The 72,089-nt window shown below is 38.5% G+C and overlaps 2 protein-coding genes across 9 annotated transcripts; one reads left to right on the top strand and one right to left on the bottom strand.

Moving 5' to 3' along the window:
- Nucleotides 1–18,533: 18,533 nt before the first annotated feature.
- On the bottom strand, nucleotides 18,534–29,845 carry LOC127418949 (E3 ubiquitin-protein ligase RNF114-like). The gene is made up of 7 exons (XM_051659895.1): nucleotides 29,697–29,845; nucleotides 29,435–29,605; nucleotides 26,973–27,123; nucleotides 26,778–26,884; nucleotides 25,386–25,500; nucleotides 23,879–23,986; nucleotides 18,534–22,256 (listed from the first exon to the last, which is right to left on the bottom strand). The coding sequence occupies exons 2-7, from the start codon at nucleotides 29,551–29,553 to the stop codon at nucleotides 22,191–22,193; spliced, it is 666 nt and encodes a 221-aa protein (XP_051515855.1). The 5' UTR covers nucleotides 29,554–29,605; nucleotides 29,697–29,845; the 3' UTR covers nucleotides 18,534–22,190.
- A 1,499-nt stretch (nucleotides 29,846–31,344) lies between these two features.
- Nucleotides 31,345–45,055, top strand: spata2 (spermatogenesis associated 2). 8 transcript variants are annotated; one of them, XM_051659821.1, is made up of 3 exons: nucleotides 31,345–31,395; nucleotides 37,350–38,112; nucleotides 39,271–45,055. In XM_051659821.1, exons 2-3 carry the CDS (start codon nucleotides 37,756–37,758, stop codon nucleotides 40,579–40,581), a joined length of 1,668 nt encoding a protein of 555 aa, XP_051515781.1. In that variant the 5' UTR covers nucleotides 31,345–31,395; nucleotides 37,350–37,755; the 3' UTR covers nucleotides 40,582–45,055. The 8 variants fall into 8 exon arrangements, with proteins under 8 accessions (XP_051515781.1, XP_051515778.1, XP_051515777.1 ...); XM_051659818.1 differs by having other exon boundaries at nucleotides 31,352–31,395; nucleotides 37,347–38,112; XM_051659817.1 differs by having other exon boundaries at nucleotides 31,374–31,509.
- Nucleotides 45,056–72,089: the final 27,034 nt, after the last annotated feature.

Raw genomic sequence — 72,089 nt, forward strand, 5'->3', positions numbered from 1 at the left:
CTCTTTTCAAGTGTAAGTGCTATAGGTACCATGAAAGTTGTTCCTAGTGGTTAAACTTTACATGTTTAAGAACATTGTAGTAATTTGTCTACAATTAGAGACTGGACAGACTGGTTTTTGTGCAGGCTAATCTCACAGTGAGATCGGAAAGAGTATGTTGACTTTTCTTTAGCTAAAATTGGTGTATACTTACTGAAATTCATAGCACTACCTCCTGTGGCCCAAGCGGTAAGTGTTGATGGGCGTATAGGCACGTGTGAGTTCCATTTTCCAGGTGTAATGTTCACGTAGGGGTGCCAAAAGCAAGACGTGAAACAAGTTGTTTTCTGCTGTACCGACATTAATACATATTTGTTTTGTAAAGTCTACCACCCAACCCAAATGTATCCGTAACCCTAACCATTAATGGAGTAAAAATTTAATGTTAGAGGTAAAAATGCAACGTCCGAATTGCGCTCTTCACTGATTATGCGATCCCGATTACTTGCTGGTCTCAACGCGGGATCCGAACCCTTGTCTCCCCCGCTGTTGATGCGACATTCTTCTGGATGCAACATGCTTCTGGGTGCACCACAGGGGTAAGCAATGAGCTTGAGCTGATGCAAACATCTGATAGGAGATGACGGCGGTCCGTAAGTCGGCATAATATCGCCGATCCTAGTGAAAGTGTAGAACTATTGGAAACAACATGCTGACCTCCAGTGTGATCATGTTGTTTTGTGAACTCACTACATAAAAGACTTTTAGTTAGCTAGCAGGCTGCTGATGATCTTAACCAGTATGCCATCATAATCCATAACCATTATGCATTTAGTTTGAGGCCAGTGTTTCTACACTTATCTGAGATTGGGCTCACAGTTCAAAGAATACACGGGTCAAAGGAGAACACGGTGGATGTAGTTTGTCTGTATTCATTACCAGTCGAGAAGTAAGTTCTTCAGTGAATTTAGAACATACTATGAAAGTACAGGTGAATGACAGAACTGCAATCAAAGAGCACCACACAGAGCCATTGCGAAAACCGTTCATTGCCACCACCATCAGATACTCTTAATCTGCTAATGTGGCGCCCACCGATAAAGCATAATGACACCCACGTTGATCTTACCAATGATGGCTCTGTCAAACCATCAAAGCTACCTCAATCAAAAACCAACAGTCATGCCTCGCTCTCTTCAAAGCCGTCTACTGTAGGCTACCCTCGCTTCATGTCAACGACTCACTACCTGCCTGGTTAATTATTGAGCAGATCCTAGAGGAGGAGGCAAGAGGAGGAAGGTCTGTGGCAGGACTGAAGAAAAGAGGAGTGACAGATCTGCATGCGTCGTCTCTTCTCAAAAGAAGTGAAAGAAGCTCCACCGTAGACAGCCGAGCTCAGAGAGAGCAGAATGGAGACGTTCAGTTGCAGAGCTCTATGGTGATTCATTATTATGACGCGACAGGTTGCGATTTATGGCCTTGAGGGACACTATTGATCATACCAACTATTTGTATCTTCAATCATAACTTACCTTTCCTTCTATAGCAGGGAAGCATTGCACATGAAGTTTCACTTTTGAAAATGCCGCAGTTGTAGAATGACATTGTTTTCTTTTTGTTCTATGACTAACGTATAAATGTGATATTCAAGAACTTTCTAATGCATTTCTGCTTTGATTCTAGTTCCTCTACAGTTGATACATTTGGAGGAACACCTAAAGCTGTCATATAAAGACAGATTTGATCAGTATCACAGGAGTTAAATGACACTTGCTGTCGTATGTTAGCGACTTTTGATCACACAATGCTGTCACGATTCTCAGTCAGGACGTCACAGATGTCACTCAGGATCTCGCAAGTCTTACATGACAAAATGCAAAATGTAATTTAAATGAAAGAAAGATTTCACAATAAAATTGCCAGTTCATGTCTTATTGGCCTCAAATCTTTTTGCTAAATGCATGTGATTTTTTTTTATTTTATTATTATTATTCTCAGCTTTGGTTCCCTGTACTTTAACATAAAAACTATAGAAACACTATTTCAGACAATGCTGATTAAATTGTATAATGTTAAAATATCAACCTACCTAAACTATTTAAACTGATAGTTCACCCCAAAATGAAAATTCTCTCATCATTTACTCACCCTCATGCCATCCCAGATGTGTATTACTTTCTTCTGCTGAACACAAACAAAGATTTTTAGAAGAATATTTCAGCTCTGTAGGTCCATACAATGCAAGTGAATGGTGACCAGAACTTTGAAGGTCCAAAAGTGAGTATAAAAGTAATCCATAAGACTGCAGTGGTTAAATTCATGCCTTCAGAAGCAATAAAATATGTGGGTGAGAAATATGTAAGTCCCTTTTTAACTGTAAATCTACACTTTCACTTCCACATTCTGGTTTTGAAGTCACTTTCACTTGTCAAGAACTTGTCAAGAAAATGTCCAGTTTATATAATCAATATAAAATTAAATATGAAAAAATATTTTGCCAAAACAAAAAAAACAAAAAAAAACTACATTTAGGACCACTGTGTGTGACCACTGTATTAAAATTAAATAAAGATGCTTTTTTACAATGATTTCTTAAAATGAATATTAGTAAAAATGAAAGGCAGTACTAAGGGAGTACTAGTATAAATACTTTGCAATTTAAATAATACATATTTTTTGTTCACTTTAACGTTATAAGAATATAGTCTTTTTTCTTGTAGCGGAAATGAGAATTTGGAGGTAAAATGTGCATAATTTTCATAAAAATCAGATCACAATGTCAAAAACCTTAATGGCCCTAATATTGGCTTTATTTTCTATATGCAAAACATAATTTCTTATTTTTTTGTTTTGAAGTAAAATAGGACCAGGACATTTTCTTGACAGGTTTCGTAAGAATTATCCTAATATAGATGGCCACATACAGAGACACAATACAGATCCTAAAATAGAAGGCCACATTACACTTGAAGTCAATTACACAACCAACATGCAGAGCATAATCAGGGTTACACACATGACACTAAATTAATGCAATAAACATCAAACGACATAAAAATTTGAAATAAAACACCTCAATGTACATTACTGATAACAAAAATATGAAGAACCATAACTATTTACAGTAACTAAAATGTGATCAAATGTGATGGGTCATGCAGAGAATCTGAGAATGTTTTTTTTCTTCCATTTTTCAAAAAAAAAAAATATATATATATATATATATATTTTTACTTCCAAAACCATATATATATATATATATATTTCTTCTTTTTTTTAATATACAGTATTTTAGAGTACATTTTAGAATAAATGTTTATGTGCATTATCTTGTGTATTATCTTGTTAAATATAATGTTTCACTCTATTTAATATAGTACAGTAACTTAAAGTTACATCTTTAAATAATTAAGCCCTAGATTGTCCATTTATAAGAAAGGTGTTTTTAATCAGGTTTGTAGATCTCATTTTAATGTGGTAAGGACAACATACAGGGAATTTTCCTTACAATATTGATAATAATACTGACAATTTTTTAAAGGATGTGGGTGACATCCCACCCCCAACCCTTAACATACACCCCAAACATGACTGTATGTGTTTATAGAGGTTGTTGGGAACAAAGTAAACTTTTGGCTGGTGATTTCATAAATCTCTCTCTTAAATGGTGATATCCTTCTCTCTAATGGCTTGGTAATTGACATCACGGCAGGCAGATTCAAGGTGCTTTCACTGCTTTGACAAGTTAAGTGGGGGTGGGGGGGGGGGTTCACGGGTCCCATTGTCTTTCAAATGAGCTGTCAAGATGGGGCGTCCCATCAGCAGTTTGCCTTAGTACCTGCCTGTAAATAATTGAGCCGTGCGCTTGTGGAGGTGTATGGCGCGTAACAGACAACTTATGTGCTGTGATTGACAGATGAGCTAACTGTGACTTTTTTTCCTCTAAAGAATAAAAACAGAGGCAGGAGACACACCGGTTATTGGAATCAAAGGGAAATGGGAGGTCTATATAGCAATGATGAGAGAGTATTTGTGTGTGTTTAGATGGGTTACTTATTGTGTGCTGTGTGTTCTCAAGGCATTGTAAGCAACTTCTTTTTGGGGCTCTTGTTGGTGATGAACTTCTTTTTCAAGCAGGGAAAGAAAGATATCCCATGCATCAGATGTGCCTAAGAGAGCATAAGTTTCAGTCACCAGCTGTCATCAATCATTGGTTGCGATGTGTCTGCACTAACCTGGTTTATGACAGCCAGAACTACATTACACTAAACAAACCTGTTTTATGGAGTTGGTGATTGATTTCCCCTCTATTTCCACACTGTCCTTTCACACGTCACACGTGAAAGAGCTCCATGTCAAAGCAGATTTATCAGGACTGCGGCTGGGTATGGAAAACCAACCCAGTCTCATGACAAGTCGTAAGAATTTATACGAGATGGCAAAAGTGAAATAAATTGTACGAGTTGGCTTGTACAAAAGCATACATCTTTTACTCCCATTGAGAAAAATAAATTAACCATCAAACAATGTTATTACAATTTTCCCTGTGTTTAACCCCTTCCCCAAACCCTAGCTTAAATACATTTCTTGACAGGAGGCTAGATAAAATCTGATGCCTGTTTTATATTGATTTGAAATTCTGTTTGTTGATTGGTTGGTCTAAAAGTGTTTCCTATTTGTATGAGCGAAGTAGTAAAATATCGTACAATTTTGCCATCTCGTATGAATTATTACGAGTTGTCATGAGACTATATAGGGAGAACCGGTTGTTCTTCTCTTTCCATTTTGGGAAAAAAAAAAAAAAAAACTGAAATTGAATGAATTTCATGGCATGTGGTTCTGTTGACAGTTCCTAAATTTCTGCATTTGGATTTAAATATTGATCTGTTTCTCACCCACAGCTATCATATAGCTTCTGAAGACATGGATTTAATCACTGGAGTCATATGAATTACTTTTATGTTTTCTTTATGTGCTTTTTGGAGCTTCAAATTTCTAGTCACCATTCACTTGCATTGTGAGGACCTACAAAGCTGAAATATTCTTCTAAAAATCTTCATTTGTGTTCATCAGAAGAAAGAAAGTCATACACATCTGGGATGGCATGAGGGTGAGTAAATGATGAGAGAATTTTCATTTTTGGGTGAACTATCGCTTTAAGTGGCATCAGAATCAGAACCAGTGAAATTCCTTACAAATCCTATTCCTAATCAGAACAGTTGAATGGTGCTTGTGAAGGAAAGAAAAGCACAAATATTTTTATAAAGAAGAGTTCTGAAATGTATATGGGTCCTAATTAAAAGGAACATGTCCAGAGGCGGTGCGGAGGTTGGATATGGCTGGGAGGAGGATTGGAGGAGCTGGCAGGCTCAGGATTAGAGAGGAGGAGAGAATTTCTCCCTAGACCAGGTTTCAGTCGGGACAGCTGTGAAACACATAGTTAGATGGTGATATTGGAAGTGAAATTGCCTCCTCTGTTGGGCACTGAAGCCTCTGCAGCCCCCCTCACAGAGAGTTTGTAATTCCCTGTGTCCCATCAGCCCCTCCCGGAGTCTTTCCCAGTGAGGCTTAAATTCAAATAGAAAAATTAATGTGGGAATAATAGCCCTCGGCCTCGCCCTGCCAAAATACTTTCAGACACTCTCTCTTACTTTTCTACAGGAGGGTTGTGAACAAAAATCAGTTTTAACCCCCTCCTGAGCCTGGTACTCCATAGTGAAAATATTTCACTTTCAAACACACAAATATGGTAGCATGCACACAGCATACAGTATATTGTGATCCTGAGATGCCAAAGTTATCATACCTGAAAGTGCCAGCATTTGCGTACAGTTAGCTATTTACAAACAGCTCTGCAACATTATATATTTTAAGTACTGTTGCCTAAAGTAACATGCTAGCGCAAGGAACACAGGTAATTGTTCACTGTTTCTTACATAAAGACTAAAAATGAATGTCTTTATTTATTCACCCTCAGTTTGTTCCCATTTCGTTTGACCTTTTGCATTTTCAAACATGGCATGTCATGTGATCAGTTAAAAGACAGATTAACCAATGTCAATAGGCATCATTAATGTCAAACCTTGCATGAAGCACCAAGTTTACATATGCACATGTGTGAAACAGATTTGAAGACTTGGAATGTAGTGCACAAGTCACGTGTTCTACTTTAATCAAATTTGACAATATACAGTACATCGCCATCCATTTTCATATTATGGAGGAGAGTGGCTCAAACATTCTACAAAACATATTTTGTGTTCCCCAAAAGTAGGAAAATCAAACAGATTTGAAACAAAAAATTGTGTTAAACTAATAAAATGAAATAATTAATTTAGTACAAATATGTATATATAGGCTATTTATTTTTATTTTATTTTATTTTTTTCATTTTATTAGTTTTTCCCCTAATATATATCTAAGATGTTCTTTGAGTAGCTGAATAAATATGTAAAAGGCCTAATTTAAGGATAACACTTTACATCAATATTCCCTTTAAAGGAATAGTTCTCCCAAAAAATGAAAATTCTCTCATCATTTACTCTCTCGCTCTCTTATGCCATCCTAGATGTGTATGACTTTCTTTCTTCTGCAAAACACAAATGAAGATTTTTAGAAGAATATTTCAGCTCTGTTGGTCCTCAGAATGCAAGTGAATGGTGACTAGAACTAATAAATCCTGATGACTTTAAACCATACTAAACATTGTGCACAGGTTTACACTGGCGGCCAAAAGTTTGGAATAATGTACAGATTTTGCTGTTTTGGAAGGATATTGGTACATTAATTCACCAAAGTGTCATTCAACTGATCATCAAGTATAGTCAGGACATTACTGATGTAAAAAAACAGAACCATCACTATTTGAGAAAAGTCATTTTTGATCAAATCTAGACAGCAGCCATCACTCCAACACCTTATCCTTGAGTAATCATGCTAAATTGATCATTTGGTACTAGAAATTCACTTGACATTATATCAAACACAGTTGAAAGCTATTTGGTTTGTTAAATGAAGCTTAACATTGTCTTTGTGTTTGTTTTTGAGTTGCCACAGTATGCAATAGACTGGTATGTCTTAAGGTCAATATTAGGTCAAAAATGGCAAAAAAGAAACAGCGTTCTCTAGAAACTCTTCAGTCAATCATTGTTTTGAGGAATGAAGGCTATACAATGCTTGAAACTGCCAAAAAACTGAAGATTTCATACAAAGGTGTACACTACAGTCTTCAAAGACAAAGGACAACTGGCTCTAACAAGGACAGAAAGAGATGTGGAAGGCGAGATGTACAACTAAACAAGAGGATAAATACATCAGAGTCTCTAGTTTGAGAAATAGACGCCTCACATGTCCTCAGCTGACAGCTTCATTGAATTCTACCCGCTCAACACCAGTTTCATGTACAACAGTAAAGAGAAGGCTCAGGGGTGCAGGCCTTATGGGAAGAATTGCAAAGAAAAAGCCACTTTTGAAACAGAAAAACAAAAAGAAAAGGTTAGCGTGGGCAAAGAAACACAGACATTGGACAACAGATAATTGGAAAAGAGTGTTATGGATCTTATAACCACATCAGTGATTTATAATGCATTTGTAAATGACAATCATTAATGAACCCCTTTATAAACCCTTAACAAAGGGAGCATTAATGTAAAGTGTTACCAGATTAAGAGTTCTGATCCCACTGACTTGTGAAAATAAACAAAATGTATTACTCATTTCAAAATTCCACATTTAGTTTCTGACTTACAGGTTTCAGTTAAAAACGCATTGATTTTGCTACATTTACACCTCTTATCCACACTTTCGAAAATGCTCTCTAGTAGAGCATACTTTGGAAAATGATGACATTTGAAAAAAAAAAAAAAAAAAAGAGTTTTGTTTTAAACAAAAATTTATTTGTTTGCATGGCCTTAGTCTAGTTGATGGAAAATGGCAACAGTCAGTTTGCTATTGGTAATGTCAGAACCAATCTTGCTTGCTGAAATGCAGTACTGGTGAATCACTTGCAACCTCACAGTAAAAGACAAACTGAAAAAGACAGGTTAAGAAAGATACATGGAGTGTCATCAGTAAACATCATTCCATATGGCATGTTTTCCACAGCCGCAGTGAGGTGACCTAATATCTGTATGACCTTATACTGAGGACGATTACTGTCCATTTGACCATCATCCCCTCTCTTCTCTTCTCTTTCCTGGCAGTGAAATCTCATACCCATCCATACCCAGACTGCTTTGCCACAGAAACCATCATGACATTTGCAGTTACATTAAATATGGTGAAGCAGACAAAAGCTGCAATTATAATCAAGCAAGCAGATCTTTTGTATGCCAAATTCCACAGCCCTCAGGCTTAGAGAGGATCACATTTCCTACTGGTGTCCCTCATGGTAACCAACTGATGACACAAAGGCAGCGAGGTTTGATAAAAACCCATTACAGAAATGCATTTGTGCAATCAGTGTTTTCTTAATGAACTCATCAGGTCATATGTGATCATGACAAATCAGTTCTGGGTGTTTCAGTTATGGGATTTATGCAAAATCTTGTTAAAAGATTTTTCACACTCTCACAAATGTTTTACATTTTCTACTTAACCTATAATTTCCAACAGTATATGTACATGCATCACAGGAGAATTTTTATTGTCATATTTCCACCATAGTCTCATTTCCAGCACATCTATATATTTTTTATTGTGTTTTGTAAATCCTCTTTTCTTGCTTAGGCTAATTTATACTGTAGCTAACATTATATGTATCCTAAATACACACTAATATATATATATATATATATATATATATATATATATATATATATATATATATATATATATATATAGACACACACACACACACACACTGGTGGCCAAAATCTTTGGAATAATGTACAGATTTTGCTCTTATGGAAAGAAATTGGTACTTTTATTCACCAAAGTGGCATTCAACTGATCACAATGTATAGTCAGGACATTAATAACATGAAAAAATTACTATTACAATTTAAAAAAATTTTTTAAAAACTTCTTAAACTTGAACTTACTTCGAAGATTTCTCATCAAAAAATCCTCCACGTGCAGCAATGACAGCTTTGCAGATCCTTGACATTCTAGCTGTCAGTTTGTCCAGATACTCAGGTGACATTTCACCCCACACTTCCTGTAGCACTTGCCATAGATGTGGTCTTGTAGGGCACTTCTCACGCACCTTACAGTCTAGCTGATCCCACAAAAGCTCAATGGGGTTAAGATCCATAACACTCTTTTCCAATTATCTGTTGTCCAGTGTCTGTGATTCTTTGTCCACTCTAACCTTTTCTTTTTTGTTTTTCTGTTTCAAAAGTGTCTTTTTCTTTGCAATTCTTCCCATAAGGCCTGCACCCCTGAGCCTTCTCTTTACTGTTGTACATGAAACTGGTGTTGAGCATAGTCTTCATTCCTCAAAACAACGATTGACTAATGAGTTTCTAGAGAAAGCTGTTTCTTTTTTGCCATTTTTGACCTAATACTGACCTTAAGACATGCCAGTCTATTGCATACTGTGGCAACTCAAAAACAAACACAGACAATGTTAAGCATCATTTAACAAACTAAATAGCTTTCAGCTGTATTTGATATAATGTCAAGTGATTTTCTAGTACCAAATGATCAATTTAGCATGATTACTCAAGGATAAGGTGTTGGAGTGATGGCTGCTGGAAATGGGGCCTGTCTAGATTTGATTAAAAATGACTTTTTTCAAATAGTGATGGTGCTGTTTTTTACATCAGTAATGTCCTGACAATACTTTGTGATCAGTTGAATGCCACTTTGGAGAATTAAAGTGCCAATTTCCTTCCGAAACAGCAAAATCTGTACATTATTCCAAACTTTTGGCCGCCAGTGTGTGTGTGTGTGTGTGTGTGTGTGTATTATTTATTTATTTTGACTTAATCTGGCATAATTACAGCTTCATTGGAAATTATGCCCCAAAAAAATATTCCATATGTTTACCTTGATTTCTCTTAGTTTTCTTCAAACATCACTTATCTTATATTTCATCTTATTACTCGACAGACATCAGTCTGGCTTCAAAAAAGGATAGTCAGTAGCTGAAACTGTGTGACTGGCAAGAGCTAACTCCAAATAATCCATCCTCATCCTCCTTGACTTGTCTGCTGCTTTTGACACAGTGGACCACAAGATTCTCCTGTCCAACCTCTCTGACCTGGGAATCACAGGAACTGCAGTTGGATGGTTGAATCATACTTCATTGCCAGATCTTTCAAGGTCTCCTGGAGAGGAGGTGTCCAAGTCACACCAGCTGAACACTGGTGTTCCTCAAGGATCAGTGCTTAGACCCATCCTCATTTCAATATACACAACATCACTCGGACCGGTCTTTCCTACCATTGCTATGCAGATGACACGCAGCTCTGCCTGTTGTTCCAGCCTGATGAACCTACTGTCTCAGCTCGTATCTTTGCCTGCCTCTCAGACATTTCGGCCTGGATGAAGGAACGACACCTTCAGCTCAACCTTGCCAAGACAGAACTCCTCGTGATCCCAGCCAATGGAACTGCACCCTGTTACTTAAATTCAATTCTTAAAGTCTATGCTCCAACTCACTCTCTGTGGTCTATGAATGAGAGGCGCCTGGTGGTCCCAACACAAAGAGGCTCAAAGTCAATTTCATGATGTTTCACTTTCTCTGTTCAACTGTGGTGGAATGCACTTCCAACCTCCACATGATCTGCTGTTACCTTCTCAACATTCAGGAACCAGCTGAAAACACATCTGTTCTGCGAGCAATTAACCAACCCAAATTAATTGCACTTACTACTGAACATAACTTGCACTTACTGTACACAAAAATAAATAAATAAATAAATAAATATATATATATATATATATACTTCTGTCTCTTTCTTCTGTGCTAGCACCTATACTACTCCAGCCACCTTGAGAGCTTGGCAGTACAACACTGTAGATGTTGTTGAACTTCTTATGACAAATTGCTTGCTTAGTTCCTCATTTGTAAGTCGTTTTGTATAAAAGTGTCTGCTAAATGACTAAATGTAAATGTAAATCTTTAGCATGTTCTTCACTGACACTGTAACAGTACAGTAACTTCTGAAAAAAAATATTAGGGGCAAAATTGTTTGGTGTGGTGGAAATGAACTACAATTGTGGGACATTTTTGGAAGATTGATAGAAATCTTTTTCAAACAATAAATATTGAAATGGTGTATGTTAATTTCACTCTGTTTGGATGATCATAGTTTTAAGCATGTAATAAGTTTTGTTTTATAATGGATTTTCATAGTTTAATATTGAAAGTCTGGGCCTGGGACAAGGCTAAAACAGTAAAGTGTATACATAAATGATGTTTGAAAAGAACTAAAAATAAATGATGAAGGCCTGGTAAAAAGTTTCCAATGCAGTTTTAATAAAACCTTTATATTACAAAAAGAAGAAATCTGTTTTAATAAAAATCAACCCCTGAGACATGAAAGTGCCTGAAAATGAAGAAACCCCCCCCCCCCCCCCCCTTTTTTTTTTCAAAGCAAAAGTAGAGCGATGACGTAAAATAGTGGAATCAGCTCTTACACAACTCTCAAGAGGCTTAATGGAGTTCTCAGTTCTGTTTTATTTAAGTTTCAACATTGACTCAGATGTTTCTCCAACAAATTCTTATTGGAGGAATACAAAAAGGCAAAAATGAAACAATTGTTAAAGTAAGAAAAAAGAGCTATACAATTAGATTGTATAGTAAAACTCATATAATTTGGTCTTTGGAGAATTTGATGAGTAATGTTTGAATTTATGTTGAAATTAGCTTTTGATTGCAGGGCTAGTTATCTTGTCAAAACTGGATTTATTTTTCTCAGGAAAAACATCTGAGAAGCAGGAGACTTTAGCAAAAGTGTCCATTTGTTCTCCTAATGTCTACTGTAATGTCACTGCTGCATTGTAGAAACAGTTGAAATATTAACTAGGGCTTTCGATTTAACCCGTTAATTTAGTGTGGTCAATTAAATAAAAAATAACGTGTTAAAAAAATAATGCAATTAAGCATGCCCCCGATGCGTACGTAAATTCTGTTATAAAAAGTATGGATTTTCCTACCATCTGTGCAATTCAAGCTTGAAGTACATATATTTTTATGCACTGCATCAATAGGTGGCAGCGCGCCTCAAAAAACATCATAAGCAGCGCAGCCACAGAATGAGAACCGTTTACTGAGGAAGTGCAACAGAATACAGGAACGTGTTTAAAACACACACATGTACATACTGTAGAGTGACGATTAAAAATAGCACAGACGGAACGCATACTGTGAGAACTAGACACATTAGCCGCTTTTCCACCATCAGGCCAAACAGTTCTCATTGCAAAACTGTACCGTTCCGTTCCAATCCGGGCCAGTTGGCACGGTTACAGTTTCTTTTTCCACTGTGGTGAAATCAGGTGAATGTCTGTAACAGATCCATCTGTTGGCAACGCCGTGAGAGGTAAATATCAGAGCGAGTGCGGCACGCTATGGAGGATGATCACATATTCCAGTTTTTAGGACTGCTTTTTTCCCTTGTTTTATCATTTAATTTGCTAACAAACAGCAAAGACACAAACCATGTCGCAAAAAGGAAAGTAAAGAGAAAAAGTCAAGAGGTTTACCATAATTTGCTGAAGGCTTGTGTTTACCACCGGACATGAACATGCAGAAAGGTAAAAGTTCCCAGACTAACTAAAAAGGATATTCCTTGACAAAATAGTATATAAGTATTATATTAAAATAGTTTATGAGAACATATTGATACATTTTGAGTTTAATGAGCTAGTAATCTACTTCCCTGACAAAAAGTCGTGTAGAAAAATAAATGTAGGCTGCAATACTAGTTAAACAGTCCTAATAAACTCACGAAGATACACTAAACAAGTCTCCACATACTGAAGCCATTTCACCAACATGGTTGAGAATGGTTGAGTATGGTTAGCTAACCGTGCCGAGAGTTCTGGGAACAGTTTATAATCGCGCCATGCCTAACCGTGCTAAATGGAAATGCTACTGTAACCATTCAGTACCATGCTCAGAACCGTTCGGCCGTGGAAAAGCGGCTATTGACAAACTCAATGCAAAACAGATTGTGGTCAACCGTAGGCTTGTTCAATGATATGACAATAAAACAATAAAACAAAAATATATTGAGTTCTTAAGTAGGGTTGCCACCCGTCCCGTTAATACGGGATCGTCCTGTTTTTAAAGATGAAAAGTCAAATCGCGTCACGTATTGATTCGATACAGGACCCGATTTGTCCCGTATTTTAAGCTGGTCAGATGGCGTCACAGCAAAATCGTTCAAGATTGTTAATTTAACCTTGATATTAGCTGAGAGTGTTCTTTATTCTACAGCTCCAAAAGTGGCAACCCTATTCTTAAGCCACTTTTCATATTGTCTAATCAATGCTTATTTTTTTCTGCCACAATAATCCAATTTATTACAAACTGAATCTGTATTATATATTTATTATAGGCCCTACATGTTATTTTTATAAATATTTGAATTGTGCATTTTTTTTATAATGAATTATCTTTATTGGGGGCCTTTCTCATCCCTTATATCTCATTTGTGTTTATTTTTTTGGGGCACATAGTTCCTGCAAGTTTGGAGGTCACTGCCATATTCGTTACATAAAAACTGAGGTGAGGAAAGGTGTCATGGTTTTGGAATGGTACCAAGATACAGCATCTCACACATTTTAAGGCTGGTATGGGGTAGAGGAAGTTAATGAGTGTAAACCTGAAGCCTGGTGTGTTGTAGGAGCTGATTCAGTGCCAGGTTGGTTTCAGGCGTTCTAAAATCAAAGTCAAGACCATTTCCCACTCACAGGAAGAACTGCAGGTCAGACGGTAGGAGTTTAGCAGCGGAAGAGTCAGTGCGGATCGGGTCTTGAAGTTTGGGAATGCCCAATGGCCATTTCTGTTCAAACATTTGAAAGGATTAACCTGCCGCGCCTCATGCAGCACCAGGGCATGTGGCGGCATTCCTGTTTCTCCTGACGTTAAGGAATTTGGGCAGTGAGCGATCTCCCCATGCTACGATCAAAACGCACATATATACCTGGATCAGCAAAACATGAAGCTGAGAGACATCACACTTTCCAGGCACAAATATAAGATGATAAACACTACACAGCCGCGAGTGAATATCATGTTAATCTGAACACATATTAAGAGGTAACCCATCAGCATATTGATGTGAAAGAAAGTTCAATGGGGGCTAGAATCAATGAGCCAAAATGTTTGAGAATGTTTGGGCCCTTTTAGAGAAGCAGAACAAATCTGAGACAAGTGGGTCTTAAGCACCCTGGTTTCAAAGAATCACGCTACTCTACCCGCATTTTTGCTAAATGATTTTTAAATGGCTCAATGTATGTGTCGCTGCAGCTTCCTGGTGAAATGAACACTAGAGTCACAACCAACAACGACTTTATTCACTTTTTCACACAAATCACGGCAAATTATCAGTTCATAAACACTTACTTTTTGCCCTGATCCTCACACAATGCTATATTTTGACATCTAAACACTCTTACTAAAGTGGATGACTTGTAAGGCGATACATTTTAATGTTTGCATTACATAAGCAACTACAACATTGTTCAAGCATGATCAAATTGCACGTTGCACTTGTGATGCAAAGGACTGGGGTACGACTCCTGAATGACACGTGAGCTGAAAGTGTCATAGAAGCACCACAAAATGACGTAGTTGTGTTTTTCATCTCACATTTGCTTTTTATGACACTAACGGTTAGGTTTAGGTTTAAGGAAGGGAGGTAGGTTGGCAATACTGGAATGTGCGTTGGCAATAAGGTCCGGTTCCAAGCGCTCACATCTGCATATGCGTACTAACGTAAAGGATGTTTCTGGTCATAAAAGGCTTTTCAATGGCATGCATGTTATAAAGCTATATTAGACCACTCTGAATTTCCACAACTTGTGTTTTCTGGATTTTTTGGTCTACTGAATTTTTTTTAATTTTTTTTTTAAGATGTTTTTTTCAATGTTTCGTCAACGGAACAATCAAAAATGTTTAAAACAACAGTACAACCCACTAAAGAGACCATAAGTCTATCCCTCACGGCACTGTTTTCATTCTCATCAAAAATGCAATACGGTGCTACTCTGAATTTGGTCTATAGTGAGCTGTAGCTGTCAGATACCTATATTCACAGAGATGAGTTTTGTTGAATGTGTAGATAATATGAAAGGGTTTTGGATGACTAAACCTATGAGTTCTAAAAACACTTGAGCATGAGCAAAGTCTTTCTAGCAAGTCAGTCCACTATCGGCCATCTTTGGATCGCTCTCGGGAGGTTATTTCCAGTTATGCCAGTGCAGCTCCAATCTACTTGAATGGAGAAAGACCAAAATCTCAAAAACAGTTGGTCAAGATTACAATCAAAGGACATATTTCAAATCAGCAGTAAAATCTGACAATACTGGTATCACAAAATTGTGATGCTTTACCTCATTTTATGCAAAAAAAAAAAAAGCTATTTTCACAGGATAGCTAATGTGCATGCACATTCTAAAGTTGATTGACAGGTGATGTCTGCATCTAAAAGGTGATTGGCTCTTTTAACTGTAAGGCGGAACTTCCTTTCTACATCCATTGACCATTGGGCACTCAGAGCTCCTTGGTTGAGCATTCCAATTTCTCCCATTCATTTTAATAGAAGTGGCCCATCTCTGCTAAATAATCTCTGGCATGAGGAAAACACTCACAACAACTCCAAAACTTCAAAGTGCAAGAACATCAAAATCTACTGTGATGGTAGACAGTAGAGAGCTGCATGATGTAACATAAGGACTGTGAAGTCATTTAAAGATGTACTCAGTAATTTTTGTGTTTATGTTGTCTTAGACACTGACACCTAGTGGTGTGGATGCAGCGTCATTCAAACGCAATCGTTTTTAGAAATTCCCTTTTCACAGCCAGCCATGATTAATTTAATCCAAGAAAGTGTCCAATAACAAGACAAGTTATTGATATTAAATGAGTAGTATTCGACAGATCATGTGATTCTAAAATGCCAGCCCCCATGAGGGGACCCTCTCCATGTAGAATAAAACAGCTTTTATAAGGTTACTGATATGACTGGAGTTCTTCATCTCATGTGAGCGCTCATGATTTTATACACGTTTCAAAATTACTGAGTGCACCTTTAAAATGCATTCTAGAAGAGTGTTAATTGTGCTATTATATCTTGTGTGTCATTTACAGCTACTGTTGTCTTTAATGTTGATTTGATTTTATCCTGCAGATAACAGCCATATTTGTTCAGATTGAGAATTTATTTGGTTCAAATTACGTATTTGACACAAATGGACAACATATTAGAAAAAAAAAAAAAGCCTATTAATTGCAAATACTGCCGTTTAATAAAAATGTTAATTTCTGAAACAACGATTTGACGATTTTCTGACATTATGTAGGCAACTGAAGAGGGGAACGTTATAAATGAGTAATGAGAATGCATCTGCATGACGCATCTGAACAAAACAAAGTCCTCATTCTCTCCCACGGCACAAACCTCCAGGAGAAATGTAACGCTAATTGCCGCCTCTACATGGCCCTGAGACTGAACATCATTTCACATTCTCTCATCAAAGAAACCACATACTCAACTTTATGAAAATTTCATTCAGTATGTTCACTTCTCCTTTAAAACAACTGCCACCAAAAAAGGAGGAAATCAGGGAGAGAATGAGAGAGAGAAACTATGTTTTGCAGGACAACTTCCTTCCTGCCTGGAAGCCCTACAGTAACTCATTAGATCAAACTCAGACAACTTCTACAGCTGCCAGAAGCAAAAATAAAAAAACACTGGAAAAGAAGAAAGTAGAAATCTTAAAAAAAAAAAAAAAAAAAAAAAGAACGACATCAAGCAGGTTAGAGAATTTACTGTGTAGCAACGCAGGAGGCCTGATGGAGATCTGGAAACTAATTACTGAAACAGTGTGTGGGAAGGAAAGACAACAGACCTTAAGTTGAGCCATCTTCTGTCCCTGTGGACAGTGTAAATATACTTGCTGCGTGCCGCTGTTTGCCGTGCAGAGTTTCATCATAATGTCCCTTATCACTCACATAAAAAGTGCAGTCAACCCATTACCTACACAAATGCCAAACAAATGGACTTACAAAAGCAAAACTGGTGTTTATTGAGATCTTCTCGACTCTTAAAAATAGGTTCTTTAATAATTCTTTGCAACATCTTAGACTCAGCAAAGAAACCTTTTAATATATAGAACCATTTTGCTGTATAGAATTCTTAAGTTGTATGTATGTATGGCTCTTAAAAGAATGAGAAAAGTCCAGGGTGTGCTGAGTGACTCCAGCCAGGTCTCCTAAGCAACCAAATTGGCATGGTTGCTAGGGAGGGTAGAGTCACATGGGGTAACCTCCACGTGGTCTATTAGCGGTTCTCGCTCTCAATGGGGCACGTGGTAAGTTGTGCGTAGATCGCAGAGAGTAGCATGAGCCTCCACATATTGTGAGTCTCCGCCGTGTCATGCACAGTGAGCCATGTGATAAGATGCACGGATTGACTGTCTCAGAAGCGGAGGCAACTGAGACTTGTCCTCCACCACCCGGATTGAGGTGAGTAACCACGCCACCACGAGGACCTAGTAAGCAGTGGGAACTGGGCATTCCAAATTGGGGAAAAAAGGGGATAAAAAAAAAAAAAAGAATAAGAAAAGTTCTTGATTTTGCACTACAGATTCCTCAGATTGGAATTAAAGGTGCTATATGTAATATGTTTACTGTACTAAATCATAAAATGACCACAATATGTCATTAGAGAATTAGAAAACATGCTAAGTTGAAATACTGGCTTCTCCGATATCAATGCTACAGCCAGTATATTCTACTTTGAAGTTTCCATTTCTGTTTGTGTTTTGGCCTATGTGATCCCACCCCCTGCCCACTCACCAATAGTATTTTGACACCACCAGGTTGCCAGATTTGAAGTTTGCAGGCAAACAACACAGCATGCTGCAGCCATGGAAGCCAGCAAACGAACTGGATCAGAGAAAACAGATTCCACCCGACCTAAAAAGCCTTGCCATCCGTCTAAAAACCACCATGACCAGAGGTGTAGTAAAACAACGATAAATATTGGAGATGCCTTTGGAAGATGGAGACAGCGTAAAGCCCAGAAATCCTTTAAAACGGATGCGGAGTTGGCTAATTCTGGCAAACTGCATGAGCTTCGAGTCTGGGGCGGGGCAGACAACTCTCCAATATTTTGAATTTGGACTGCAGTACCCATTTCAAACGCTTGTCAATCTTACATAGCACCTTTAAAAGGAAATTAAAAATAAACTTGGATAGCATCGTATGGAACTTACAAAAGTTTAGCTATGAATACAGGAATGAAATAAAGTTCTCCTATGAAATCATACAGACCGTATAAAGGTTCTCTTTTGACATGATATTGAACTTAGAAGGGTTAATAATAATAATTGTATTTATTTATCACACATTTACACATATACAGTGAAATTATTTTTTTTTTTTCCACATATCCCAGCCAAGCTGGGGTCAGAGTGCAGGGTCAGCCATGTTACAGCACCCATGGAGCAGATAGGGTCATGGGCCTTGCTCAAGGGCCCAACAGTGGCATCTTGGCAGTGCTGGGGCTTGAACCCCCAACCATCTGATCAGTAACCCAGAGCCTTAACTGTTGAGCCACCACTGCACTTTTACACATGCTCATGCTGTCTCAAACTTGTTTGATACAAAGACATTTGGGTGGACTTATGATGTGTTTTTGTCCATACAATGTAAGTCAATGGGGTCAAACATTTTCAAGCTCCAAAAGGGGAATAGAGGCAGCATAAAAGTAATCCATATGACTTCAGTGGTTTAATCAATGTTTTCTGAATACGATCACTTTGGATGAGAAACATGGCCAAAACTTACCTTTATGCTGTCTTTATGTCCTTTTTGGAGTTTGAAAGTTTTGGATCCCATTGACTTGAATTATATGGACATTAAAACATCATATTTCCTTCAAAATATCTTTGTCCATCATCAATCGACAGCATTTGTAGCATAATGTTGATTACCACAAAGTTAATTTCATCTTGTCCCTTGAAAAAAAAATAAAAAAAAAATAAATCTGGTTTACAGTGAAGCACTTACAATGGAAGTGAAAGGGGGCTAATTTTTGAATGTTAAAATACTCACTGTTTCATAAGTATAGACACAAGACATAAACAATATGTGTAAACATGATTTTATTGTGAAAAAAAAAAAATCACTTACTAACCTTTTCTGTATAAAGTTAGATCCAATTTTACAATATTCGTTGCCATGGCATAAAGCTGTAAACCCTAAAACGACCATAAAAGCAACAATTTAAACAACTTTACAGCTCAAATAATGCATGAGTTTTAACAGAAGAATTAATATAAGTGTTTTATAAATTATAAGGTGTATGTCTCTGCCTTTAAACCCTCCAAAAATTGGCCCCCACTCAGTTCCACTGTAAGTGCCTCACTGTACCCTCCATTTTTGCTTTTTTAAAGAAAAGGAGGAACGAGCTGAAATATATTTTTGTGGTAATCAACATTATGCCACAAATGCTGTCGATTGAGCTTAACTTGTATTGAACCGGGAAAATTCCTTTTAAATTCCTTCTCCTTAGGAATCATTAAGGCTGTAAAACTCTTTTTTGAATCTTTATTTTTAAAAGTGATGAACCGGGCATCTTAATCAAAAGGTGAATAAGGTTTCTGGGCAAGCGATCAGAGCCGTCTCTAATACTGTAACCATTATAGTGTGTAGAGTTTGTCCTCCTCTCCATTTAGTCATCCATCTGAGAGGTGGGTGTTGTTTCTGGCCCAACATGTCTAACACACCGGTATAAATCACTCACAGTGATTTCAGGGTCCAGTGTTTAAATAATTAAAGAGCTTTAATTTATCAGATTTAGCACCTTCAGACATGAGAGCTGACAGTCGCTGGGGGAGAGGAAATGAACAACAGTAATGGAGTTAGAGCGGAGGAGAGCCAGAGATTCACACTGTAACCAAATTGAATTGAATGCCCATGTATCAAAAATGGCTTAGACGTGGTGGGGGAAAATGCCTTTCACATACAGCATACAACCTTATTAACCTTAAAAGCAGTCACACAATACAGTACTTAGAAAAGATATGAGATTTTAAAAGGCTTTTTTTAAAAAAAAAAAAAGAAAAAGGGTTTATTAAGCATCCACAAGCTATTTTCACCAGCAACCTATATAGGCCAATAAATCAGTGTCATTAAGCACAAAAAACACATTAATTAAACAGGCTCCAGATATGATATTCATAACATATGTACCTCCAGTCAGTTTATCCTCAGAACTGCATCAAACTTTGTGCTTTCTAAACTCTGAAATTACAACTTTGTTCAACACAGAGCAGCTTATAAAACTACTGCCAACTACAGGCATTATGACAAAAAGTATTGATACTGTTAAGTATGCCTTCTGCTTATGCATTAAACAACCATGGAAAAAAAAAAAAAAAAAAAATAGAGCATTAGAGTGCAAATGCCCATTATTAGGTAAATTATATTTCATATAACAACATAATTGTAATTTTTTGGGGGTGATAAATAAATAAAGTATTCTATCAGTATCTGTTTGTCTGGTTATGTTTTGGCCTAGCACAGTAGGTATGTACTTGCCAGCATCTACATCTAAACTGATAAGGGCACTGAGATGAGAAAGATAACAGACAGTATGGTGGACTAATGATACAATTCTGCCCCCTACTGGTACGAACACAAACTCATTCTAGTATGTTGCTCAGTGGTTGCTCACTTCTCAAAGAACAAAATAAGACTAAACAAGCCAAAAGAAAAAAAGAGCTTATTCTTACTGGCTCAAGATCAAACTGACCAAACGAAATTATGCAAAACTTCTGAATAAACTCACTTTATAAGTGTTTAATATAGTTAAGTATTATTAAATATAATATGGTTCATAAAAAAATAAAAAAAAATAATAATTGCAGGCCGTTGCTTTCCAATCTATATAAATCTACACTACCAGTCAAAAGTTTTGAAACACTTGCCTGAAAAGTTTCTCATGATCATAAAAATCTTTTGATCTAAAGGTGTATGCTTAAATGTTTGAAATTAGTTTTGCAGACAAAAATATAATTGTGCCACCATATTCATTTATTTCATTATAAAACTAAAATTTAATAAAAAAAAAAAAAGTTTTTGAAATTGATGACTTGGACCAAATAATAAAGAAAAGCAGTCAATAAGTGCCCAACATAGATGGGAACTCCTTCAATACTGTTTAAAAAGCATCTCAGGGTGATACCTCAAGGAGTTGGCTGAGAAAATGTCAAGAGTTCATGTCTGCAAATTCTAGGCAAAGGGTGACTACTTTGAAGATGCTAAAATATAACACAGTTTTGATTTATTTTGGATTTTGTTTAGTCACAAAATAATTCCCATAGTTCCATTTATGTTATTCCATAGTTTTGATGACTATACTATTATTCTAAAATGTGAAGAAAAAAATTATAATAAAGAATGAGTAAGTGTTTCAAAACTTTTGACCGGTAGTGTATATTAGAATGGCAGACACATTTCTGCTCAGAATGTGTATGGAAATATGTGATATATGAATGTATGAGATATATGACTGAGAGTGTTATAATTAAAACTTACACTTCACAGAGCTTGGCTGATTCATAATCAGCAACATTCAATCAAGAGGAATTTTAGAGTCACCAACAAATGTTCATCGTGTCCACTATACGATATATGTAATATGAATAAATGGATTTTAATAATGTAGCAAAAAAAAAGCCCTGAATTTTTTTAATCATAAACATTGATTTTTGGTTGTGTTTGATACATTTTTCACCCAAAAATGAAAATTATGACCCTCATGTTGTTCTGAACCAGTACGCTGCTTTTTGAGAGCACAAAGGAGAAATCTTTGAACAATATTTAGGCAAGGTGTGCCATTTAACAATAAAGATTCTTGAACGTTTCTACTTTCGTGCTCTACGGAAACAATAACAACATATGGGTTCAGAACGACATGAGGTTGATCAAATAATGACAGAATTTCCATGGTTCTCTTTACTGGGTTTCATTTTTGGGTGAACTATTCCTTTAATTTTAGCAGGAGGTTCATGTGTCCCTCACATCAGTTATCCATGAGAGAGCGCTGCAGAGCTTCCTGGATCATGGCTTGCTCATCGGTGGCATAATCCTGAGAAAATAAAAAGAAGGGGATTTCAAAAAGCAGAAAGGACCCCTGATAGACATGCATAAGGTTTGGTAATAAGAAAAGCAAGGAGCAGCTTAATACCTGATGAAGAGTGGTATATGCGCAATGAAAAGCCCAAAGTATACTTTGCTCAGGACGCAGATTTTGCTATTAGCAAAGTGCCCGAGCACTGAACATTCGCGGCCTGATTTTTGTAACCATGCATACTATGAACGCGCCTGGAATTATTTGCAATACTTAGCGGGTCCACAAGGTGGCGACACTCAACGTTGAGCCATTGCTGTCATGGAGATGCACTAGAAAAAGATGTAATCGCAGCTAAATAACAGGTGATGAAGGTGGAAACAACGGCTGTGGCTTGTTTGAAGGCTGCGTTGTCCGGAGGTCGCATTTGTCGGCTGCATAAGTCATCAAGGATTTCTCGTTTCAGAAAAGCGAGTAGGACACTTCGAATGCAGCCTTCGAATGCGACCTTTCACGGGAATTCGGAGGATGCATGAGGAGTATCCTTTGTGGGCACTCAAAACCCACAATTCTTTGCTTCAACGGAAATGTCTAAAAAAAAAAAAAGACGCCAATTTTCCCGTAAATATGATGTTCAAATGCAAGGAATGTTAATTCCCAAGTTGAAGTACCTCAGTAGATGGGTACAGAGTATATAATATGTATAATTATATTAATATATAATTAAAATAAAGTATTCGACTAGAAGTACAACTGTAAAATCTATTTTCTTTTCGCTTTACATCATTATAACTGTCCTAAAATGTACCTCATACATTCCCTTCTAAAGAGACTTTGTTCCCTTCTCACTCAAAGTGCTTGCGCTTGTTAAAGGGTAGCGTGCTGTCATAGCAACCATGTTACATTACGTTTCCGTTTGTCCTACGAAGGCCGTCTCGTTTAAACAAGGCTTGTTTAAAGGAGGATGCTCAGTATACGTCCTACCTAGCACGCAGCCTTCGAAACGAGACACAGCTAACATGTGTGTGAGGAGGTCAGGAGATACCTGCAAGTGTATAACTCGAGTCTTAAGGACTATAAAGACATCTTTAAGGGTTTAAATTCCTGAAGAGATATAGTCCAGTATTTCATAGCAGTGGTAGCGCACATGTGCGTCTGTGTGTGCACGGATGCTCAAATGAAAAATACTTTGAAAGACTGAGCGTTGGCGTCAAAAACAAAGTATACTTTGGGCTTAATGCATCGATAAATAATTCAACTGTACTTGACTAACACACAAAATAACCTATTTTAATAACCTTTAGAAGTAATGATGGTTTGACATTGAATATTGGTACTGCACTGAGCAGAGGTGGAAATTTGAGTCTTAGACTCGGACTTGAGTCACAAAAAATTGACTTGAGACTTGATTTGGATCAACAGTCTTTATGTCTACAAGAAGAAATATGTTCTCGGAATATTGCGACACTAGTCGCTTTCGTACATCTTGAAATATATAACGCCAGATAGCAGATATGGTACATTTACCAAAAAAAGGCAATCCAGCAATTTTACTGCAATTTAACATGTTTCATGTGTGAGCGTTTTCTTTCAACACTGGAAAACTTCTTTTAAAACTGGAAATGTTTCAACCTACTTACAACAAAAGTATCGTAAGAAAAAGCATGTCTTATTTTGAGGTGCTGAAAGAAGTCGGCGCTCCTGTAATTCGGGTCACCCCAGGGCATGGAGGCACAGATTGGACACACCTGCGGGAGTGGAGAGGTGCTGTTACACTGAGATTGTATCGTAATTTGACTTAAAACCAAGGAAGGCTTGGCTCAGCTCAAATCGACAAGGTCCCATTTTTATGCCACGCTACTTTAGCAAACTTATCATTAATATAAAATATTGTGAGGTGGAATGGTCCACACAATCAAGCCATTCAGAGAAAAATGCAATACAATCCAGTCTGAAAGGCTTTATACAATGTCTTAAAACACACTTATTATGCGACTCTCTAGAACTCTCTCTAGACTCTGATTGGTCATTTGTGGCATTCTGCAACTGTGTAATTGACCACTGTCCTGAACAACCGATTTCCTACAGTTATGCTTGTTTAATTTCTCTCTCGTCACTTAAAATAAAATGATTTCAACTCAATTTAATATTTCATGTTTATTTATTAACTTTGTAAGTAGTCATGTAATATGTGGGATATTGTACATACATCTTGTCCTTGATGAAAAATTATTACATTAATGTAATAACAATTACGGATTAAAATGAATATATCCCTTACTTGCCTAATCATTAAGTGCTGATGTTAATATAAAACCACAACTGCACTGAGTTAAAAGAATATTCCGGTTCAATGCAAGTTAATCTCAATCAACAGCATTTGTGGCATAATGTTGATTACCGTAGAAAATATTTTCGACTGGTCCCTCGTTTATTTAAAAATCTGGGTTACATTGAGGCACTTACAATGAAAGTGAATGGGGCCAGACCATAAATGCTCAAATACACACTGTTTCAAAGGTATAGCCACAAGACAAAAACATTATACATGTTAAAATGATTTTAATGTGGTAAAATTTCTGTACAATATGATTTTAGTATGATAGTCACATAAAGCAACGTGTCCATTGGCGCATGGTGAGCGAAGATCGGTGAGCGTTTTCAATTAATTACAATGGGAATCGAGTGCCACTCATTGAGAGCGTCCAAAAAAAGTTGAAAAATGCTCAACTTTATTCAAATGGGGATCCAAAACCTGAAGCAGTGACGTCTGTCATGAGCGCTTCAACATCTGGAGCTAATGCTGAAGTTTCTGCTGGATTCAGTGCTTTAATCACAAATAGACTTCAAATGATGATTGCATGCATTCAATGTGGTAAAACTGTGGCTGGGTAAGCAAAAGTGAGACTTCAAACAGACTTGACAAGTAAATATCAAGGGACAAGTTGAAATGATTTCTGGTGGAAATCAATATTATGCCACAAATGCTGTTGGCTGAGCTTAACCTGGAACATTCCTTTAATGTAAAAGCTAAAACCAAAATTGGTTCATTTTGGGTGAACTATCCTTTCAATAAACACAGAGTCTTGCAGTGCTTTACAGTCATTGTTCAGTCCAGTTTACTGTTGAACGTAAAGAAGTCCTCACCACTGAACGGGGGTCGTGTGCGTGTTTGGAGGTGCAGTGTTCCACTAGACCATCCTGGTCGAAGTTCCTCTGGTTACAGAAGGGACAGGTGAACGTGTAGCGGTTCGGCACTGAACTAAAGAACAGAAGCAACAAGAAACAATTGAAAATCTATGATCTAATCCCTGCTATTTTCGGTTTAATGCGATTAGAGGCAATGGTTATACAGTGCCCCGAAAAAGTATTCTGACACTTAAACCACAAACATAGTGGCATTTAATTTAAAAGAAAGATAGCACAAACGCACTTTTAAAGCGAAACATTTCACAAAAAGAAGTTTGTTTGGTTTAAATGATAAAACAATCAAAATCCTCTTGAAAATTACGACAACAAGTCTTAAGACACTTTGTGTTTTTCAAATGTTGGAACATGCCCATTGTTAATGTGATGAACAACACCTGAACTGACATCATACATTCACTTAAAATCACCTTCGGAATAGTCAATTAGAACTAATTACAAAATAACTAAGAAACATCTAGCATTATTTGTTTGCAGATGCGTTTACTTAGATAATTTGTTGTCCAATGCACTGAAAACCCTATTAAGTTGACACTACTCAACTGATTCAACTCGTTACCTCAACTGAATTGAGTAATGGTGTCTCCGAAACCTGTAAAATTAAGTTCACTTAACTTGATGTCCATACAGAAAGAACTTGACTATTTAAGGTGACTAGACGCAAGTAGAATTAACTCAGAATTGCTATTTAAATGTTGTTGTTTTTACTTAATAAATTTAATTGAATGGAATCAAATTTAGGTCATATAATAAAACAGCTTAATAATGAAGATTATAACCGATTCTAGGTCAATAATTAAATACACTTAATTGTCCACAGAAATGGATATAAACCTGCACTTCAGTTGCACATGCACAAGGAGAACTGAGATAGAGTGAACAGGGTCAAACTTGACCAAAGTGGACACAGATCACTCTAATAGTGACATCACACTAAACAACTATTTGCAACATAAATAATACTACAAAACAGCTGAAACCTCTATGAATTCTTAATAACAACTATTTAAATCCCATGATATGTTCCCTTTGACCAAGGAAACATAGTTAAATAATTCAAGTGCAAGGCATTATGGGTATTCCCCACAGCCTCAATTTTGTACTCAATTAGTTTGAAGTCTATGGATTTTTAAGAAAAATTTACTTCAAATAAGTTAGGTCTTTGAATCATGAGCCCAAAACTTGACATTTCAAGCTATACTTAATTAGGGCAACATGATGTTTCCAGTAATGACAACATTAGGGTTTACAGTGTACAAAGACATTTAGATATTTTAAAGCGTGATGCTTTCTGGGGCAGCTGAACTGGATGTGTACACACAGTTATATCACCTGACAATAGAAGGCTGCTTCTGGGAAATGGACTTCATACCCTCCTTGACATAGTCTTGATACTTGGAGCAAGTCCCTGTGTGATGCCTCATCTGGGACAAAGCAACCTGCCAAAGGGTAGTGGATGAAAATGTTTTTCAGTTAGAAGGGCTATCTACAGTATAAACATTAGTTACATATCATGCCTCCACTCACATTATTTCCACAGCCTTTGCATTGTCCAGTGGATTTGTCAATCAAGTCCTCCAAATGATCTGCTTTAGTCCACTCATGCAGATCAGACCTGCAGACTGCACACACTGGTTTCTGAGGTCGCAAGCATTCCTGAAGGCAACTATGGCAGAATCTGACCAGAAGACAGGGAGACATTTTAATATTGTCAGCATAAAAGGTTTTCCGAGATCAAAAGCGCCGGGTCTTAATGTTGTATTGTTGATTCTGCTTAACACACAATGTATAAAAATGACTTTTACAACAAATATCTGAAGCCAACTGTTAGTAGGTATTATTATAGACATTTTATAGACATTTATATTTATAGACATTAAAAACACTAACAAAAATTAGTTAGGGTTAGGGCTGGGTTAGGGTTAGGGTTAGGTGGATTTGTAAGGCAGAAACAGCAGCAGTGAGTTTAACAGCCGCCACTTCCAGCTGACACTGAGCGTGACATGCCCAGCAAGATGCTCGTAAGTTATGTCATAACTCTCAAAACACAGTTTTTTCAAAAAACCGACAACGTAAGAAACCCGCGATTACGTATATTACTTATAACTATTTGCTTTTGACTTCGAAAAGTAAACAGCTTTGAGAACAACACTTGCGCACGTGTTATAAGCTGGTAATAACAGCGGTAAAGTTTACATGCAATGTGAAAAAGGGGGAAGAGGGCAAAAAAAATTACATGTGCCGATCGGTTTTTGCTCAAATCGCTAAATAATATTTGATTATGTACATATATTGTAAAACCATAAGTCAGGTTACTCTCGAGTTTTTTCCGTGCTACAATCATTTCAGCTTGTTCACAGGGGCTTTCTGACAACAAGGCATGATTTTCTATTAAGCTGCTTTGAAACTATGTGTATTGTGAAAAGTGCTATACAAATATAAATGACTAGAGTGTAGACAAACTTATTTTCTCAAGAAAAACATGAAAATTGTAAGTCCATATTAGTTTTTCTCAACAATCTAACAGAATAAATGCAGTGCTGTTGCTTAAGTTACTTAGAGCTCTACTTTTTGTTGCTAATATCAGACACTTTTGTGGCATTTATGATTTAAAAGACATTTATGTCGAATCCATGAATAAGTTTGAGCGAAACATTTATGGGTGCTCGTATTGTATCGTACTGTGAAATCTGTGTATCGTTACATGCCTAATCCCAACATATATTAAAATGCATTAATTTAGCATGAGATGGCACAATGTGTTTATTGACACATGAACACATTATATACCAGACATAATGTTTAAAATACAAATACAAATAGGGGCCTGGGTAGCTCAGTGAGTACTGACGCTGACTGCCACCCCTGGAGTCGTGAGTTCAAATCTAGGGTGTGCTGATTGACTCCAGCCAGGTCTCCTAAGCAACCAAATTGGCCCGGTTGCTAGGGAGGGTAGAGTCACATGGGGTAACCTCCTTGTGGTCGCAATTAGTGGTTCTCGCTCTCAATGGGGCGTGTGGTAAGTTGTGCGTAGATCGCAGAGAGTAGCATGAGTCTCCACATGCTGTGAGTCTCCGTGGTGTCATGCACAGCGAGCCACGTGATGAGATGCACGGATTGACGGTCTCAGAAGCGGAGGCAACTGAGACTTGTCCTCCACTACCCGGATTGAGGTGAGTAACCGCGCCACCACGAGGACCTAGTAAGTATTGGGAATTGGGCATTCCATATTGGGGAGAAAAGGGGATAAAATTAGAAAAAAATACAAATACAAATAGCCTTATCAATGTGTGTGTATGGGTAGTCTTGTAGAAACTTTTGGAACTTTTTCCTGCAACATGCTACTCCATCTCAAAACTATTTAAAAAAAAAAAAAAGCATTTTGTTAATTATTTTATTGTTGTTATTATTATTATTAATTCAGATGCAACATGGCCTATTTGTACTTTAAAATATATTTCGTCATACAGCAGGATAATTTAAAGCGAAGTAGAGATGGGAAAGGCTATTAAAATAGTAAACAACTTGAAATGAAAAGAACTGGTGACCAGTTTAGGACCTGAGATAGACGCTTTCAGTTACACATCCATATCAATTTAAACCTCAAATCTGGTACACTGTTGATTTAAAAAGAACTCTGGCACGTCACGCTTCAACTACCCTTATATCACAAGCTATAAGGAATAGAGGATGTAAGATTGTTCGAGCACAGGCATACTAACTGACTGAGCACTACATCTCCCAGAAGTCCACACTGCAAAGTTTTCTACATGGGAATAAAAACTGAAAGTAACATATTTATGTTAGCTGCGAAACTCAAATCACAGCTACACTTCTGAAACATTATTCGACACAAATATAGTAAGATTTAATGACATGACATGCAAGCATGATATCTGTTACACTTGACAACTGAATTGCAATCGAACTAATCACCATGTCAATGGAGGAGTTACTGCTGGAAGGCACCAGATCTGAAAGATACTCACGTATGTCCGCACTGTGTGGTCATCGGACGGTTAAATATCTCCAGACACACGGGACACATCAACTGCCCCTCTCCAGCATCGCTTACATCTGTCTGATGGCTTGCTTTGAGCATGGCCATGTCTGTTGTTCGTGTTCCGTGTTATTGAACTCCGGTGAGATTCACTGCAAAACTGAAGCGGATGGGAGGAGCGATAACTCAGCTGATCTCACAACAGTCACACAAACCACACACGAGCGATTACAGTATTATTACAGCCTTACCTGACTGAACCATGGAGGACATTATGATAAGATGGCATTCAAAACAAACGATTGAGTGCAGATATATCTCCACCTTTTGTCTGTGTTGTCTTTTAAAGTAGTGTTTTGGTTGCGTTCAGACTGGTGATATCCGAATCGCGAATGAATCGTTCTGTTGAACCGGTTCTTTTGAATGTTTTGATCGACCCGATTCGAAAAGATATGCTATACTAATAGTTTGAGAGTGTAAAGAGATTGACTCGATTGCGTCATGGGAGTGGGCGGCTGCTTTTTAGTTTTAGTCATAGTTTTAGTCTTCTGACGAAAATGTCCTTTAAAATTAGTCAATATATTGTCATGTCATATTCATTAATTTTTGTTCGTTTCACTCTGACCAGGAACCCCCCCCATATTTATACCATGATCAATGGAAACATGTAAATGCTTCACGCTGCAACCCCCCAATGTTCAAGCCAAATCTACGCCCTTGACTCTGACGAAAATGGCATATATAGTTTTAGTCAACAAAAATTGTTTTAGTTGATGATGATGTGCAAAATGGACATAAAGTGTGTCAAACTGTAACAGACCAAACTATAATCAAATATTCAAACATTTTCTAATGTAAATATGTATCAAACATATAAATATACATACTGTCCTACTGAGCTCCTGAAATAATAATGTATTAGCATAATGAAGTATTAGCTACTTATTAGAAGTTAGCCTGTATACTGAATTCTTCATACTTTAGAGACTTATTAATTTTCCGTGAAAGGATATTACATTGCGTGTAGCGTATTTCTTACAGAAACAGCGTATTCACAGTGCAAGTTATGAAACGCAAATTACACATGTTCTGACTAGCGCATCATTTAGTTCAAGTTCACCTGTTCACTGTGCAGATGTAAGTTGTTATATTACATATATAGTATGTTGTGGATAGTGATAAAACTCATGAATAAATAGGATGAGTTTGAATGAGGTATTTATTTACCCCGTTTTGAAGTGGTTAATTTGTCCAGTGTTAATGCTTTCAACTCACGCAGCTCAAGCGGAGTAATCCCCAACATACTGGATTAATATATTAGATGAATCCATGTTAATATCTTCTTCTACTGTATATACAGATTCTGAAGATGTTTCTTCTTCTGTTTATATCTTGCACTGTTAATATCTTGCAATATGATTTTTATTTCGTCATATTTTCATCAACAGTATGCTTTATTAAAATTGTTTAATTATCATCATGATGTGCCTTTTTCGTCTCGTCTTCGTTGACGAAATAAAAAAAAAACCTTTGTCAACGAGCATTTTCGTCATTGATTACATTGACGAGATTAACACAGCTGCAGAGCTCTTTTAGCGTGCTTTGTTCACCACCTTTCTCTGATTGGTGGATCATTTCTCTTCAGGATCATGGGTAGTGTAGTTCTTCACCAGTAATTCCATATAGTCCTATTCCGTATATGAAGTAATGCTGTTTCATCTACTGTTTTAATAGTATGCAGCAGTATACAGTGAACTGCAAAAAAGCTAGCGTTCCATTCTGAAGACATTTAAGTGTTGACTCCTAATGAATCGAATCATTTAACCGAGCCGACTCTCTGTAATGAATCGGACTTCCCAACGGCAGTTCTGGCAAGCGGGAGTGCGCATGAAGGAAGGTCGGGTGGCGCATGCGCAGTGCGGCGGTGGGGATTTCCAGCGGAACATGAAGGTAAGAAGCGCTGGATGCTGCTGGTGAAGAGGACGGCTCGTTAATGATGCTGCCCAGCACTACATGACACTGAGCGGGCGTGTTTCGATGAAAGTTTTATTTTTATTGACACAGGTAGAGCAGTAATGGGTGTATGGTTAATCTCTCTCTCTCTCTCTCTCTCTCTCTCTCTCTCTCTCTCTCTCTCTCTCTCTCTCTCTCTCTCTCTCTCTCTCTCTCTCTCTCTCTCTCTGTGTGTGTGTGTAGGGGGGGTTTAAAGGGCCCTACAGCTGCGCTAATGTTAGCAGTGGTTTGCTAGCTGCATCTGATGGCTGTCATACATGATATTTAAAGATTCAGAGAAAGGTATCGACTTAAATAATGTCTGTCCAATTAATAAACCCTATTTAAGAGATCATATCGGACTGACGGGTGTTTTGGCCGATATATTGACAGGCAGACTGTCAGATTAGCACTGTGGCTAACACACGTCACTGTTTATGTCACTGTAGCAGTGAAGTGCAGATACATAGCAGTCAATTATTAACGCCTCACTATCTTCTCTATGAACTATGATGGGTGTAGCTGTCGTTTGGCTGTATAGTTTCGCTGTTCAGTGAGGTGTTGTGTTTGGGATGTGTTGATTTCACGATGGTGGTGATGTCAGTCAAGCTCGCATTTGATGATGTCTCTTAATATGAGCTGTAAAGCTTGTCTTTTGTGATTATTCTTGCAGCAGATTGAGGTGACAGTGATGTGTTGTCATTTTTGTTTATGGGAGTACTGTGTGTAGTGTGGATGTTCAAATGACTGCCCTTTCAGATTGTTGTATGTAATGTTACTTCTATTCAAACTTTCTATCAAAACAGTGTAAATATGAGGGGGCTCAATGGGCAATCTAAATCACTGGCGCTTCACTGTTCAGTATCACTGTAGTCCTCAAACTGTTCATCTAAAACTGTGCAAACGCACATACTGGTGTATCTATACTATCTGTGTCTATATTATATTTGTTTGGATTTGAGGATCATCTTTATTAATAATGACATGAAAAACATCTGAAAAACTGAACTGGCTGTTTTTATAGTTTGCATGTTGGTATCTAAATGTCTCTTGAGGAGTGGTCGACCGATATTAGTTTTTTAATGGCCGATGATGACATCTAGAGAGCAAGGGTGGTCGATATATCACACAATTTAATATAGTAAATAACATATACATAAAATTAGGGATGCAACGATATCACTTTTTACGATCCGATTCCGATATCGGAAATCTCAGTATCGGCCAATACCGATCCCAAGCCGATACCAGTGTTGTTTTTTTGCATAATCAGTTTAGAATATCTTTACATTATTGTGTGGAACTAATTGGGGGTACACTGTAATATGAAAAGAAACACAAACCTCTAACTACACATTATTTCAATATAAATGTATGCAGCAGCCTATTAAAAAACTTTATTGTTAACTAGTATACTGGATAATGTAGCAGCAAAATTAACAGGAATTCCAGTAGAAAAGAAGCCAGTTTTCTTTGCAAATATTTTTCAACTTGTATCTGGACTTTAAAGGATTCAGATCTCTTTTTTGTTCAATTTAGTTGTAAGACATCAGTCTACTTTTCATTCACACTGTTATTTTTTGGAACCCATTCAACTTAAATATTCTTATAATTTGTAAACAAATAATAATGATTATAACAATAAATTATTATTATTATTATTATTATTATTATCATTGACTTTTAGAATTTTAAATACAACAGTAATATGTTCAATCATGCACCTCTAACTTTAAAACCTTCTGGCTTTTATTTTGACATTCTGAAGTGGTATGTAGGCAAGTTCACAGTAGTTTAATTTGCTTATTCAAATTCTGGTAAAATGTTCAGTTCTAAATGCATAGTATAAGTGAACCGAACTAGTGAGCATCTACATCCGAGATGCTGTTCTTGAGTAGCGCTCAAATATTGCGCACCGCTGTGAAGGCTAAAAATAGCCGCGAGTGTGTGTGTGTGTCTCAACAGAGCAGCACCATTCACTAACACGCTGGCGCTGCGCATACTATAATACTATACATATTTACTTATTAAACACAGCCTTTTGTGATTCACAGAGCTATCGCACGTCTTCGAGTGGCTTTGAATAAAATGCACGAGTCATATGAACTGCTTTAATTGTGTTTTTATGGTTCTATTATGTCATTTTTGGAGCTTGACAGTAACGAACGTGACTAACACACAGTATCGGATTTGGATCGGGCTTGTCAGACCGATACCTGATCCATCTAAAAGCTTCAGTATCGGAGCGGATCAGTGCATCCCTACATGAAATTGCCAAATAATAATAATAAACTCTTATTTAGCACTATATTTACTCAAAATTTCACACAAAACTTTAACTTTGTAAAATAGAATCTTTAAAAAAGTTTCTTCTGATTTCTGTTTAGTCATCCAATCTTAGTAATTTATTTGCACTTGATGAAATTGTTAATATATTAGGAAAAAGGAAACAAAAGTACACACAGTAGTCCAGCAACCATGGATGGCATGTCCACATTAGCAATCGCATTTAATCACAAAAGACCGAATCAAACCGATTGTACATATAGTGCACAGTAAATATTACATTTACTTAAAGTGCATGTGAGGTGCTTTTACTCTGAAGTTGCTTTCATGCGCTCATGCGGATCCAGCGAGCAGCAAACAGTTTACACAGCCGGGATCACCTGCTTGGATTGTCACGGTCTGATCGTCATGCAACATTTGTAAATCAGAGGAACTGAGTTTTGATCCGGGCTGACAGATGCTTCAAAGAAATATATTATACGAGCGCTCGACAGAAAGGAAATTCTGGATTTTTGTGAGGTTCGTGAATTACATTTGTTTAAACAACATATGGGCATATTTGCAGACGGTATATAATAGAAGTTTTATTGAGATTTGCCATTTGTCATTAAACAAAACAGTTAAAAGTTACAGGGAACTGCTGAGGAGAGAGAGGGAATATGAAACAGGTGAGCACTTTAACATTATGAGCTCAAACACATCTGTCGCGTCTCTGATATGCGGACCGTTTTAAATGAGACTGTGTTGCACACCGGTTTATTATTGTAGTAACACGATGGCACGTAACAACAAAACGAACTATGATTGGTCATTTACATGTCTCAGACGGCTCCTTCACGGGCAAGCAGGTGATTCTTGACACACTCGAGGTCTTAAAAAAACAAATCGGACAAACGGGAAAAATTATTGGCCGACACGATAATTAAAATATTCCCAATAACAGCCTATTTATTGGCCTTGGCAATAAATCGGCCGAAAAAAACTATTGAATATGGGTGGTTTCATTACTCTTGTGGTTGGCACAAACAATGTGTATCCCCGTTGCAACGGCTGTTTAATGTAATTGGGTTCATATTTTATTTAACCTTAAGATTTTATGTTCATGGTTTTCAAGGATGAGGAAGTCACACGACCTGTCCGTATTTGCATCTGGCCAATTTGGCTATTGAGTCATTCTTCAGTCTTTCTGTGTAAAGATAAAATAATGATGCTGCCACATTTCTAAGGTTATTTTTTGACCTGTACTTAGGATTGTCACGATTATGAAATTTTGCTGACGATTAATTGTCTGTTTTAGGGCTGTGACGATTCATTGTCTCGTTTAGGGCTTTCACGATAAATTGTCATATAAATTGTCATATTTTTAAGATGTGATTTTTTTCATGTGTGCCTCATACACCGCAAGAAGGCATTTTTACATATTTAACTTGAAATATAGAAATCAAATAATAAAATATTATTTCCTTTTAAGGCTTTAAAAACTTATGTATGACATTAAAAATAATGTTTTAAAAAACAAAATATTCCTAAATACTTAAAATATGTCTCTTTTCGGTCAACTTTAGTTTTGGTTAATTTTACATTCACACTTGTTTTTTGAACACACACACACACACACATATATTTATTTATTTAAAATAAAAAATCAAATATAATATTTATATGTATTTTAATATGTATATGCTATTTTTATTATATTATATGCAGTAGTAAAATATTTCTGTTCTAATCTCTTCACTTTCACACGTTATTTTAATGCTCTGATTAAACCCACAAGCCCTTATTTTTCATGAAGCAAAACCTTTGAAATTTTGTTTCATAATTTTATCATTCCACAGAAATAGAGTAAACGTGCTTCGCCTCTTTGCCACTGCATGTTATTAACACAGCGTGTATGAATCACGAATATTTGCCATTACACGATCGTTTAAAGTGAAACCGGAGCGCTTTGCGTTCAATATCACAGTTTATACTTGTTCGTTTATATTTTCAAGGGAGTTTTGCACGAGCCTCTGCTGACTGTGCGTGCATCAGAGCGCTTCTCGCGCTCTTCAGGACAGGAGCTGGTTGACCTCACTGGTGCGGCTCAGTGACGCTCGGACTCTGAGTTCAACTGAATGACACACAAACATGCTGTTCATGGCATTTATACAGTATACTCGCTTACAATTTGGGAACTAAAATGTGATTGGAATTTGAATCCCCAATAATCGCAGTTAGATCAAATAACAGACGGTTATTTAATAATCGTAATATTTAATAATACTTCAGCTCCAAAATCATAGGTAAAAATTGTCATTTTGACCCACTTTATAAAATAATGGATTACTCTGTAAATATTGATCTGTGGCATTTAATATTTTGGCTTCTATCATCATTTACAGTATGTTAATCTTTCTTCAGAAAAAGTATTAACATAATCAAAAATTTCAGCTGGGAAAATTTGGAAAACCAAACTGAAATTTGGTTAATTTGACAAGAAATAACTAGGGATGGGCGAGTAGTTTTGTAGTTGAGTACTCTAACCCACGAAAAATGAGTAATCAACTACCCGTAAATTATAATGTAACTTAAAAATAACAAGAAGCCTATGGCATGTTTGTAAAATTTACCAAAAACCGTTTCAAAATAAGTTAACCTAAACAAACTATGCTTTTCTTTTGGGGAAACAAATGCATGTATATTTTATTAAGCTTACGTACAAATACTGAAGGTATTAGAGTTATGCACATATATAAACACTGAGTCTACATAAAGGAACATCACATTTTTATAATTTCACGTTATTACTCAGAAAAACGTGCTGAAAGTTGGCTTTTTATAAAATACACTCTTCCCGTGTTCAGAGATATCATGCACATACACATACCGGTCTTATAAGCTTCTGAGTTTCTCGTACCGCTTCGTATTTTCTTTGCTCCATAAAAGCAGATCCTTGTCCATTGGTAAGCATGTCTCCAACAAGAACTGGATACCAATACAGTATAATTCAATAAGAATCAAAACATTACAAGTATTGCCACACTCAACTTCACATTTGGCCAAAGACATTGTCAAAATTGCTTCTCTCATCCAACACCTCGACGACACACATGGTGCCCTCCAGTGGATTTAATTGTAACCACAAAATTTGGTAAGAGATTCAGAGGGAAAGTACTGTGTAATTTTGTGTTTTTCAAGGAAGGCAAATGCAAGGAAAAGCCATTAGCAATATTCGAGTAGTGCTTTTAATAGTTGACTAGCTGGTGCTGAACAATTAGTTGATTACTTGTGCACATCCCTAGGAATAGCCTAACCCAATAACTTCTACCAAGTGACTGATGAATTTGTACCAAAATACCATTGAGTTGGAATGGACCACAGCTTTGACATCAACAACAAAATACATGTGACGCGTTTTCTCCCTTTTTAGAAGTTGAACTATAGAACCACTAACATAGGGGACTTGCATAATCAAACATATCACACAAATATTTAATTGTTCAGTGCAACATTGTATTTGGTGGCACAGATGATACAGATGCAGAGACTGAGACAAGCCCACTCTCATTGCACTGCACCCTGAATGTGTCGTGAGGCAGTCTGTTGTTATTCAAAGATATATTGTTCTTTTGTTGTTGCAGCAGCTGGCAGCAGTGAACATGGAGTTCTTGTCGCACAAACCATAACCTTAATCCCACTGCAAGGTGGGAAATCCTGGCAGTGAGGGCACTTCCTCCATCCAGCCCACCTCTCATCTCATGTTGCTCCTCTTGAGGCGTTTTGGCAAATGAGGCACCCAGAGATGCCAGCTACTTCAAGAAAGAGCCCTTGGCAAGGCATCCACGCAAATTAACCCAAGCACACCTTCACTTTCAGTATTCACTCCCTGTTCTGCCACACTCATTTGGAGGATGATCACATGCTGATTTTCCCTCACCAGACTCCACCCTTGTCCCTGGTCTTCCGGTGTCCAGTGGGAGAAAGCTCTTGATATGGCAAGGGCTGCCGTCTAAAGAAGCTGCTGTATTGTGGGATGAGATAAGAGGTTGCATGCTACGCAGCCCATTGCCACCAATGGATGCCAAGCTGCGAGAAGACCTGTTTCGCAGGTATGTGGCATCTCTGGAGAATCGGCTCGAGGAGGGAGCTGGTGATGGAGGAGGAGACAAGCAAGGAGCTAGGACTGAGGAGGCACTGATTTCTACAGCAACTGCACTGCTGGGCTCATACCGGCCAGATCCAGGGCAACGCTTTCGCATGGTGCGTTTCTACGACATTGCGGAGAACTCGCTGCGGACTCAAAGGGCCGCAAACCTGCAGACCTTGGAGACGGCCTTTGCAACACTGGAAACCATCTGTACAAACTTGCTGCTCTTTCCATGGAAGAAAGAGTTCCGTTGCATAAAGGTGAGTGAACATCTGAATAATCAGTAAACAGGGCTCCAGACTGTGACTAAAATGGTCGCAAATGCGACAAAAAGTAAATTATTGCTTATTAGATGTAAGGGATAATGTACAGTCAGCTGGTTGTTATCGCACAGTGCTATTTTGCAATAACAACCGGCTGACTGTATATTATCCCACTTATTACATGGCTACTAACCAATTAAATAAATACATGGACATAAAATATTAATTTGGGCAACTTTGGGACACTTACTTCCACATACTATGATTTGGGACACCAATAGGTTCCGGATTGGGATGCAGGATACATGTCCCAGTGTGGTCGTTAAGGAAGTGCTGTGTGCTTCACAGTGCATGAGTGCTCTGCTCTGTAATCTCAGATAACACACAGTGCTTGTGATTCTGTGGAGTTTAGAGTTATGAGCAGTCTGCTTCACACATTCATTTTAAAGCACACAGCTCATGCAGACTAAGATTGCAGTCTTTCACAGTTTAATAAACACACTAGGTCATGTCACGATTTTATTTCCCGCAAAATATGTCAAATTCGTGTGTGAACATTTGTAAGCAGTTGTGTGTCAGTGAGACAGCGCACAGGTATTGAATTGAGTCGGTGCTCGGAACTACGGATACTGCAGAAACACTGGTAACGTGATATCTTTTTTTATTTTATTACCGACTTGGTAGCGAAGTACCTGTACTTTTGACATCACTATTGGTGGGGAAAATGAACAAAATAATTATTATTTAAGAGGGTTTTGAGCCAGGCATTTGAAACCAACATACAAAACCACTGCAAGAGAAATCGCACATTTTTGCATTTGGACTTTTGACTCCAAATCTCATTGTTACTGAGATATACCCCTTGTGACAACTAGCCTTGGTCTCTTTATATAGTCATTTTATATTATAGTAACAATATATATCATAATATAGTTATTTTTATTTGAAATGAAAAAAAATTGTTTAGTAAATAACCATGAATGATAAGTCTGACATCATATACATTTATATTGCCTTGCCTCTGGGGCTTGCTAATATATCTTCTATCATGAATTTTCTTGGTTTCTTCTGTGATATGAAATGGGGCAGTGTGACTGAAATATGTCATAATTATTTTGCTTTGAGAGTGTAACAACTTTTCTTTGGCTTTTACAGACCTTCACAGGGCCGTATGTGTACCAGTTGCAGTCGGTGATATGTGACGCAGAGCTACGTTCACTGCTGCGTTCCATGGGCTATTCAAGAGACCAGGAACTGCAGTACAACGTTAGGGACCATCCAGGCGGATTTACCCACCTCCGACAGCTGGCCTTTGAATTGCTCCTCGCCCAGGCTGAATGCCGTTTACTTGCTGAGGTGGTATCTATGTCTCGGGGTTCAGCCTCAGAGCTGGAGGCTGTGGAAGTGAGGAGGAGCACCAGGGAAGATGCTGCCGGGTGTGCGGACGCCCTCCGCCGACGGGACAGCCTTACAGGAGATTTGTCCCGCCTGTCTGTGCGGCCGGTAGATATCGAACGTGCCCACCTCAGGCGAAGCGGCCGGCCGTCCAAGTCGGTGGATGTAACCGACAGTGCTGGACACTGGCACCAAGCCAGCAAGCCAGTGCTGAAGGCCTCGCTCAGCCTGCGCAAGGAGCCATTGTTTGTCGACACAGAAGAGGAGATGAAAGATGAAATCATCCGACCTAACCTCTCGCTTTACCCCGTGGTGGCTCCACCCTCTTACAGCCCCGTCGCTGACTTCTTCCCTATTCAGTCACCCCCGTCTGAGCCATACTCATACCACTTGTCCTCCCTGGATGAGGTGGATTTGTACACTGAGCGGGGCTTGGGTGGGCATCAGATGCCCTCTAGGCCTCCTAGCCGGGAGCCGCAAGAAGCCCGGGATGGTTGGGTTCTGAAGGGGCATGTGATGAAGTGCCAAGGCTGTGGCATGGGCTGCCCTTCGCTGTCGTCTTGCCAGACGTGCGACATGATCCTGTGTCCGTCCTGCCACGCGCTAGAACCGGCGCCCTGTTGCGGCTTCCAGGATTACTCGAAAACTGCCCGCCCTCTGGATGGCTACATGCCCATGAAGGAGAAGCTGTCGGTCTACTCCAACGCCCACACTCACCCTCATCCCCACCCACTTCCCCATGCCCATTCACACTCGCTGTTGCTGGACAAAGCTGTGATGAGCACCAAGCTGTTTCCCAGTAAATCTGTGGGTCCCAGTGCCAGCCCGGTGGTCAGCTCCGGCAGCAGCATCATAGGTGAGCGGCTGGGTGTAGGCGGCTCCCGCTGCGGCTTTTGCAACAAGCCAGGAGCCTCTCACACTTGCGTGAACTGCTCCAAGGTGTCATGCGACACATGCATGAGCCTTTACGCCAGTGATGGGTGCACCCGCAAAACCCCTCACCATAACTTTGTGCCCAATCACCAACTCAATTTCAAATCCAGCTCCATATCTCACCTCGTATATCGATAGACCAGGAACAAAGCTACAGTTGTGCACTACACCTTCTATCTCTTGTTTTCCACCCTCTGTTTTTTTTAATTTTTTTTTATTTATTTACCTTTTCTGCTTCCTTTCTCAGTTGGCAATTGTTTGGTTTTGGTCATGTGATCTTGCAGTGCATTTCCTGTCCCTCGGTAGCTTTATCAAGAAGCAAGCAGAACAAAGAAAAAAAAAAAGCTCTTTGACCAGAGAAATCCTTCCAGTATCAATGTTTGTTAGCTTAAAAACATGCAGTGCATAAGAACTGTAAATGTTTAGCATTCTTCTCCCTGGAATTAAATCGAAGAACTTTTCAAACTTGAACAACAGAAAAAAAATAACATTACACTGGAAGTAAATAGTATATATTTTGAATTGTGACTATATATCTAAGACTATTGGTTTAATGGTGGGTGGTTTTCCTTGGTGAATGGGGTTTCAGTTGTGAATCTGTACTTTCTGTTAAGTCACTATATTGAGTCCTTTGACAGGAAATGCCTTGTGGGTTTACCCCTATGAAGTCAGCCTACGCTGTTCAAAATGCTGCTGTTGAAAGTAAAACCAGGAGGGGGCACTCCTGGACACAAACATATTTTGCAAGCGCCATGAAACTCTGCCTATGCTCATATTTGCAAAGTTTATGCATGTATGAGTATATCAAATTAGATGTTTTTTGTTGTCAGTCTGATTTTCCTTTACATAATCTGTCTAGTTAAGGGTGTAATTTATTGCATTTGAGAATAATTTAATACGCTACTACACTGGCTATCATTAGATACGCTTTCAGAATTTATGTGTTAATTTTGTAATTAATTAATTATACAGTAAATTTATGATTGTTTGTACATGGAACAATCGTTAATAAAAGTACTACTACTAGGCTAATCGTACAGAGAAATGTCCGAGTTATGTTTCACCCCAAAATAAATAAATAAAAGTCCGAAATTATGTTTTGCATGAAGAAAATGAAACCTATTTTCAGGACCATTAATTCTGTTTTGTTTGTTTTAAATGAAATCAGCATATTCAATTCAGTAAAACAAACTCTACAATGATACTTTTAACTGGGTTTTACAAATGTAATTTACCATTTAATACTTTTCACATTACAGTAATGATAATGATTTTTTTATTTTTTTATTTTCATCTTAAGCATCATTTTCTTTATTCAACATATTTTTTTATTTTGATTTCAGGGGTAAAATATACAAGAGCACCTTACAGGACAAGGAGGGAACTTATTTTCTGAAATACTTTTGGGTTTCCTCGCAATTATTTTTTCCATCACGAAAATGTAACCATGGTTTTACTACAGTAAACATAGTTGAACTATGGTATTTGTAGTTAAACGATAGAAACTCAAATTTACCATGGTATTACTGCATTAACTATAGTTAACTATGGTGTTTGTAGTAAAACCATAACCACAGAAAATGTTAATTTGTGGCACAAGTAGGCTATGGCTTTTAAAACCATGGGTTCCACCAAAAACAAAACAAAAAACATGCATTTCCACAAAGTATTAATGGTTTCACTAGAGTAAACCTGCAGTAACCGTGTAACCATTTTTTGTAGTTAGAAGCATGGTTTTTGTATTAACCATGGTGTTACTATAGTAAAACTAACCGTGTTTTGTTTTGGGTTTTTTTTTTGGAAGAGTGTTTGATTTTTATTACCATAGTTTTGGTTTTCATGTGTTATTATGATTTTACCACAACAGTCATGCGTAAAATACAGTTTCTGTAGTAAAACCTTGGTACATTTTGTGGTTTTACAACAAATACCATATTTCAGCTATGGTTACTAGTTAAAAGTAATTATGAGGGAATGCAAATCTATTTCAGAAAATAAATTCCCTCCTAGATTCTATGAGATTCACCATACCAAGTGACTGCTAGTCATCACACTAGTATAATTTCACAACATTGGAGTCTTTTTTTTTCTTCTTCCCTTAATGCAACTCTGATTTTAGCAAGGGTTTTCCATTTGCTCTGTGCAGTTAACCACTGTTGTGTTTTATTTTCTGTGCCTGTACCAACAGAACAAAGCCAGTGTTTCATGTGCAATCCCCTGTGTTACATATCTTTAATTTCAGAGACTTTTTAACCTGCTCCCTCTGCTGCCTTAGGTAACCTCTCCAATAACCTGAAGGCGCACTGGTGTCTCAGCAGGACTCAATGCATAATCTGTACGCGGCATCAAGCGGGGGCCAAAAAATCTGTCAGGGAAATAGAAACTAGCACAAGACATGAAGATGGTGTGCTGTGATGAAGTAACGCCAGTATGTGTTTTTGAGTTCATGAAACGAGAGTGTTAGTGGATGCGGTCAGCCTTCCATCATTGCCTTTATCTCTCCATGAATGAGACTCTGCTATATCCTTTAATTGTGCATTTGTTTCCATTACATGAGCAGCCAAACATATCCTGATTGGTCTTCACACTCAAGCGACAGCATGATTAACCAATCAAAACTGCTATGTGCCAAACGCCACAGGCTGTGAAGATAGCATCATACCCTACTTCGTACTGAGGCAGTAACTGAGCCATTTGAAAGTGATTTCACACTGATGAGTGATAGTTAACCTATGTTTGACTAAGCCTCTTTCCAAAACACCCCCCACCCCCCATATCATTCTTGTTTTTAAAGGGATAGTTCACTCCAAAAATGGGAATTTTGTTATCGTTTACTCACCCTCGTGTTGACTTTCACCCTTTTTAATGACTTTCTTCTACCGAACACAAAAAGAGAACTTTTAAAGAACTGTTCTGGTCCCTCTTTTCTATACAGTGGCAGTGGATATCAGAGCTGGCGAAAAGACTGAAAAACTAAATTAAATTTTTTGTCCTAAATATGAAAAAAATTCTGATTATTTTGATATGTCAGTGACATTATTTCAGTTATGAGAAAAGCTACAGCACATCAGTGATCACTAGATTTTTAGTCCACAAGAGGATGGATACATAAACCAAACAGCACCATGTTATGTTGTTTTATTTGCAAAGAACATGCGTAACAAAAATGCATTCTATTCTAAACTATATTGCATAAAATTATAAAAGTCAAAGGATTTTTAGACAGTTCATATTTTCAAATCTTAAGTAAAAAAAGGTAAAACATGAAAAGAAATGCTTCAAAAGACAGTTCTTTGTAAACTACTCAAAAGCAAAATGCTTCAGAATAGCGTCGGTACCACAGTTTTTAATTAATTAGTTTTATGAATGTCATGATGTTCTTTTTACCTTTCGCAGCATCTAAAAACACAGCGCTCCTGCACGAGACGCTGAATAAACAGCTGGACGCAGTGCAACAGTCAAAGATGTCCATCTAGCGCCTGTTTACATATAAAAACAACGGGAAAAGAGCACAGACAGACACAAAAACAGTTCTGTGTAAACGGCCCCTTGTGCTTCAAGACGCAATGACCAAAGACCTCCACCAAGTCATCAAATTTCAACAAACCAGTTTTTACATTAGAATGTGCATTTTTATTATAAATTTGATGAATATTAAATTTTCATTTGACAGGCTTAAAAGACAGTGACTTTGCTTTCAAGCTTAAAAGTAGTCCATGTGACTTGTACTCCATATTTCAAGTATTCTAAAGATAGATTTTTGTGAAAAGCAACCAAAAATTTTAATAATTATTCAATGAAAACCTTGACTTCCATTGCGTATTCATGCGAGTGCATGAGAGAAGCTTGTTCACTTAAACCTTTCACTTTGTGTTGTTTAGACCAAAAACTGAAATACTTTGATGATACATTTGCATCCTTTTTAAAGCTTGAAAGCAGAGTCACTAGCTATGTTTCCATCCAAGTTGCGGAAATAATTTATGCTAAAAATATAAATATCGCAAGAACTATTTGCAAATAAACAGCGTTTCCATCCCATGTGTTTAGAGAACAAAGTAGTCACTTAGAAAATAGCAATGAAAATCACATGACTTTTTGATGCACATGTAAATCGCTATGTAAATTCAATAGGTTTATAATTGGCAAATGTGTTTCCATCATAGTTTGCATGTCTCCTGACCAAATAAAAAAAATATCCACCTTAAAGCCTATAAGTTTATTATGCACATTTTTAAAACTTTATTTGCATCTTGGTTTTTCCATCCAGCATTTTAAAATATGTGAATGGAAACTAAACGCATCTAATATGCACTGATTTTTGTATTGAACAGAGGGACTGGGATGTTTCTTCAAAATCCCCCTTTTGTGTTCCGCTTTATAAAGAAAGTCATATGGATTTGGGATAGCTCGAAGGTGAGTAAATTACAGAATTTTTGGGGTTAACTAATCTTAATCTGTGTGTGTGATGATTTCACTGGAGATGAACTGCTGGTGATGAGTGATTTGACCCTGGCGTGTCCCCCATAGACACACAGTCCGTGGCTCCTCACATTCTCCATGTCCATAAAGCATTATTCACATAGCTGAAAAGGCCACAATGGGGGGGGGGGGTTTGGGGGAGTTGGCCAAAATGTTTGTCAGTGAAAGTATAATCCTATAATTATATAAATGAATAAAAAGCGATGATTTTATAAAATAATTTCAAGAATAAAATTCTACAAAAAAATTGCTGCCTTGGTGTTTGAGTGTTGTGTTTGCTATAGGTCATCATGAGCGTTCAGCTGAAATGTCTGTTTAGTTTGAACTCTTTCAATAAAAACGTGTCAAACTATATTTAATGTTTAATGATCAGTTATGAGGTGCAACGCCCCAGAAAAAGAAACTAAACCATTGACAATGTCCTGTCGCTCATCACAATTGCAGCTGTTTAGAACAAAAACTGATTAACTTGGAAGATGTACCTTTTATCACTCTGTTGCTGGTTACAGCCGCAACAAGCACTCATAACATCATAATATAACATTTTTGTTAACAATTTTATTGATTCCAAAAATAAAACATACAAACACAACATAAAAAATGGAATCAATTATTCACATTAACACCCATACCCCATCCCCCCTCCCCCAAACATGCAGTACTGTGGTCACCAACAATTAGATCATCAAAATAAATACATAAAAAAAAAAAAAAGATATACATTCAAACTAAATCAATAAAACACATACCCAACTAAACTACAAATCTCTCTCCACAGCCATTCCCTGAGAACATTTTTACATCTAGCTGGATCAGGGAAAATGGACGGTAACTCTTACACTCGCTAGGATCTTTGTCCTTTTTAAGAATCAGACTGATCCGGGCTTGTGTCATGGTTGGGGGAAGCTTTCCATTCTTTAATGATTCTGTATAAACTTCTAACCAAAGTGGAGCCAATTCTGTAGCATAAGATCTAGATTTTATAGATTTTACTGAGGGAATGGTAAAAAAAAGACACTCTCTGCTTTATATATCTAGCCAAAAGCTTCCCTGCTTTGTCCCCTGACTCAAAGTATGACTGTCTTGCCCTGAATAACCAAAACTCCAGCTTCCACGACAAAATAGTATTATATCTATATTTCAGTCCATTCAATTCTCTGAAGCATCAGATGACATTCGGTGCTTCAGCTCTGCTTCAGCACTTTTAATATTCCCTTCCAACTCCACAAGTTCTCGTGCTTTAGATTTTTTGATGAATGAGGCATACTGTATGATCCGACCCCTAAGAACAGCCTTAAGTGCCTCCCAAGCCACGCCCACAGAGGATACTGAGGACCAGTTGGTCTCCATATAAACATTGATTTCAGTCTTTAACATTTGTTGGAAATCAGGATTTTGCGAATGGGATACATTAAAGCGCCAACTATATGATTTCTTTTTCTCTGTGTGTGGCAACACCTCTAAACTCACCAGGGCGTGATCTGAGATTAAAATGTTTCCAATTGAGCAATCAACAACAGATGAAATGAGTGACTTAGATATAAAAAAAAATAAAATAAAATAAATTAAAAAAAATCTATTCTAGAATAAATCTTATGGACTGATGAAAAAAAATTATAGTCCCTAACAGATGGGTTCAAAAGTCGCCAAATATCTACAAGACCAAGATTTTTTACACATCCTGTGAAGCGTCAATGTTGCTCTAGGGGGCTTACACATTTTTGCTTCACTATGATCAAGGACTGAGTCCATCAATAAATTAAAGTCTCCTCCCAATATTATATCATGAGGGGTGCCAGCGGCTTGCAACATCCCTTCAAGATCTGTAAAAAAACCCTGATCATCAGCTTTAGGTGCGTAAATATTAGCCAAAATCAACCTTTGGCCCTGAATATCTGCTAAAACAATAATGACTCTTCCTAATTTATCATTAATCTGTTTGAGAAATTTGAATTGTAGATGTTTACTTATCAATGTAATGACTCCCCTACTCTTACTCGAGCCAGCACTAAAGAAAACATGCCCACCCCATATCTTCCCAAATTTTTCAGCTTCCTGCTGGGAAAGATGTGTTCTTGAAGAAAGACTATATCATATTTCTAACGCTTAAGAAAAGAGATAACCTTCCTTCTTTTTATGGGATGCCCCAACCCATTCACATTCCATGTGGAGAGAGATAATCCATTCTCATTAACATTTGACATATTGATATAATAAACACGATTATACAGACCACATTCCCCATTAATTCAACAATCAAACCCCGAACTTCCCCCTGAACAAAACAAACAGAAAAAAGAAAAACATGAGCATTAACCCCACGCACGACAGCGCCAACCGGCGTCAATCCCTCTAATCTCAGAAGGTTCATGTACGCATACGAGAGTCCCCGCAACAACTTTGCCATTGGATTGCTCAAGCCCAGTGTTTCTATACAAATTTTAGGCAAAATTACATAACAGAAAATACTTTGTAAAACAGGCCCCAGCCAACAGGCAAAATAAACACAAATGTGTAGATTAATTCACAGAACTGTCCTGAAGGTGTGTTCCTCCACAAAACAAATTCTAGCTGATATAAAGCCGTTCAGTTTCCTCGGACAGACAAACAGTTGTTCAGTGAGCCAGCTGTTAGTGAGTGCAGCAGATGACGTAATAATTCTAATGTCCCTTAAAAATACTCCACAAAAACAAACTCCAACCAACAGGAGGCATAAGCACAAAGAACAAACAGATTCATCCACAACACTGCCCCGAAGCAGTGTTATTCCTCAAAACAAACTGCAGCCGCTTGGCTGAACAAGTACGAAAAAAAAAAAAACAGGAATCCCGGTTCCTCGGATGATCAAGTGTGTATTGAGCGAGTCAAATTCACTCGGAGGCCACTTAAAAAAATACACCATGACTTACTCAGTCCATCAACTTTATAAAAGACATCCTTTATGTGAGCATGTAGATATTTTGTGGTCATCCATAGTGTGCATTCTCAATCTGGCCGGGAACTTCAGTGTAAAAACCTTCTGTCAATGATCTTCTGTCAATGCAAATGTTTCTTGGAATGTCATGCCACAAAAACAAACTCCAGCTGCTAGGTGGAGCCAACGCAAAAAGGAAAAAAAATGGTGCCCAGCTTCCTTAAACAGTCGAGACACTGAACAGCGAGTCAGTCCACTCACATAAGAAATGCCGGATGGTTTACTCACCCATAGTTTGTATGAAGGCAAGTGCCTTTTTGGGGCATAAAAATACTTTGCTGCCATCCTTGGTGTCTATTCTCAGTTTGGCCGGAAACATCAGTGCAAAAGTGATCTTCCGTTGATGTTAGAGTTTTTTACATTCCTTGAACCGATAGCGTTTCTCACCTGTTGAATTCGCAACATCCGGGAACAAGAAAATATTGTGATTCTTCCAAGAAAGTTTTCCTTAGCTCCTCGCCTGGTGCAACACAAAATCTTTATCGCATGATCTCAGAAATTTGGCCAGAATTGATCAGGGCCTGTCTCCCTCAGCAGATCTGCGAGCCGAGACTCTGTGAGCTCGCTCGATTTCCAGTTTATGGACTGTTATGTCGAGCAGACTCGGGAAGAGCTCGTCCAGGAATTTCACCATATCTCTGCTCTCTTCATGCTCAGGAATTCCAACAATTCGTATATTGTTCCTTCGGCTCATATTTTCAAGATATTCCAGTTTTTCCAAAATGCATTCCAAGTCTGTTTTGGACGCAGGCGGATTACCGGATAATTCCCTTTCCGAAGACTCCAGATAATCGATTTGTTTTTCAACATCTGTCACTCTTGTGACCAACTCAGAGAACTTTGCTTCCATCACCGTAACCGATCGATATATTACAGCGAGATCCTCCAAGTCAGCAACAACCTTCGTCAGCATCACCGAGATGTTGGACAGTTGACGCTGAATATCTTCTCTCGACGTGCTTTCCAACTCGAGTCCCTGGCTCGCAGGCCCATCAGAGGCCTCAGCTTGAACACGTAAGTGTCTTTTAATGTCTCCAGAGTCTGAGGATTTTGACTTCTTTGCCATGATTGCCTCAAAGAGCAAATATGTAACTGGGTGTATTGAATCTCACCGGTTATAACATGAAAAATAATAAAAAACTAGCAAAGTGCGCAGAGCTCGTGATTCACATGTCTGCTTCTTGCATGACGTCACGTGACCCCCCCAATATCCTAACATTGAAAATAACAAAATTATAGCGCTAAATCGCCACTCAATATGAAAACTTTTGTTTCCTCTGCATTAAATACGTGGCCAGACGCAAGCTATTTCAAAATGTGGTGGGGGCAAAATCGGCCATTGTGAAAAGTGGTGGGGGGACATGTCCCACCCGTCCCCACAGTAAATGACTCATGACTAGTAGGTATTTTTAGGTAACATATTAGTAGTTGGTGCATGGTTTAAGTGAGGCTGCCACAAAAATTGCTGAGGACATCACTGCTTTGAAGTCAAGTTAATTAAGTCAGATATCACGAACTGAAATGGAAGCAAATGAGATCCCACACGTGTTGACACATCCACTTGCATAGGTAAAATTGTTCTTAATGTATCAAAACAAGAAAAAATAGTCATCCTTTCCAAGATGGGAATTGAATCCAGGTCTTTCTGCACATACAGTACAGTATTTTGCCATTGACCCAACAACATATGTATGATGAATGAGATGCACAAGAATGTGCTTAAAGGAGTTGTTGACATTTGTAATACTTATTCTCAGTTGAGCTGGGTTGTGTGTTATGGAAGTTTTAATTTTCATATTTTTACTTGATATACTACATTGAAGCAAGTAATCCTGCATTTGGCCACATTCAAATTTTGAGAATATTTTTGGGCCTTTTACTGGGCACATCTGTACAGAAAAAAAGTTTATTAATTAATCTATTAATTAGAGTTTGGACCAGTGTCAGAAATTAACTTTTACATTAAGGGGCAATATTGCACCCTGGATTTCATTTTCAGTGGTTTGATTTTCAGTGGTATTTATATATATATATACAGGTGCATCTCAATAAATTAGAATGTCGTGGAAAAGTTCATTTATTTCAGTAATTCAACTCAAATTGTGAAACTCGTGTATTATATAAATTCAGTGCACACAGACTGAAGTAGTTTAAGTCTTTGGTTCTTTTAATTGTGATGATTTTGGCTCACATTTAACAAAAACCCACCAATTCACTATCTCAAAAAATTAGAATATGGTGACATGCCAATCAGCTAATCAACTCAAAACACCTGCAAAGGTTTCCTGAGCCTTCAAAATGGTCTCTCAGTTTGGTTCACTAGGCTACACAATCATGGGGAAGACTGCTGATCTGACAGTTGTCCAGAAGACAATCACTGACACCCTTCACAAGGAGGGTAAGCCACAAACATTCATTGCCAAAGAAGCTGGCTGTTCACAGAGTGCTGTATCCAAGCATGTTAACAGAAAGTTGAGTGGAAGGAAAAAGTGTGGAAGAAAAAGATGCACAACCAACCAAGAGAACCGCAGCCTTATGAGGATTGTCAAGCAAAATCGATTCAAGAATTTGGGTGAACTTCACAAGGAATGGACTGAGGCTGAGGTCAAGGCATCAAGAGCCACCACACACAGACATGTCAAGGAATTTGGCTACAGTTGTCGTATTCCTCTTGTTAAGCCACTCCTGAACCACAGACAATGTCAGAGGTGTCTTACCTGGGCTAAGGAGAAGAAGAACTGGACTGTTGCCCAGTGGTCCAAAGTCCTCTTTTCAGATGAGAGCAAGTTTTGTATTTAATTTGGAAACCAAGGTCCTAGAGTCTGGAGGAAGGGTGGAGAAGCTCATAGCCCAAGTTGCTTGAAGTCCAGTGTTAAGTTTCCACAGTCTGTGATGATTTGGGGTGCAATGTCATCTGCTGGTGTTGGTCCATTGTGTTCTTTGAAAACCAAAGTCACTGCACCCGTTTACCAAGAAATTTTGGAGCACTTCATGCTTCCTTCTGTTGACCAGCTTTTTAAAGATGCTGATTTCATTTTCCAGCAGGATTTGGCACCTGCCCACACTGCCAAAAGCACCAAAAGTTGGTTAAATGACCATGGTGTTGGTGTGCTTGACTGGCCAGCAAACTCACCAGACCTGAACCCCATAGAGAATCTATGGGGTATTATCAAGAGGAAAATGAGAAACAAGAGACCAAAAAATGCAGATGAGCTGAAGGCCACTGTCAAAGAAACCTGGGCTTCCATACCACCTCAGCAGTGCCACAAACTGATCACCTCCATGCCACGCCAAATTGAGGCAGTAATTAAAGCAATAGGAGCCCCTACCAAGTATTGAGTACATATACAGTAAATGAACATACTTTCCAGAAGGCCAACAATTCACTAAAAAATTTTTTTTTATTGGTCTTATGATGTATTCTAATTTTTTGAGATAGTGAATTGGTGGGTTTTTGTTAAATGTGAGCCAAAATCATCACAATTAAAAGAACCAAAGACTTAAACTACTTCAGTCTGTGTGCACTGAATTTATTTAATACACGAGTTTCACAATTTGAGTTGAATTACTGAAATAAATGAACTTTTCCACGACATTCTAATTTATTGAGATGCACCTGTATATATATATATATATATATATATATATATATATATATATACAGTATATAAATACTTTAATCAATTAATTTTAATCAATGTAATCATGATTGAGAATGTATTACCTCTACCCTTAAAATTAAATCAACATCAACTCATAATTTGTGTGATTATACTGTACATATAACTAACTATAACAGAATATGAAGAACTATAACAAATCTTACAAAAGAAAACAGAAGAAATCATTGCAGGGGCATTTTTTGCCCCACATTTTGAATTTTAAGGGCATTTTTTGTCACTTTTGGATTTTTGCCCTGAGCCTACATTAATTTCTGACCCTGGTGTAGTGACTATTTGCACTAAGTGTAAACAGCACCTGCCACACAGCACAGCCATTTGCACTCTAAATGGTGGAAAAACAGAAATTGAAGACAAACTGTGTCCTCTAGTGTCGCTGCATTGGTGTGGGGTGTTACAGTGGCTTTTTCTCGTGCAGATGACCCGGGTTTGATTCTGTCTTTTGTCCAACTTTTTCCCATCCTCTTTCCTGTGTCCACTCTTATTATTTCCTTTAATACTACTTATAACAATAATTAGAAAATAATATAAAGGTTAAATTGGTCACGGTGAAGGTCAATGAGTTGAGTGAATGGTTTGATCTGGATACCAGTGGAGGGTCAACTAGGTTTTAAACACTGACTATCTAACAACATTGGCAGCCAAAAGTACTTTTATTCACCAAAGTGGCATTCAACGATGTATAGTCAGGACATACATTTCGTGAAAAATTACTATTACAATTTGAAAACAGTTTCAGAACTTAAACTACTTCGAGAGTTCTCATCAAAAAATCCTCCATGTGCAGTTTGACAGCTTTGCAGGTCCTTGGCATTCTAGCTGTCAGTTTGTCCAGATACTCAGGTGACATGAAAGCCACATAGATGTGGCTGTCTGGTCAGGCACTTCTCACGCACCTTAAAGTGGCTTTTTCTTTGCAATTTTTCCCATATACCTGCACCACTGAGTCTTCTTTTTACTGTTGTACATGAAACTGGTGTTGAGCGGGTAGGATTCAATGAAGCTGTCAGCTGAGGACATGTGAGGTGTCTATTTCTCAAACTAGAGACTCTGATGTACTTATCCTCTTGTTTAGTTGTATCTGGGCCTCCAACATCTCTTCAGAAACAGCAAAATCTGTACATTATTCCAAACTTTTGGCCACCAGTGTAAACTGATTGAACAGGAAAAAAAAGAATACTAAGGAGTGGAAATAAACAAAAACTGTAGTAAGTAGTATATGGCTTTCTGTCTCAGATTTTTTTTACTGGTGTTCATCGTAACTTACGCTAAAGGGCTAACCTGCTCCGGAGCAGGTTTTATTCTAGGTAACAAATTGCAACAGATACTGAACCAATCTGCTGCCAGTAATGTGCCATCTCTGATGCAATAAAGTCACTCCAGCTGTATCTCTAGCTCCACAGAGAAATATTTCAAATATTTAATATCCAGATTAAATCAATAATGAGACAAACGAGGGAGCGGTGTCCAAAAACAAGACAGAGCACATGGTGACAAGAAATAAACAAAAGCCATGTGCTAGACAGGAAAACCAAAACATAAAAACAGTTCACAGGGTCCCGACACAGAATAAAAACTTGACCAGAGTGTCGGAAACCTGACATTACCCCCTCTCCACAGGACGACTTCCAGGCATCCCAACCTGAACAAACAAAAACAGAAGAGAAGTGGGTAGTCCAACAAATGTAAACAGACACAAGTCCAAAAGTGGAGGGGGGGGGGCTACAGTATGGTTTGGCGGCCAGGGAGGTGGCTCCAGGAAGAGAGTGGGGTCCGGCGATTGGGAAGGAGTGTCCATGAAGGAAGCGAGGTCCGACGACAGGGAGGAGGGTCAAAGAAGGGGCTGTGGTCCAGTGGATCCAGAGATGGGATGAGGTCAGGCAGCCTCAGGACAGGGATGTGGTCAGACAATCTAGGATGGGGATAAGGTCAGGCAGATCCAGGACAGTTGTGAGGGCATAGATGGCGCTGGCCACTGGGCAGGGGTCAGGCTGGGTGGTAGCTGCTGGGCAGGGGTCAGGCTGGGCCGCCTCCTGGTGGTCAGCGGCAGGCGAGACGGGCGCTTCCTGGCAGTCAGAGGCATGCGAGACAGGCGCCTCTTGGCAGTCACAGCTCTTGTGCCACATTGAGGAGATGGTGGGCATACACCCCAATGGGTCGACCAGCCTGAGGACAGTCCAGAAACTTGGAGCTGTGCTTTGGGAGTTTTTGCCATTTGTCATTCCTCATTTGAATAAAGCAGAGAAATCTTGACTTTTTGATGCTCTCGACCACCCTCAATGGTTTCTCTGCACCGCTGTCAATCCCACAATGCACCTCGCGAGTGTGGTGGTCGATTACCACAGGAATGAATTGAAAACACTCACCAACAGAAGACACAAAATTGTTACCAACAGCACTTTATTTTATGATTCGTGATTTTTGTCTTACTGCTGTGATTGAAGTGGAAGACAGTTTTAATTGTGAGTTTTGTTAATTGTACCAGAAGATGAAGGATGGTATTAGAGATTAACTGTGAGCACAAAGATGGTTGCAAAAGTCAAGGGTTTTGTTCAGAACACTATCATTTCTGACAGAACTGCAGTTACTGAACATTTTTGACATTTTTGTTGTTTTAAAGCACCACAGAGTCATTTGTAGACTGAAACTGATCACGAAAGACTGTCTTTTCTGCTGAGTTAAATGAAGCGCACTCACTAGGCTGTAATAGTCATGCAGACATCTCAAGTTTTTGTTATTACCCTGCCATCCAGATGATTCATCTCAGTTCACTTCAGTTCATCTAAAAAAATTCCACCTCAAATCAACCCATCTCATCTCTACTCATCCAAACTCACCCCTACTCATTGCAACTCAACTCAACCCAGCTCATCTCATCACAGCTCATCATTGTAACAGACTGGTATCCCCTTCTTCTCATTCTTTTCTTTTTTTTTATTATCTCCCCTTTTTTCCCCAATTTGGAATACCCAATTCCCAATGCGCTCTAAGTCCTCGTGGTGGCGTAGTGACTCGCCTCAATCTGGGTGGCGGAGGACGAATCTCAGTTGCCTCCACGTCTGAGACCTTCAATCTGCACATCTTATCATGTGGCTTGTTGAGGGCATTACCACAGAGACGTAGCACATGTGGAGGCCTCACGCTATTCTCCATGGCATCCATGCACAACTCACCATGCGCCCCACCGAGAGCGGGACCCACACATTATTAACGACCATGAGGAGGTTACCCCATGTGACTCTACCTTCCCTAGCAACCGGGCCAATTTGGTTGCTTAGGAGACCTGGCTGGAGTCACTCAGCACGCCCTGGATTCGAACTCGTGACTCCAGGGGTGGTAGTCAGCGTCTTTACTCAGTGAGCTACCCAGGCCCCCATTCTTCTCATTGTTGTTTATTGAACAATATTTAAAGTATAAGGATAATAGAAGGAACTAAAAGTATATGGATATTGAGGTTTAACATTACTTGAACTTCCACTGAACAGTGAAAAAGGGTTTTGAACTGAATCATTGAACCGATTTGAAAAAGTCAGTTAAGTAAACTGGGTGAACAATTTGTCATGCTCCCAGCACTCTGGTCAAATTTGTATTCAGTGTCGGGACCCTGTCACCTGTTTTTCTTTGTGTTGTGGTTTTCCAATCTAGCACATGGCTTTTGTTTATTTCTCATTACCATGTGCTCTGTCTTGTTTCTGGACCCCGCCCCCACGTTAGTCTCATTATTGATTAATCTGTATCACCTGTCCTCTTTGTTTGCCCTCATGAATTGTCCCCCCTTGTATTCTCTTTGTGTTTTCTTGTCTATGCCAAATCGTTGTCGTTTCTCATGTTTTGTGGTCCTTGGTTGTCTGTGTTCGTACTGTTTTTTAGCCATTTTGCCAGATTTGAGTCCAGTGCTCCCTGTTCTATTTTTTCCTTTTGTTTATTATGCAGTTTTGTTTGTTGTTTTGCTCTATCTTGGGTCTTTTGTTTTCTCAGCCCAGTTGACTGTATGTTGTTGCACTGTGTTGATTCATGACTGGTCTGCGATGTTCTTCTGGAGCTAAACCTGACAGATCATTCCAACCAGTTTTTTTAACCCAGCAGACAGTCATTCTCACTCATGGGTCTGTTCCTCCTCTCAGCTCCTGAGACTATTACTATTTATAGGTATGTGTTTGAGTAAAACGAACATTTTTGTTTTATTCTATAAAGTATTTCTCCCAAATTCCAAATAAAAATATAGCTATTTAGAGCATTTATTTCCAGAAAATGACAACTGGTCCAAATAACAAATAAGATGCAGTGTTTTCAGACATCGAATAAAGCAAAGAAAGCAAGCTCATATTCATTTTTAAACAACACAATACTAATGATTTAACTTAGGAAGAGTTCAGAAATCAATATTTGGTGGAATAACCCAGAATTTCTTGGCAGTCTTGGCATGCTCTCTACCAATCTTTCACATTGCTGTTGGGTGACTTTATGCCACTCCTGGTGCAAAAATTCAAGCAGCTAGGCTTTGTTTGATGGCTTGTGGCCATCCATCTTCCTCTTGTTCACATTGTCCTGCTGGAAAAAACAATCCTCAGAGTTGGGGAATATTGTCAGAGCAGACAGAAGCAAGTTTTCTTCTAGGATAACCTTGTATGTGGCTTGATTCATGCGTCCTTCACAAAGATGAATCTGCCTGATCCCAGCCTTGCTGAAGCACCCCCAGATCATCACCGATCCTCTACCTGGTCATCTCATGGTTACACGGAGACCTGAAGAGGCCTTCAAACCACAGTGTCTCGCACCCACTGTGAAATTTGGTGGAGGATCGGTAATGATCTGGGGGTGATTCAGCAAGGCTGGAATCTGGCAATCTGTGTGAAGGATGCATGAATCAAGCCATGTATAAGGTGATCCTGGAAGAAAACTTGCTTCCTTCTGCTCTGACAATGTTCCCCAACTTAATGGATTGCTTTTTTCCCGCAGGACAATGATCCATGCCATACAGCCAGGTCAATCAAGGTGTGGATGGAGGACCACCGAATCAAGACCCTGTCGTGGCCAGCCCAATCTCCAGACCTGAACCCCATTGAAAACTTCTGGAATTTGATCAATAGGAAGATGGATGGCCACAAGCCATCAAACAAAGCCGAGATGCTTGAATTTTTGCAAAAGTCACCCCACAGCAATGTGAAAGACTGGTAGAGAGCATGCCAAGATGCATGAAAGCTGTGATTGAAAATCAGGGTTATTCAGACGAGAGATTGATCATCCGGTGACCTGGTGCAGTCAGAACAACTTGGAGCTCAATGCTGTGAAGACAGTGTAGATGGTAGTAGATTTCAGGAAGAACCCAGGCCTACCGAACCCCATCATACTGTGTGACTCTCCAGTTGACACTGTGGAGTTCTTCCACTTCCTGGGAACCATCATCTCCCAGGACCTCAAGTGGGAGCTGAACAGCAGCTCTCTAATTAAAAAAGCACAGCAGAGGATGTACTTCCCGCGGCAGCTGAAGAAGTTCAACCTGCCGAAGACAATGGTGGTGCACTTCTACACCTCCATCATTAAGTCCATCCTCACCTCCTCCATCACCATCTGGTACGCTGCGGCCACTGCCAAGGACAGCAGCGTGTCATTCGTTCTGCTGATTGGCTGCAATCTGCCATCTCTCCAGGACCTTTATGCCTCCAGGACCCCGAGGCGGGCAGAAAAGTTTGTGGCTGACCCCTCCCACCCAGGACACAATCTCTTTGAGACACTCCCCTCTGGCAGGAGGCTATGGTCCATCAGGTCCAAAACCTCACACCACAGGAACTATTTCTTCCCGTCTGCAGCTGGCCTCATAAACAAGGCCTAAGACCCCCTGACACTGTTTCTTATCCCACCAACATAGACACTACACGTTACATTAACATAGTTTCCACATCTGTCTTCCACATACTCAAACAATGAACTTTTCTGTGAACTGTGAACAACTGTGAAGAGTGAACATTTGCACATTCTATTGTTCATATTCTGCACATATTTTGCACATCCCTGCACAACTGCACATATTTTGCACAACAGTACAGCTCCTTTATTAAAACCAGCCAGTTTATTTTTCTATATATATTGTCTTAAATATAGCTTATTTATCTTACTATGTTTATTGTTTATTGTTATTGTATGCATCAAACACCAAGGCAAATTCCTTGTATGTGAAAACTTACTTGGCAATAAAGTCAATTCTGATTCTGATTCCACCAAATATTGATTTCTGAACTCTTCCTAAGTTAAAATATTAGTATTGTGTGGTTTAAAATGAATATGAACTTGTTTTCTTTGCATTATTCAAGGTCTGAGAACACTGCATCTTTTTTATTTTATCAACTTTTATCATTTCCAGCAGCCATCACTCCAATACCTTATCCTTGAGTAATCATGCTAAATTACTCATTCTTTGGTACTAGAAAATCACTTGCCATTATATCAAACATAGCTGAAAGCTATTTGGTTAGTTAAATGAAGCTTAACATTGTCTTTGTGTTTGTTTTTGTGTTGCCACAGTATGTAATATACTGGCATGGCTTTCACTAGAAACTCATCAGTCAATCATTGTTTTGAGGAATGAAGGCTATACAATGCTTGAAATTGCCAAAAAAACAGAAGATTTCATACAAAGGTGTCTTCAAAGACAAAAAAGAAAATGTTAGAGTGAGCAAAGAAACACAGACATTGGACAACAGATAATTGGAAAAGAGTGTTGTGGATCTTAACCCCATTGAGCTTTTGTGGGATCAGCTAGACTGTAAGGTGCATAAGAAGTGCCCGACAAGAGAGCCACATCTATGGCAAGTGCTACAGGAAGCGTGAGGTGAAATGTCACCCAGTATCTGGACAAACCGACAGCTAGAATGCCAAGGATCAAAGCTGTCATTGCTGCACATGGAGGATTTTTTGATGAGGACACTTTGAAGTAGTTTAAGAAGTTCTGATTTTTTTTTTTCAAATTGTAATAGTAATTTTTCATGTTATTAATCTCCTGACTATACATTATGATCAGTTGAATGCCACTTTGGTGAATAAAAGTACCAATTTCTTTCCATAAGAGCAAAATCTGTACATTATTCCAAACCTTTGGCCACCAGTGTATATGCTTTGTAAAAACCCAAGAAAAGCTTGTTTTTTGCCTTTGGAGTTGATAGAAAAAACATTAGTTTTGGTCTGGCTAAAGAGAGTTTTCAAAAGTTTAGATCCAGTGAGAGTCTGTTCAGTCTCTCTGTCTTGGATGAGTTTTAGCATGTGAGGATTATACTGACCATCATCTCTGCCCTTTATAGTTAGGGTCTCCTTGCTGAGATGGCCAAGATGGCCGTATCAGTCATGTGACGACCATTAACATGAGGTTTTTCTGGTCTTACCACAGGAAATAGAAGGGGGTGTAAAAGGCAACTTTGTGCTATCCTGGACAAGTTTCCTTTGTTCGATGACAGTTACACTGGCCAGATGCAGATCAGCTCAGACTCCTTGTGCCAGTCCGAATTCCTGGCTACTTAATGCTTAGAGGAATTATGGGCCATCTTGGTGTAATTCTGTCTTAATTTCCTTCTGCCAGGCTAGTCAGATCCTACATATCCCCCCTTCGAGCGGAAATTTACAAAATGTGGGCATTGATGATCACTGGAACATAGGCAGAAGAAGCAGACAAACACAAACAAACAACAACACCTCCATCAAAGCTAAAGCACTGGTGCAGAATAATGAATTATTCAGTAAGGGTTCTAGTGTTCAGAGGATTCTTGGGATGTTTTGGTACTATTTGGACTCTTCTACGATTGTTTGGGTTTTAGAGTCATCTTTAATTATCCTTAGTGGTTACTAGTAAAAGGGTCATTTAGATGTGATTGGGGTGAATCATCGTGAATACGAGCAATCGTTTGTGAAATTGAATCGATTAGAGTCAGTTCAGTTAGGTGAATTCCTTCTGCCTACTTTTTGTCGCGATTCAGAACCAAGGGTGAAGGAGTACCCATTTAAAACAAGACAGATTGAGCTTAGTTTGACACTTTTCACTCGGGAAGTACCGAAAGGCTAAGTTATAAACATGAAGGATCGCGTTCTTATGGAAATTGATCCGCATGGTTCAATTGTGTTGCGTAATGTGGTAAGTTCCTTCAATTTAGTTGGGGCTGTTTCTTGTCCACACTATCATGGCATATCACGGACAAATGTCTTATTTGCACGAGGCTTTCTGAATGCTCAATGAATTCTTTGGCTCGTGAACGAAAAGCATAAGGAGTCAATCCTGATATAGTGCCATTGACTTTCTTGCTGGCTAATTGGATTAGCTTTAGCATTTTGCCTATTGAAGAGGAATCTGAGTGTTTCCTATCATAATGTTTGGTACGTTAACATAACCAGTGTTAAGTGGTTAGTGTGTACTTGTATGAACTTAGTGTAGAGCAGCTAGGGTTTTCAGGTAGTGTTGGGTGCTGTATCTATGAGGAAAACAGTTTGATATTTTCCTATATTGGTTGGATGTGTTAGTGGTGTATTGTAAGAACAGTGTAGGGCTTTACTGGTTGTTTAGATCAGTGTTACTATCAGAAATAATTAATAATATTTCTTTGGTTATTAATTAATATTTAAATTAATTAATTGAATCTAATTCATTAAAACCTCATATGGGGCTCCAGTAAATGTAGTGCGCTATGTTTAGGAGTGGGTTTGGTTATTAGCAATAATGAATAATTATCAAAGACAATTATCAATTATTAAAATCAACAGAACTTTGATGAGAATCAATGTTAGCTTTTCTAATCCTTTAAATCAACAATTATCAAAGATAATCATTAATTGTTAACATCGATGAAACATTAATTAAAATTAACACTAGCTTATTGATCATTCAAATTCAACAATCATCAAAGATAATTATCAATTATCAAAAATCAACAGAATATTAATAAGGATTAACATTGACGGGGCACCACCCTGGAATCAGGGACTAATAACCAGAAAGTATAACAGTCTCAATATTAGATTGTTTTCTTAGGAAAATCGACATCCGAAGAATATCGATTTTCGGGAAAAAAACAATGAATGAAGGCTTGAATCCGAGCACTGACATCCCGTCAGCATGACACAGGCATATGCAAAACAAACCAAAACACTTCTCTTTGTAATATAAACAAAGTTTATTTATGCAGTAATATCAATTAATAATTAATACAATGCAGTCAATAAACTTCCGACTTACAACTACAAACTAAACAGTGATATGATTAGATATGGAAATCAAAATAATCCTATAACACATGAGGGTGTGTGTGTGTGTGTGTGTGAGAGCGAGCGTGTGTGTGTGTGTGTGTGTGTGTGTGTGTGTGGTTAGTACGAGAGAGATAGAGAGAATAAAGTGAAGGCCCTAAAGCCGATTTCGCGATCGTGGGAGAGAAAGCAGCTGTGGATGGCTCGTAAAACAGTCCCGCGTTCGTTGACTCTTTAATGGATAAACTCAGTTTACCGGTCTCACCCGCGATGGCGAAAATGCACAACAGTCCAATTTGGTTGGACCACAATACAGCAAAACAAATTCGTGATAATTAATACCCTGAATATTAATAATGAGCGGACATGGCGGTCCGTAAACTGTACAAGCAAAAACCTTGAAACACAAGAATAACACATTATAATATTCTATCTCTGCCCAGATGTAAACCTCTTACTTGAATCGCATGAGGATGCAGAATGTGTGTTCATCCGTCCTTTTATTCTGACCCGGTTCCTTGAGGCTCGGGTGATGACGGGAGGCCGTTTCCTCGCTCTGTCGGCGGGCGTACGGCTGACTGCTTCTCGGCAGGCTGGCGGAGAAATCAGAAATGTCGACTTGATTGAAGATGGAAGAGAAATCTTTAATCTCTTCACTTCTGCAGGCAAACGGATGAAGATGCGGATTACTCAGCGGTCTCCTTCGGATCCGTTAGAGTGTTCGGTTGAACACAGAGTAATCTCAACTCGACCAGCGAGATGGAGATTGTATGGCCACAGTTTCAAGTCGGACATTACTTCCTTGTGCCACGAGGTTGCACCTGAGAGCAGCGATGAGCAACGTCTATACTCGGCGAACAAAGTTGCTGGAAGCAAATCCCGGAAGCATTTCAGAGGTATTTCTACTCCTGATGATGTCATGGTTTGAGGGACGTTCTGTTGTGTGCCTCATCCAATAGGAGTTGAGAGTTCAATCCTTTAGTGAGCAAGGCTTCATTGGATTTGTAATCTGTTTTGGACTCCCTTTATTTGATTTTGGCGCGATTTTTATCAGTAAGATTTATGACTTGGTATGTGGGGGGGCTGAGTTAGGTTTTTACGACTGTGTTAGGCCTTCCTTTGTCTTCTATCTGAATACATGAGGCCCAACAACAGTTAGAACTATATCAGACTGTTTTAAACTGTGTGAGAGTGTTTAAAACTCCCCCCTTTTCTGGGATTTCAGAGCTCTTGTCTGTCGACTTGGTTTCAGTGGACACATTTGAAGATTGGCTCATTGTGTCTTGGCAAATCTGGATCCTCTATGTGACTGTGGGTGCTGATGAAGCCACAGTTCATGGACGTCTTTCACACAGTTCTTGATATCTGTATATGACTCGTCATGAGCTTCTGTATAACTGAGTTTCTGTCATGCTGTGAGTTAGGATATGGTTGAGGTTAAGGCTAATGGCTACATTTTCAGTCCATGGGCTGGTGCCGTGGTGGTCACTGTTGTGCATGGCAACTGTGTTCTTGTCATTGTTTGAGACAGGATATGTATGAATTGGCTTTATGGTCTGCCTTGGGTGGATTATGCTTGAAGTATGCTGTGAGTAGCTTCAGCAGTTCTGGTGAGTCTTCTTCAGGTGGCTTATCTTGTACTTGTGCAGGCTCAGTTCTGTGTCTGTCTGCACAGTGTTGAAATAGCTTTCATTGTTTGTTGCCTTCTGGGTTCCCATGTCATCCTTTTTCTTGGATTGCTTGAGGGATGTAGTTCATTCCATGGTTTCTCCCAGTGATTGGACATACATGTGGTTCTGGCGCTGATGTGGGGGTCACACTCTTGGTCGCCATGGGGTTTACTCCGCTTTATGCTGAAGAACCTGGCTTTGCTGTGATGCCACATATCTTCTAATGCCAGCCTGTGGTTTTGAGAGGTAAGGCTTGAGTTTGATGATGCCTTGGGGGCCTTTCTTGAAGCAATTCTTTGTTTAACATAAGCCTTATGTGCTAAAACACACAGTTGTTGAGCTGTCATCGTGCGAGGACAGGCTGTGACTCCTAGATGATAGCTCAACGGGGGATGCAAGTTTCAGAGGAAGATGATTTTGAAGTTGATTTCTTCTTCTATCTCAGGTTCATTCCAGGACTTGAAGTAGGCTTGCCGTAGTCGATGGTAGTAGGTTTGTATGGTCTCTTTCTGACCCTGTTTGGTGTTCAGGGCAGTAAACAGTTCTTGCTCAGACTCTGGGTCTGAAAATTCTTTAATCAGGGTGCTCTTAGAAGTTGGTAGTCAGACTTTTTGTGGTCTGGATACCTGTCAAGAAAACTTTGCACCTCAAGACTGGATGTTATCCATAGTAGGTAGAAAGTGTCTCTGTTAGTCATCTGAGGCCTCATATTCAGGTGGAAGTCTATGTCATGCAGGTAAGCATGGATATTGTGACCCTCAGCAGGATTTGGCGTGAACTTGTCAATGTTCCTTGCCAGCTTGTCGAGGTCTTTAAAATTCATTCTAGGTGCTGTTCTGGTGGGGGCCCTCCTTGTGAGACAGATCACCTCAATGTCCTACACACAAAAGGGAAAAGGGGAAATAAAATAAAACAGCCAATATGTAATTAAAATCAGCTGGAAACTGATGGGTGGTAGGTAATAATAGGAATGATAGGCAGCGGTAAGTTTTCTGTAAACTTACACTGCTTCAGACCTATTATTATCAAAAGTAGTTAAGTCTTAAGCAATAGATGAGTGATAAAAGAAGCAATGGGAAGAAAATAACCATTTTTATCAACTCTCCAATTCAACTTAATTTACGTTTAACTAATTTGTTACTTGAGAAACAGTATTTTGTAATATGAGGTAACGGAGGGAGAGAAAAATTGAATAAAATGCATAAAAGAGAGAGACAATTTTTTTTTAAAGTTTGAGAAGTTAAAGGGTTAAATCACTTCAAGTTTGTTCAGACACAAGCTGTATTAAACTGTAACAGGCCACAAGATGCTAACCGTTAGCTTTTGATGCTATTGTTTAGTATAGGCTTTCAATGCAAGACTGTTTACTTATTAGCTTAGCTACGCAGGTTGCGCATGCATGGTGAGTTGCCCTGGAAGAGTCTCCTAGGACTTCCCGTGAACTCTCGTCATCATCACAACCAACACCAAAAGCACTGATACATGAGTGTTTCTTTAACATGAATGAAAACACAGTTTCAGCAAATCACATGAGTACCAGTGCATTCAACAATGCACAAATAACAGCCGTCACGTTAAGCTCGTTGTAACTCAGTGTGGTGCTTACGATTTTAATACATTCAAGGCGAGTCTTATTGCACAAATAAAACTGCACATTTAGCAGTTTGCAGCATGAATTTATCATTCTAGTTCTTCTAAAGAGTAAGTCTTAAGCAATGCAAGTTACAGACAACTCACGTAATTGTTTAACGGGGTGGCGCTTATACTTTCAACTCATTCGGAGCGAGATTAATCTATATTTAAGTGGCAGGTTCACTGCAGCTGTTTAAACAAAAAAGTAGTTTGATCAGAGCAGATTTTCGTGTCAGTTTCTGGTAACACAACAGGGTCTATCCACTGACAGTACACAGATTTACTGCAAATCTCTCGTGTGATAAAGCATTTACACTTCTGTTCAAAATTACACACGGACAATGATGCACATTGTAACACAAGTTATTTTCAGATTCGCACAGTGAGCAGGCACAAAAATGTGAACATCACTACTCCAATGATTAAACCACAGACAGTTAAGATAGACTAGTTGAATGCACTGGAACATTGCAATGTCATTAATCTAGCTACAAAATAAGGCCATTTAGGAAGAGGTAGAGGAACATCGCTCATCTCTTTACCCTTACCGCACTGTGAGAAGATTTCTTCGTCCTTGCAGGGGTAAATGTTAAGCTCCTTTTGTGGAGTTTTTACTTTAACTGGAACTTTATTCCATAAATTGTGTCTGGGTTTGATTCATCAGAGAGATAAATTCTATTACTGTGTTCTTTTCATGAGCACTGACAGCAGCGTTAGACCTTTCACTTATAACAGGGAGGCAAATACGAGCTCTTGCTTTTTCGTTGCCATAACAACAAGCCGAAGCACAATACATACATCACAGACGCGACACTTTAGACTAGCTTCATGTGTTTCTGATCTGATATCTGGATTCAAAAAAAGAATGACTTTGTGTATAAAAAGATAAACAACTTGTTTAGATAATGCCCGCATTCTCCACCAACAATATGTGTTATGTGTTATTGACTTTGTGGCAGGGTATATTTACAACTGCCAGCATTCATCACCAATTATATGTAGGATTTTATTTGTAAATTAGTTTAGGAATCTTGGCCGTGTTCGACCACCATTATATGAAGGATACTTGACAAATGATCAGATTAGAAATCTGAATAAAAATTCTCCCCCATTATATATGTAATACAACAAGCTCGTTGTATCTGCTCACAATTTATTTATGAGGAATTTTAGCTCAAGAAGGGAATTGTGATTAATTCAGGAATATTGAAAGAATTATTAAGGTTTAATTAATTAATTTAACACTTTAAATAAGGTTAATTGAGGTGTACATCTGATCACTTGGCCACGCTGAGTTGATATGACACATCTGTTAACTCTTTAGAGTAATACTATTCTCATGGCCATCAAAAATAATATCACAAATCTGTTGAAATATTGTTCGAGCATGGAGCATAGACCTTTAAGAATCAATTGATAAGATTATTTATCAAAATATGCCACAGTCAAATCCTCTTTAAATACAAACAAGACTTTATTTCTAATCTCCTACATAAAAACTAAATAACACACATAGACAAACATAAAAACAGGCTGGTGAATGAGCTGTAACAGAAGGTGAATGGAAATGACCTGTAACGGAGAAAATGTAACTTAATGGAGGCTATAGGCCAAGCCCAGAAACCATCAATACTTCATTTATTATACCTCGATTTTCAATCGGGTTACCCAAAGTATTTAAATAAAACACCAGCACTTTCTAGCAAAAGTCTGGATTTGTATTTGCATTTCGTTGCTTTGGTTCTTTGGCTGGGTCCGTAGAAAGTTCTGGTTGTTCTCCGTTGATGTTTTGGATGCCGGATGGTTCAGTGCTGGAATGATCAGATGGGGCTTTGAAGTGAGGCCTCCCACAAGGGAGACTCATGACTCCCCGTCACATGTGTGAGTTTAGAGCAGAGAAGAGAACTCTCTCAGGAAGGGGTTTGGCTGGTCTTTTTAACCCTTTCTGTTTGGTCACACCCCGAAGAGGCACTAAGCCAATCAGAGGTGGCTTTTCAGATACCATGTGATCATCTCTCTATCCCCACTTCTGAAGGTGATTAATGAGTCTTTGTCCTTAAAGTTTTTATCAGTTTTCCCACTCAAAAGTGAACATACTTTTATCCTGACATTTATATACTGAAAATGGTGTAAGAGACATGACATCTGTTAACATCAACATTCTCTACATAAACAGGCAAGCATTTACATATGAAACATGACATACTTTCTCTTTATGGTTACTTCACTACACTAACATTTGGATATACATTATTATACATTGTATAATTAAACATCATTTATGCACAAGGTCAGAATAATGCATTCTATGATTCTAACCACAGTTAGGTATCAGGTGATGCATCTTAGTATATTAAAATTAAATTATGTGCATTGTGAAGTGTAGAATGATGATACAATGGAGTCTCTTCGTAGTGTTATAGTTCATAATATATGTGTATGCACTGTAAAAACCCAAGAAACTTTTGTTTTGTGCCTTTGGAGATGATACAAAAAAACACTAGTTTTGGTCCAGCTAAAGAGAGTTTTCAAAAATTCAGATCCAGTGTGAGTGTGTTCAGTCTCTCTGTCTTGGATGAGTTTTAGTATGTGAGGATTATACTGACATCACCTCTGCCCTTAGGGGTGAGGGTTTCCTTGCTGAGATGGCCAAAATGGTTGTATTAGTCATGTGATGACCATTAACATGAGATTTTTCTGGTCTTACCACAAGACAGTTGCATTGGTCAGATGCAGGTCAGCTTAGACTCCTTGGCACCAGTCAGAATTCCTGGCTTCTTAATGCTTTGATGAATTTCCTGGAATTATAGGCCATCTTGGTGTAGTTTTGTCTTAATTCTTCTTAATTTCCTTCTGCCTGGCTAGTCAGATCCTACAATATGAATAACAGAGTTGACCACCCATAGTTAAAAGACCAAAAACAACAACATTTTCTGCCTGACTCTGAAACTTTTAAAACCATTTTTAAATGTAAAAAGAATTATTTAATCCTAACATATACATCTGAATTACAGATCTTTCATTAACTTGAATAATAACTGCATGTGTCTCATGCATTACTGATCTGGAAAATAAAATGTCTTTCAAAAAACTATTTCTGATAGTCATCATACTGTAGCAAATTCAGGGGGTAGCCAGGAATTGAACCCAGCTTGCCCAGACCATAGGCAAGCACACTAACCTGTCAGCTAAAGGGCCCAACCTATTAGTCAAGGGCTAGAAAGCCTACACATCCATGGTCATTATGCTGCCCCTTCAGGAAGTGTGGCCCCCATGCTACACCATACCTGCTCCCTCACACCCTGGGCATGCAAATCAGTCATTGGCAATTTCTGCCCATATTTCTTTGTTTATTTCTACATGACATCCTGTCACTGGGGTTGGTTATGGGATAATTCTGAGGACATCATCAAAGAGATACCACAAAGTATCCTCACGGTTTGGCCAGACGAAGAGATTTCTCCCCGCTTTGTGCATGCATGTGACTTTTGCATGTGTCTCACTGACCTCGACAATGGTCCCAGGATAAATTTCATCATCATATTTGATGACACACCACTGTCCAATGATATCTTTGCTTTCACAGTTGATTTCATCTGTTGTCTGCACTTGTTGCCCTTCGGTGGTGTCAGAAAGGATGGGCTGAACATGAAATTAAAACCTTTATGTGTTGTGACATGTACACTCAAGAATCTACTTAGTTGAGCAGAGACAGCTGACATCTCTGTAGATGACCTTTCCACGTGTGAGAGTGATCATCTGATGGAGGCACATTGTCGAAGGAACCACCGGGAGTCGTTTTGGCATCTTCTGTACAGCTTTGTCTACAGCTTCCTCATCAATTTAGAACAGCTATATAGAGGTCTGGGCATTCAGTAGACTTCAGTTCAGTTGCTTGGCATTTGCAATGTCTTTTCCTTCACTGACCAATCTGTCTGCTGTTCTTTTTTAAACCCCACCCTCTCCATCTGGAGCACCTTTTCCATGGCTTGCTTCAAAAAAAGATCCCTGTGCCTTTCTTGAAGCCCTTCTTGAACAACTCTGTGCTAAACATATAGAAGTTGCCCTTCTGACAGTATTGGGTGCATGGTCCATCACTAAAAAAATGAACCAAAGTTACTGATGGATGGTGGGTTATCACATGATCTGGCACAGGGGGCAGGTGTGTCCATATAGCAGGTGGACTTTTTTCTTTTGATGCTAAGATGGTTGTGAAACACAAATGTTTGTCTACTCCACCCAAATGAAGGATTCCCATATGCAGAGTCACCTGCTGCTGAGAGGATGCGAAATGAACTGCCTGAATCTCTGCTAACAATTTGCACGCATAATTTTCAGAAAAATCAATGTGAATGAAACACTCATGAGATTTAATGCTTTTCTTGAGCTCACGGTAATGGATGTATTGCATTTTAATGTTGAATTGATGCCTTGTGAAAACTCTCAGCTGGTTCTGGAACATATCAGTCATATCTCCTAGAGAACACTCCATCTCCTTTTCCACAGTCATTCAGACTGGTTGTGATTCTTTCTCACTTTCTTTGTTTTTCTTCCTCCTTTCTCCCAGTTCAATTGTCCACTGAACAAACTCCATAGTCACCATAGTCATAGTTGAGCTGATAGATATTGCTTCTGCATTTGGCACATTCTCTATACATGCATTCTTTGCTTGCAGAGTCACAACATATTGAGTTTGCGATGATTTCCAAGTCAGTCGTCCCAAGAAGCTGGAGTGTATGAAGCTTCTGCACAGGGAAGGATAAGTTTTAATGAACTTTACAGAGACAGGTTTCTCTGTCAGATATGGATGGGTGGACAACCCAGAAAGGACGCATGCAACAGAAAAGTGCATATGACAGTTGACTTGATGGATTCTCAAGAAGGAATTTGCAATGAAGATTTTTTACGGTATCATTTAGAAAACTTTTCTGAATTTTTGCTTTTCACCTTGTGATGTTTTTTTTTTTTCTTGCAAAGCGGCTGACATTATCTCTCAAAAAGAATTCCTGTACCTTTTTTTGGACCTTGCTTTGTGTTGATCAATATTTTCTTCTTTGAAAAGACAGTTCACTTTGGTTCCTCTTGCCAAACTGCTTTCTTGAAAAACCGTGTGATGTCTGTGTTGTTTTCTGTATCACAATTCATGATATCATCTGACACACTCTCTCTTCTTTAGTGTCTTGGTACTTTTCTCTGATATTATTTAGCAGCGCATTATGAAAAAAAGAGTTATTTGAACCTCTGCAGGGACTCAGACACACGCGTTAGTCTCTGAAGGAGTTCTGGTATTTTCGGACAGCGGTCCTTCGTCCAGACCTCCTTTGTCTGAAATGATAAAAACAAATTTAAATTCAAGTTGAATTTAAAGTAGCCTATTTCAATTAATAGGTTTCAGCTTACTTAGAACATGGGCAGCTAACTTAAGGGCACACCCCTTAAACCTTAACAATAAGTTATATTTAAAAAACAAATGAGTATTTATTATTTAAATGTGCACGTTGCAACTTTATTATGGGCCAATAAAAAAACAGAACTCTTGATACAAGGAATAGCAGTTTGCAAGAGCTAACATTAATTTTATATGTATTTTAAAGCCATATGTTTACATTTGTATTTGTAAACATTAGAGCAAAACAGGCTTGCATTTTGAGTTATGGTGAAGTCCTACAGTTCTAAAGAAACTAAAAAAAGTTACATAGTGCACCTTTAATTAAAATGTGTAAAGAAACCATGCATAAATTATGTACCTTTAAGACACAACACCTTGGAAGAAACAGTTCAGATACATACTATCATGCTGACAGTCTTAACAAAGAACTACACTTTTCTCAATCTACCTATGCCTTACTGTACATATAATATGATTATAGACTCATGGACCTATGTACTCATCAAACCATGCACTAATGTTATCTGGATGTCTGTGGTTCAGGGTCTGGTTCAGGACCTTTTGTGGTGTCATCTCTACAAGTCTCTGCCCTCTTGCTCTGCACTCCGCTGCTCCTCTCTCCAATAACTGTGCTTGTACCTTTGCTCCCTTTCACCCAGATCAGCCACTCTGCTTGTCTGCCCTGCATTTCTCCTTTTGTGCCACCTATTTGTCTTTTTGCAATTTTTCTGCCTTTCTTACAGGGTCGGCATCTCGCTGTGCTTACAGCTTAATCTACCTATTATGCAATTTCCTTAACCTGGAATACAGCCGCAGGCTGTGCATTTTAAATCTAGGCCTTCAGTGTGATTCATGCCATTAAGAAAACACAGTTTCACAATGAATAAGACGCTGTATGCCTATCATGCATTACGTGGCAGTCAACTAGTAATACCAATTGACATTTTAAAAACACATCCACGCACGAAAGCCAGAACTTGAAACGAAACTTAATGCTCAAGGCAAGCCTAATTTTAACTGCAGCATGACTGTTTTGTGAAATGAACGTCAAAAATCATAATTTTTCATATGAATCTACCAAGGAGGTCTATAATACCTGGAAAAATCTATCTAATAATATTTGCGATTTAAATGTTGCTTGCAATAAATTTTGTTTCGTCAGGGTACACGGTAATGCTGTGTTCCAATCAAGTTGGATGTGGGATATTCCTTCTTGATATCTCCAACCATAAATGCATTCCATTCCCCGATATTCGGAACTGCAATGCTCCCGTTAGCTTAGCAGGGGTTTGACTCTCATTAGAGATGTCTCCTAACAACCCAACTGATTAACAATGCTGCAGCTTGCATTTGTGATTCAGGTGTACGATTATCAAAAGAGATTATAATGTTTTATACACCTGTTTCTGCAGGCGTTTGTTAAACAAGCTTTAATATCATGTAATGTGGAAACAAACTCATTTATCAGTATTACTTAATAAAGTGAATGTTTATCACATGCTTTGTATTTCTCCCTGAGTGTCGACATTTTTATGTGTCATCATACCCCTACATCTCGGCGAATTCGGAGTTGAGAATTTCTGCACGAGCCTACAAGTTGTAATTCTGACTTCAAGATGCATTCCATTGCACTTTTCCTAGTAGGAAGTTGTAAAATCCGACTTTCCGAGTTGAATGGAACACAGCACTGCTTTTCAAAACTTGATCTGACACTGAATGCTCAAGCAGCCTAATTTACTCTTAGAAAACTCCTGATGTTGCTATAACAATGCACTTACCAATTTACTTGAAGTGAAACTCAGTCCTCCTTTCCTGTTTAATAAATTAAGCAATCACACGGTCATGCAGAACATCTCCTGTTTTTAAATCCATAAGGATCTCTTTTTCAATGGCGATAGCAGCAGTGATGACAGTCGACTCGTCAGCAAGATCTCGCACTCTTCGCTTTCAAATTACATACATCACTTAAAGCATTATTGCGTCACTCAAGGCCAGCTAGAAGGCCTCGACCGGGACATATCCTAAAGATCACACCCACCAAGAACAAATAAATCAATCTGATTGGCTGATGAATCTGACAATCTGACTTTAGATGTCTATTCATTTGCACTGTTGAGGGATTCTGTAGAAATTCTGAAGGCCTGATGGGGTGGAGCTCAGACTCACGCGCTGCTTCGGGCATGCGATTTGTGAAACAGTTGTCACACTTTGCTTGTAAGCATCAAGGAGTAAATTCTGACTGGATGAACTTTTCATTTTTCTCTATTTGTTTGTAGATTAATTAAGAGTGGAAAGCAAATAAAAATACATGCAAAAACTGCAAAAAGGTGATTGAGAATGAAAGGATGAAAAATATTTATTTATTTGGCATGTTAGGCCAGCAGAGAAGGCTTTGCTGGCCCTGAGAATTCGCCACTGCTGGAATGGTATGCAACAAATGTATCATTTACAGTAAAATGACCCAGAATCCATAATTCTGAGATCAGGGGCAGTGGTGGCTCAGTGGTTAAGTTTCTGGGTTACTGACCAAAAGGTTGGGGGTTCAAGCCCCAGCACTGCCAAGATGCCACTGTTGGGCCCTTGAGCAAGGCCCTTGACCC

The sequence above is a fragment of the Myxocyprinus asiaticus genome, chromosome 28, assembly GCF_019703515.2.
Source record: "Myxocyprinus asiaticus isolate MX2 ecotype Aquarium Trade chromosome 28, UBuf_Myxa_2, whole genome shotgun sequence".
In the NCBI taxonomy this organism is placed as follows: domain Eukaryota; kingdom Metazoa; phylum Chordata; class Actinopteri; order Cypriniformes; family Catostomidae; genus Myxocyprinus; species Myxocyprinus asiaticus.

Excerpts from the sequence above, each read along its gene's own strand:
- spata2 (XM_051659821.1), top strand. The coding sequence starts at position 37,756 with ATGCTACGCAGCCCATTGCCACCAATGGATGCCAAGCTGCGAGAAGAC. Across the intron at positions 38,113-39,270 it reads AAGAGTTCCGTTGCATAAAG|ACCTTCACAGGGCCGTATGT; the intron begins GTGAGTGAACAT and ends TGGCTTTTACAG.
- LOC127418949 (XM_051659895.1), bottom strand. The coding sequence starts at position 29,553 with ATGGCCATGCTCAAAGCAAGCCATCAGACAGATGTAAGCGATGCTGGA. Across the intron at positions 26,885-26,972 it reads GCAAAGGCTGTGGAAATAAT|GTTGCTTTGTCCCAGATGAG; the intron begins GTGAGTGGAGGC and ends ACCCTTTGGCAG. Across the intron at positions 25,501-26,777 it reads AAGCAGCCTTCTATTGTCAG|TTCAGTGCCGAACCGCTACA; the intron begins GTGATATAACTG and ends TCTGTTCTTTAG.